Source organism: Scylla paramamosain, chromosome 24 (assembly GCF_035594125.1).
Source record: "Scylla paramamosain isolate STU-SP2022 chromosome 24, ASM3559412v1, whole genome shotgun sequence".
NCBI classification, from domain to species: Eukaryota; Metazoa; Arthropoda; class Malacostraca; order Decapoda; family Portunidae; genus Scylla; species Scylla paramamosain.
The window spans coordinates 1-62,500 of NC_087174.1; the positions used below are offsets into that span (position 1 = coordinate 1).

The window sequence follows — 62,500 nt, forward strand, 5'->3', positions numbered from 1 at the left end:
CTGATCCAATTAATCTGTTAAGGGAGCACTTTGTTCAACATCTTTAAAATATTATTTGATCATCACCTGTATCTCTCACCTGATGATATAGATAGGCTGGGTGTAGGTAACAACTTTCAACCTCTCCTCAGTGATGGACAATTCAGAGACAGTGAGGTCAGCTTCCCCTGACTGCAGAGCTCCTACCGTGCCCGTCCACTCGTTGCTTGAGTTGTCCTTCAGTTTCCCGTAGGCATAACCTTCCAGTACATTGAAACTGACTCTGTACAAGAGAGAGAGTGGGAGAAAAAATAGTGTTGTGTATTGAGGGAAAGAAAATTTCTGTCTTGTCTTCTCTATTTAGGGAAAGAAAAGGAAAAGGGCAAGTAGTGTCATATGCATGGAGGAAAAGGAAAATTATTCTCATATGCACTGAGCAAAAAGGAAAAGTACTGTGATATGTACTAAGGGAAAGGCTGGGTGTACTGAAGGGAAGGAAAAATACTGTTGTCGTATTTATTGAGGAAAAGAAAGAAATACTGTCGTATGTACATTTTTTAATTGCTAGAAAGAAAAGTGAAATATACATTTATATGTATAGTTTATTTTTCATATCAGTCACAAGTATGGATGTTTGTTTCCCTTCTTTTTTCACATGTACAGCTACCTCCTCAAATAGCATGTATTTTCAAAATTTCAAGCTGCTGTGATGATGAAAAAAGCCTGGAAAGAAAAATGACAAGGAACAAAAAGTAATGAGAATAAGTTTTGTGGCAACTATTCATTAGGTGTCACTTTTTCACTCCTCCACTTAGACCGGTACAGTTGAACGCAAAATGTGAAAACTTACGAGAAATTGTGTGCATCCCTTAGTGCAGTGACAATATCCCCCACAAAACCAGTGATATTTCTTTGACTGGAGGTTAGTTCAATAATTTTGAAGGCTGGGATTAATTTTAATGAGGGATGAGAGGGTGGAAGTGACTGGAGTATAGGTTAATAATTCTACCAGCTGGAAAGGATTTTGAGGGTCAGAGGAAAGTGATTGGATATTAGCTTGATAATCGTGCTTGGTGAGATTAATTTTAGTGAGAGACTAGATGGTGGGAGGATGATATTTAGAGGTTAGTTTGGTAATTTTGCCAGTTGGTATTAATTTTTAGTGAGGGATGAGGGTGTCAGAAGAATGTGACTGGAGGTTAGTTTAATAATTCTGAGGGTGGGAGGAAAGTAATAGGGGGTTAGTTTAATTTTGGTGATGGATGAGAGTGTGAGTGGAAAGTGTAGCTGACCACATAATTTATCAAATAGTACAAGCATGTACACATTCTTAATAATGTTCCATGTTAAGATATACTAAACATGAAGTTACTCCACAATATATGATGGTGTAAATTACGAATGGTTAAAGTCGAGACTTGTTTGATGATGGCCTGTTTGCTTGCTCCCCTTGGACGTGCGGCAAGTGCAGCAGCGTTCGACCGTTTCTCTAGGGGCAAGCGACACCTCCTGGTGGGGGACTTCAAATCTGCTGTCGCTGCCTTCGAGGTGTGTCTGTTGCTTAGGTGTGGTATGTGTTGCATGTTACCTAGTTGTGTTGTTTTCTGTGTTGTTAATTGTTTCATATCATAGTGAAAGTAAACACCAGGTTTAACTGACACTCCTTACCACTCCAGGAGGCAACAGAGTCCCTGGTGGAGCTGTGTGGGGAGCAGGCGCCCGAGTGTGGTGACGCGTACTGCCGCTGTGGCCGTGCATTGCTGGAGCTGGCACGCAAGGAGGCAGGGGTGCTGGGGCCAGATCTGGATGGTGCCAGTAGTCGTGTGTATTGCTTGGTTATTGTGTTAACGTGCTGGAGTGTGCACAGCCAGGAGTGTTTGGGGAATGAAAATAAAAGGAGTTATGGATGTTTAAAAATGCATCTTTTGAGAGCTGAGTATACAAGAAAGTTGCTGTGTTTGCGGGATGAGTAAACAATGAAGAAATGTTTTGAGGAACTGGGTGTGCAGAGGCACGAGTGTTTGGAGAATGAGAATACAGGAAGACAGGAGTGATTTAGGAATAAGTGTACAAGAAAGGAGTGTTTGAGTGACAATATATAAGGAAGAGGTGTTTTGAAAATGAGAGTACAAGGAATGAGCATTTTGGGAGTTAATATACAAGGAAGCAAGTATTTAAGGGACAAGTATACAAGATTATTTTCCTGTCATATGTCATTATACAATGTTTTTCTTTGTTATATACATCATTCCCTTTCACTTTTCATATCTTGTGTTCTCGTCATTCTGATGTAATGTTACAGATAGAGAATGTTTGGTGTCAAATTTTCACTAATTTCATATGTGTATAAACTTTCATTTCATTGACTTTTTTACTATTACTACTATATTTGCTTGCTTTTTAAACAAGTCTTTTCTTTCAGAGGAGGGAAGCACAGGGGAAGAGGAGGACGAGGAGGAAGAGAGTTAAGAGTCACAAGAGGAGGAGGAAGGTGGAAAGAAAGAGGAAGGAGAGGAGGAGGAGGAGGAGGAGGAAGATGGGGAAGGAAAGGAGAAAGATAAGAAGGAAGGAAATGCCGCAGAAGGAGAAGGTGAGTTGTTAATAAGGTTTTGTGTGACAAGTTTTCTGAAAATTTTATTTGTTTACATGAAGTTTGTTTTGTATATATTACTCTTAATATACTACTTCTCCCACCACATGCAATTTGTCTGTCTGCTGTTGTGGTTCTTTCATTTCTTGTTCCCTTTCCTGAATATACCATTTCCTTAGTTTCATATCTAGTACCCTCCAATAAAATTTCTGCTTCTCGGTCTCTGTACTTCTCTCGTTTTTTTTGCTTGGCTTCATTCCTCAGATCCTTCTCTTTTTCCCTTTCTTCCAAGTTCATATCTCTTTTTTACCCAAATATTCTTGTATTCTGAATTTTCAGCCAGCTTCCCAGTTCTCACTAGGATCTCCTTTACTGTAACTTGGGATCTCATTCTCACTTTTAATGGTCTTTTACCTCCTTCACTATATTTTCCAATTCTATATGCTTCTTCCACTTCTCATTCCAGTCCCTGTTCTTCACCTTGGACCATTGTAATAATTTTCCTTACCAACTCCTCTCTCTCTCTCTCTCTCTCTCTCTCTCTCTCTCTCTCTCTCTCTCTCTCTCTCTCTCTCTCTCTCTCTCTCTCTCTCTCTCTCTCTCTCTCTCTCTCTCTCTCTCTCTCTCTCTCTCTCTCTTATTCCCTTTTCTTCCCTTTTCTTCCTTTCTTCCTTCCCTCCTATCTTTGTTTCTCCCTCCTCCTCCTCCTCCTCCTTCCTCCTCCTCCTCCTCCTCCTCCTCCTCCTCCTCCTCCTCCTCCTCCTCCTCCTCCTCCTCCTCCTCATTCATTCTACCTAACAAGAAATAATGGATTCAAGATTATACCCAAACGTTTTAAATCCCACAAGGCCAAACATTTTTTCTTTAATCGTATAGTAAATATATGGAGTAAACTTCCTGCAGAAATTGTGAACAATATTGAAATTGTGAAAGCAATATTATTGAATCAGTTCATCCTAAACATTTGCACTTTGTTTTTCCACAGAGCAATAAGAAATTAGAATTGACAGAGAAACCAGACAAGGGACTGCATTTGAAGAAGCACAAGAACCAAGAAATTTACATAGCTTTCATTTTGGTTTACATTCTGAAAGGTAACAGTAACATGGATATGTTTTTATATTGAAATCTTTCTCTGATTGCATACAAATGGTACCAATCAACAAATAATAATGTAATACTTAGAAGCTGGGAATTCAAATCACTGGTAGATAAAATGAACCACCATTCTAGAGTGTACATAACTAAGGAATTAATATACTGGTTAACTGTCACACCAGCATGAACAGAATAACAACAATTGTTGAGTAGAGTCTGTAGGAGGTAGGGAAGGAGGCATGTAGTCAGTTTTAGAGAGCAGTTATTATGAAATCAGCTGTAGAATATTCCTAAGATGCAATACTACTGGAGTCTGTCAGCTTGAAGACAGTTTATTAAAGAAGGGAAGTTCATGAGATATAAAGCCTTTGATTATTCAGTTTCATTTCCAAAGTAACATTTATTTATTGGTGTGTTGCTTCCTGTAAATAGTAAAGCCTTGACAGCACTGCATCTCTCACACCACGCTGTAACTGTTGAGAGAACCCTAACCCTTAGAGAGAGGAGGAGGGAATCCTTGGTTTATGTTCAGTAAAGCCCTGTATTCTTGTCATGGCAATGTAGAATGGAGGCGTCATTGGTTTATGTTCAGTAAAGCCCTGTATTCTTGTCATGGCAATGTAGAATGGAGGCGTCCTTGGTTTATGTTCAGTAAAGCCCCGTATTCTTGTCATGGCAATGTAGAATGGAGGCGTCCTTGGTTTATGTTCAGTAAAGCCCTGTATTCTTGTCATGGCAATGTAGAATGGAGACGTCATTGGTCACATACTGTTCTAATGTAATCTAATGTAATCTAATGGAATCATGAAGGTGTAAAAATGCAGGATATGGATGGGATGCTACATCAGCAGCTTTTGTCATTAAGGGTGGTAAAGTGAAAGATTTGTTAATCACTTTGGTCTTTAGTTGATGCTTCTGGTGAGGCTTTCCTGTTTAAACTTGGCATAATATATATAAAATGATGTGGCATGTTAAACAAGTTAACTTACTGCCTTCTTGTGTCTTTCACAGATAGAAATCAAAAACGTCACAAGACAGAATAGTGAGCTGCATGCACTTATCACAGAGTATAAAGTCACTCCCTCAGAGGAAAAAGACAAGGATGGCATGTCTTCATGTGAGAACTCAGAAGCTAAATGTGAGCTACCATCCACATGAATATATATTTGTATATCAAACTGACATTCTCCTTGGAGGGAGGCTTTCCAAAGTGCACACACACACACACACACACACACACACACACACACACACACACACACACACACACACACACACACACACACACACACACACACACACACACACACACACACACACATCTCTGCATCAGGACTCAACAGCCAGACTGATAAACAATTACTTCACCCAAGATGATCAGCTGATAGGATTAGCTGTGGATGAGCCTCCTGTGGTGACTAGGAGTACAAAAGCCAGCAGCTAATTTTGGGAGCTGCCAGTCATCATGGTCCTGGTGTCTGAGGTGCTGCTTTTGCATTTTCCCAGTCATGGGATGAGGCCACATCACATTCATTCACAGTTGCTCTTAGTTATCTCTGTTACAAGTTAAAATTTTTCCTGGCTCCACAGACATTTCTGGTGCATCTAACCCTCTCTCCATTGCCCTTCTATTTCCCTTAGTCTTATACCCACTTCTTACATTACGTCTAATTACTTCCATTGGTCATTCTTGTCTGGCCCTCTGTTGCATCAATTTTTCACCTCCAGGTACAGATACCAAGGGGAAATTGCTGGGTCAAGTGGCTACACTGACATCTGAGGTTAGCAGGTTGGAGAGTGAGTGCAGCAGTCTTCAGGTTCAGCTAGACTGTGAGAGGGATAAGTATAACAAACTGCTGGGAGAATCTCTTGCTCATGAAAAGTTGTCTGAAGATGTCATAACTGAACCAAAAGGTAAGAAAGTTTATATTCTCTAATAATAAAGCAAATAATTTTTCCTCACTGTTGCTCAATTTTTTGAATTAATAACAAAATAAAAGCATTGTTATTGGATTTGTTTATTGAGGCTGTATTAAGAAAAGTTGAGAGAAACAAACTTATTGTTTTATCAGGAGAAACAACAGGATTGGGAGGAACTGAGCTTTAACAGAAGCTGCAACAACTGCAGGAGGCTCACAGGGTCCTGGAGAGCAGGTTAACTTGCAGCATGAAGGAGGTGGCTGAGCTAAGTGACAGGAAGTAGCAGCTTGAGCATGCTGTAGTGCATGAGAAGACAGAGTCCATCGGTGTGTGCATGTTTTTTGCTCATTTGAATCATCTGTAAAAGTGAAGTGGAGGAAGTGTTTACTGTTTACTGTATGCCATTTCCTTGGTCTTTTAATGAAGAATTTTATCCTTCTTCAGGTGACTACATCACCATCTACCAGTTGCAGTGAGGAGTGATGAAGTAACAAGCTCGAGAACGCGAGTTAGACCTTGCCAGCCTCCATCATGAATGAGAGGAAATGAAGCAAAACCACTCTGCAGGTTAGTGCTCTCTTTTGCATCTCACACACTTCTTATTCATGTCATGGCAGATTAGTGATTTCTGCTGCATCTCACACACTTCTTATTCAATTGCTGGCAGGTTAGTGATCTCTGCTGCATCTCACACACTTCTTATTCAATTGCTGGCAGGTTAGTGATCTCTGCTGCATCTCAAACGGTTCTTATTCAGGTGTTGACCAAAGTACTAAGCCTTCATATCATTACCTTGCTCTGTGATGGAGGCTACACCATCTGGCATCTAGCTGAGATTTAATGTTGCAGTAAAGCTTCCATATGAGTTCATGTAGAGCAAAATGTTTTCAAATGCCAGGGAAGTAGTGTAATGTAACCTTCCAGAGAAATCTACACCTCATTTATTAGTTAACAGGAGTGTTTAATGTACTTAATGTGATTAGCCAGGATCAAGGGTCAACTTCTTCACTGACCATTTACTCTCAGGTGATGTATCTGTCCTCCATGAGTCACCAGAGACACATAAGGTGTTGTAAGTGAAATTTCATCTATTAGATTTATTCAAAATGTGAATTAACACAGTTGTTTCCTGCAGGATTTGATATCAAAGCTGGTGCAGGAAAAGGAAGCAGATCATGACCTTCAGCAGCTCGAGAAGATAAGCAGCGTCCTTAAGAGTCCAGTTGCTATCTTTAGCAGTGTTGGTGAGTAGTAAAAACTGAGCCATCTTATGAAGTGCAACGAAACATTATTATTATCTTCATAATTTTCTTGAAATAAACAGATTTCTGTGGCATGTTGCTCATTAGCACTTTAATATCAGATAACACCAGTTATTTATGTAATGATGTAATGTACTAAGTAGATGAAATACAAGTGGCATCTGCTAACACTCTTGATGTGGAACAGGAACCAGTGAGTCTGAGACACCCACCACCAGTGGAAAGGTGGCTGACGAGCGCCTCAAGCACTCTGAAAAGGTGGAGCAACAACAAGAAACAGAAAATTGCATCCATCATTCTTTGCCTGAGGAGGGAATTGATGCTCCGTTGACCCTTCACACTGATGTCCCTCATGAGGAGGGAGAATATGAATCCTACAGAACTTGCCCATAGGAAGACCAAAACTGTTACTGCTGCCACACTGCCACCACTTCCACTGACACCAAAAGCCCAACTGTGCAGAGAATCCTGGACCTCCGCAATGAAATGGAGTCCACCAGTCACCTGGAGCACTTTAGCCTCCAAAAGTTCCATCCGTGTCCATTGTGTTTGGGTAAACTTATCACTGTATAAGGGGACAAGTATCAGTGTATGGTTACTATATACTCATTTGTACTTAAAGATGTCATGTCACATCATTCTCTCTCTCTCTCTCTCTCTCTCTCTCTCTCTCTCTCTCTCTCTCTCTCTCTCTCTCTCTCTCTCTCTCTCTCTCTCTCTCTCTCTCTCTCTCTCTCTCTCTCTCTCTCTCTCTCTCTCTCTCTCTCTCTCTTTCTTTCTTTCTTTCTTTCTTTTGTTGCATATGTTACTGCTTTACATTCCTCCCCACAGTATTTTTTCATCTACTTTATGACTGCAGTAGTTTTATCATCCCAGTGTATGCTGTATCCACTCTGAAACTGTAATTCACCAATCAGCTCAAATGTGTCTCTGTTTTGATAATCATTAATTTGTTTCAGCTACACAACCACTCTGATAAGGGACAAAATCTACTTCACCAGTCATCTATGTCATACAGTCATATATATTCATACATATGACAAAATACTCTTCCTAAGACATTTCTTATTTTCTCTTCTCAAGTGACCTGTCCATCTATCTAAGGTACCACATAACATTTAAAACTTACAATATTGTGTTTAATTCATGAACACTTTTTTGTCTATCTATGGAGACTTGCGTATAGACTTGAAATGTATTGGGAGTTTTCTTTATCTCTCATTCTATACCTAACACCTGTTCCTAAGAATCCCCAGGTGATAGCCATGGTGACTGGCTGGTCTCCTACTGAGTGGCTGGGGTTTTCCAAAAGTGAGGGTTGGTGTTCTATACCATACCATGTGCCCTGTTTGTATTCCTTCTTTGTCCTCTGTATTATATTCTATGTAAAGATGGTGCTGGGGTGGGATCTACTTCTTATTCCCTAAAAGTGATGAGGAGTGACACTGGGCAGCATTGATTTGCTCCTTAGAGATGGCTGGGTTCCTGTGGATGAGTGGGCCATGCTGTGCTTTGTCAAGGATGGTGTTTGGTATTGTGATGACTCTTGCCACAATCAAGTGCCTCCCACAGAGTAGTGGAGTACCTATGTATGGTGATGACCCAAGCTGTCCAGGTCTCATCCAATGCCTTAATATGATTTAGATGATCAAAATGGTTTAACTCACCATTTAATCAGCTGACTGATTTGAATGGAGAAGTATGTAATGTGTTGTAGCCTAACCATCCCTGCCAGCATGGTCAGATTCTTGGTAGTAACCTGAAATGCTCCTAGGTAGTGAGTATCATTGCACATAATGATCTTTACTTTGTCAGTAATTCAATGATACTGAATATTACTCTACTGGATTTTGCTCACCACTGCTTGGTAACTTTTGGCCATAATCCCAGGTCTGGAATGATATGAAGCCATGTTTTTACATTCCATATGAGACAGGCAAGCACTATGCTTTGCCTGACTGATACCTGTACTTTACATTTATGACCCCAGGTAGTTCATCACTCTCTCTCTCTCTCTCTCTCTCTCTCTCTCTGTTTGGAATTATACTGTATATTAGGAAATATCATTAAAGAGTGTGTGTGTAAAAAGTGTTTGCATTATTGTGCATTTGATGTTATAGCCCCAGGTTCTTAAAGTTTTCTAGTTTCATGATTTATAAAGATTGCTATTTTTAATAAAGTTATTGAAATTGTTATTGAGTGTTTTTTATTGAACTCATTAGCTTTGTAATAGTGTGCGTCTCATCATGCATTCATTAATGATGTAGAGTGGAAATGTCCACTCCTATCATGCATAATATCAATGCATTATTGGTTTATGTTGTTATTTGTGTATAAATTGTAAAGTTATGCCAGTCTATTTTAGTACAAACTAAATATCAGCTGGAAGAGAGGACAGGTAATGGCACACTAAAACACAGGAAGGGACAATGATATAACCATCCAATTTAACAATACACAGAGCAAGAAGAATGAGAAAGCAATAAAAATGGATTATTTAATGGATGATTAATAGACCCTCATTTGTAATGTTATTTCAGGCAAGAATATTAAAAGAGACAGCTGGCTTGCCCTTTGTACTTGTTCAGCTTGCCCTTAGCACTTGTTCATACATGACAGAATGAGAGATCTATGGGTGGGGGTGACACCTGGAAATGGGTATGATTCATGAAGGGATTGATTGATTGGTTGACTGACTGATTAAGAAAAAAAAACGTAGCAGTGGAGGGTGGGGGGGGGGGAAGGCGCCCCCAACTTTCCAGTCATATATGGCGTGGAAGGGACAATACCAGCAAAGAAAAATATGAGAAAATGCATAATTTACTACAAAACCCAAAATGCGAAATAAAACCTTGCCAAATTGAACCTTCCCACGAAGGTAATGAATGGAGTTTTGATGCAATGAGCCACAGTTACTTAAAACACTCAACAAATATAACACCTGCCAAAAAAATAAAATAAATAAATAAAATCAATCAATAAATAAAGATAAAAACGCGAGAAAACCTTTAAATTATCACAACGCGAAATATACACACACGCTAAACTGGATGCGTCATTAATTAATACCCCCCCAATAGTTTATAGCCCCTCCCCTATTCATTGCTCCCCCCCCCCCTCCCTGCCTTGAGGAACACCTTCACTTATGGCCTGCTGTTGGGTCAGATTTGAGCCATTTTAACCTCGAATTACATACAATACATACATACATACATATCGTCTCCTTGCAATAATTATAATAGTCTTCCTGGCTTAATTTTTGTTTATTCATTATTCCTTATGTATTTATTAATTATTTGTCATTTGTCTAATTCCTTGTTTTATTTAGCCTCGGTATTTAACTAAGCATTTTTTTTTTTTTTCACTTTCTGACTGTGGCCCTTGCAATGAATGGCTTAATTGTTTATTTACTGTTCCTTACGTGTTTATTGATTATATGTGAGTTATTTATTTGATATTCATGATTTTTTTTTTAACTTCGTATTTCTTTATATGATAGTTTTATCTTTTCGTGTTTTCTGGCTTAAGTTTTGTTTATTACTCCTTGTTTGTGTTATTAGGTGTGTCATTAATTATTTGTCTTATTTCTCGTAGTTTAATGGATTTTTTAGCACTTTAATTATTAGAGTTCCTCACCAGTCATTTTATGAGAGAGAGAGAGAGAGAGAGAGAGAGAGAGAGAGAGAGAGAGAGAGGAGAGGAGAGAGAGAGAGAGAGAGAGAGAGAGAGAGAGAGAGAGAGAGAGTCTAAATGAATGATAAAAAAAATAATAATCAGTTACAGTATTTTATTTATAAACAAGAACAATTCATGATAATAATAATAATAATAATAATAATAATAATAATAATATTTAAATACAAGGAGGAAAATGTGTAATAATAATAATAATAATAATAATAATAATAATAATAATAATAATAATAACAATAACTGCTTTTATCTTACTCACACAGATAAATAGTTTTATAAATAGTTTATTGACCATAAACATTGTGTACATACACACAAAATTAAATAGAACAGATAAAAATTTCAAAATGTAGTCAGTGACACACAGAAGACTGGTGACAAAACCTACTAAAGCCCATTAAATGATTGGGTGTCTCAAGTTTCCACATCATCAGTGGAACACTGCTTCTGAGCACTCAGGGATGGACAAGCTTTTCATGGCTTGTGTGAATGGAGACAAGACGTGTAGGGGATTTATTTGTTCTGTTTTTTCTTGTCCTACTCTCTCTTCCTCCCTCTTGACTCTTCCTTTGCTTCATCCTACTCTTTCTCTTGCTCATTCTTTCTCTCTCTCTCTCTCTCTGGACTTTTCAGACATAGCTCCTTATGATTTTTTGGCAATCCCAAACCTGTTGACAGTATCCTTATCTGAGAGCCAAGGAGACCATGCAGAATGTGGCAGCATACCTATCATTGGTTGCAGAAGCGTTTGAGCAGTGGAGTGATGGATGATTGTAGGAATGTGGTGGCACTGCTATCCCACCATGACATTCATCCACATAACAGAACCATCTCACATGGTGCATTCAGCCTCAGGGAGAGGAACCTCTGTAGCCTTGGGCAGTAGCCCTTGGTCAGGTTTGCTCCAGAGTCAAACCTGCTTACCATCCGAGAATACCTTGGGGAGGAATGAGGAAGCCTTTTGCTCTGAACCCATGAAAATTGTTCAACCCTATAAGGGAAAAATATGAATGTTGAACAAATTGATGAGAAATGGAAGGATTAATGGGCTAAGTGTGTTGGATTACAGAGGGCTTTCTTTGAAGGACATTTTGAATGATACCATAATTTTGGCCCTTAGCCCAAGGTTGGATACTTCTGAACCGTTCTTGCATTTTTAAGCTAAGTAATATAAAATGCTCAATTAACAAAGGAAGGATAATGAAAAGATAAAACAAATCAGGAATTATATCAATTCATAGCTTTATCATAGTTCTAAGTCATAAATACTACAAAAATTAGTCAATTCTCTTCAGAAATAATTATAAGATAAGCTTTAATAATAAAAAGTATGTATAAATAGATGAAATGTTGTCACCTTCACCAATGCCCGGCTTCTTGTTATTCAGCACATGCTTGTGCTTCCTGAACACCGGTCTCATACTGGATAGAGACAGTAATGTATGGAGGTTTGATGCAATACAACATTTTATATAAGGATAAAAACTTGCATAAACTTCCTGTTTGTGTTTTTCTACTAAGGTGCAATTATTAGGTGAGCATTTGCAACTTCCTACACTTAAACCATAACATCCCTACTACAGTGGCTCAGAGCCACACCATCACTTGTTGCTTGTCCACTAGTAAATAAGTTTTTTGTTTGTTCATTCTCATTCCTTCCCTATTTAAAACATCATTCCATCTTGTCATGGCCTCTTGAAGATCTTGTTGGCTTCCTGTCACGACAGCGACATCGTCTGCATAGGCCAGCATGATCTCTTTATCCTCCCTTACACACACTTCCTTCAGGCATCTGTCCATGTATATAATGAATAGCAAAGGAGAGAGCATCAATTATTCAATTATTCAATTATTCCTCACACACACACACACACACACACACACACACACACACACACACACACACACACACACACACACACACACTATTGTAATGCACATTTTCATAATCACCACTGAATCATCATCATCATCATCATCAATATTTTTTATCAATAATATTAACAGTATTTATATATGTACATAGCATTACTATTATTACTACACACACACACACACACACACACACACACACACGTACATACACTCACCTCTCGGCAGGGGTGGTGGGGAACAGGAGGAGGAGGAGGAGGAGGAGGAGGAGGAGGAGGAGGAGGAGGAGGAGGAGGAGGAGGAGGAGGAGGAGGAGGAGGAGGAGGAGGAGGAGGAGGAGGAGGTGGACGAGGAGGAGGAGGAGGAGGAGGAGGAGGAGGAGGAGGAGGAGGAGGAGGAGGAGGAGGAGGAGGAGGAAGAGGAGGATTAACACTGTGTGAGTGACTGACAGACTGACTAACTGACTAACTCACTAACTGACTGAATGACTGACTAACTGACTGACTGAATGACTGACTAACTGACTAACTGAGTGACTGACTGACTGACTCACTGACTGATACATACATACATACAGACAGACACAAGTACACAAGAATAAAAAAATAAAATACATAACTGAAAAATCATTGCAATACACAGACAGACAGACAGACCAATGACAGAAAGACAGACAGATGGAGACAAACTAAACAGATAGATAGATAGTGAAATGACCACACAAAACACACACACACACAACACACACACACACACACACACACACACACACACACACACACACACACGCACGCACCTGTTGAACATAGTAAGCTGTGGCACCAGGTTCAGACGGCCGCTCTACACAGCCTCGGACGCCTCCTGTGCCAACTCCTTGCATCGAACGAACCTGTGTAGACATGAAAGTAAGCAAGCAAGTGTTTATGGCTAATTATAATACTCAATATGCCAGTATCATCTCCAGCATCACCATCTGCTCACCACTGGGGCCTCTCCTGGGGAGAATTAGGAGAGTGAGAGAGGGGAGGGAGAGAGAGGGAGAGGAGAGGAAGAGAGAAGGGGAGTCTTGGAGATGGTTTGGGGTGAGTCTGGGATGGTCTGGATACATTGGGAATGAGAGAGAGAGAGAGAGAGAGAGAGAGAGAGAGAGAGAGAGAGAGAGAGGAGAGAGAGAGAGAGAGAGAGAGAGAGAGAGAGAGAGGAGAGAGAGAGAGAGAGAGGAGAGAGAGAGAGAGGAGAGAGAGGAGAGAGAGAGGAGAGGAGAGAGGAGAGAGGAGAGAGAGAGGAGAGAGAGAGAGAGAGAGAGAGAGAGAGAGAGAGAGAGAGAGAGAGAGAGAGAGAGAGAGAGGAGAGAGAGAGAGAGAGAGAGAGAGAGAGAGAGAGAGAGAGAGAGACTGTGAAAGGCTGGAAGAGGCTGTGAGAAGTTGGGATGGACTGGAAGTCTTGGGGACAGTTTGGGGTAAGTCTGGAATGGTCTGGATACACTGGGAATGAGATAGAGTGAGAGAGAGAGGCTGTGAGTGGCTGTGAATAGCTGGGAGAGGGTGTGACAGGTTGTGAGAGGCTGAGAAAAGACAGTGAGAGGGTGGAGAAAATAATGGGAAACTGGAAAAATGAAAAGGAGAGATAGAAAGAGACACACAGGTAGACAGACACACCTGTAGGAAGGGCTCCTTAATATCCCCTTATCAGCTGGAGGGAGGGCTACAGGTAATAATCTTTTCTTCTTCCTTATCCGTGCCTCCTCCTCGTCCTCCTCTTCCTTTTCCTCCTCCACCTCGTACTCCGGAACTGGCGACCCCACCACCGGCACCTCCGACATGGCCTCCTGCGGGATGGTAAGGTAGTTAGGGAACTGTCTGAGTTAGCGTGTGTGTGTATGTTGGTTAAGTTTGGTTAAGTGTTAAACAAAGAATGGTATTTTATATTAATTTCAATATTTATCTACTTATTATCTGTATTTTGAAGATACATGTAGCATTTGAACTGTAAACCTTTGTAATTGTCTGTCTCCTGCACACCCAGCTCCTCAACACCCCTGTGCCTGCAAATGGGTCACTGAACATTAAATAAACTTGTCTCAGTCCCCTACATACACACAAGTGGCTGGCCAAACACTGCATCAACACAAACAATGGATAAACAGTGGGAATCTGCTGGTCTGAGTCCCCTACATACACACAAGTGGCTGGCCAAACACTGCATCAACACAAACAGTGAATAAACAGTGAGAATCTGCTGGTCTGAGCCCCCAAAACACACTAGTGGCTGGCCAAACACTAGATCAACACAAACAGTGAATAAACAGTGGGAATCTGCTGGTCTGAGCCCCCAAAACACACAAGTGGCTGGCCAAACACTAGATCAACTCAAACAGTGGATAAACAGTGGGAATCTGCTGGTCTGAGTCCCCTACATAAACACAAGTGGCTGGCCAAACACTAGATCAACACAAACAGTGGATAAATAGTAGGAATCTGCTGGTCTGAGCCCCCAAAACACACAAGTGGTTGGCCAAACACTGCATCAACACAAACAGTGGATAAACAGTGGGAATCTGCTGGTCTGAGTCCCCTACATACACACAAGTGGCTGGCCAAACACTGCATCAACACAAACAGTGAATAAACAGTGGGAATCTGCTGGTCTGAGTCCCCTACATACACACAAGTGGCTGGCCAAACACTGCATCAACACAAACAGTGGATAAACAGTGGGAATCTGCTGGTCTGAGTCCCCTACATACACACAAGTGGCTGGCCAAACACTGCATCAACACAAACAATGGATAAACAGTGGGAATCTGCTGGTCTGAGTCCCCCTACATACACACAAGTGGCTGGCCAAACACTAGATCAACACAAACAGTGAATAAACAGTGGGAATCTGCTGGTCTGAGTCCCCTACATACACACAAGTGGCTGGCCAAACACTAGATCAACACAAACAGTGGATAAACAGTGGGAATCTGCTGGTCTGAGTCCCCTACATAAACACAAGTGGCTGGCCAAACACTAGATCAACACAAACAGTGGATAAATAGTAGGAATCTGCTGGTCTGAGCCCCCAAAACACACAAGTGGCTGGCCAAACACTGCATCAACACAAACAGTGGATAAACAGTGGGAATCTGCTGGTCTGAGTCCGCTACATACACACAAGTGGCTGGCCAAATACTGCATCAACACAAACAGTGAATAAACAGTGGGAATCTGCTGGTCTGAGTCCCCTACATACACACAAGTGGCTGGCCAAACACTAGATCAACACAAACAGTGAATAAACAGTGAGAATCTGCTGGTCTGAGCCCCCAAAACACACTAGTGGCTGGCCAAACACTAGATCAACACAAACAGTGAATAAACAGTGGGAATCTGCTGGTCTGAGCCCCCAAAACACACAAATGGCTGGCCAAACACTAGATCAACACAAACAGTGGATAAACAGTGGGAATCTGCTGGTCTGAGTCCCCTACATAAACACAAGTGGCTGGCCAAACACTAGATCAACACAAACAGTGGATAAATAGTAGGAATCTGCTGGTCTGAGCCCCCAAAACACACAAGTGGCTGGCCAAACACTGCATCAACACAAACAGTGGATAAACAGTGGGAATCTGCTGGTCTGAGTCCGCTACATACACACAAGTGGCTGGCCAAATACTGCATCAACACAAACAGTGAATAAACAGTGGGAATCTGCTGGTCTGAGTCCCCTACATACACACAAGTGGCTGGCCAAACACTGCATCAACACAAACAGTGGATAAACAGTGGGAATCTGCTGGTCTGAGTCCCCTACATACACACAAGTGGCTGGCTAAACACTGCATCAACACAAACAATGGATAAACAGTGGGAATCTGCTGGTCTGAGTCCCCTACATACACACAAGTGGCTGGCCAAACACTAGATCAACACAAACAGTGAATAAACAGTGAGAATCTGCTGGTCTGAGCCCCCAAAACACACAAGTGGCTGGCCAAACACTAGATCAACACAAACAGTGAATAAACAGTGGGAATCTGCTGGTCTGAGCCCCCAAAACACACAACTGGCTGGCCAAACACTAGATCAACACAAACAGTGGATAAACAGTGGGAATCTGTTGGTCTGAATCCCCTACATAAACACAAGTGGCTGGCCAAACACTAGATCAACACAAACAGTGGATAAATAGTAGGAATCTGCTGGTCTGAGCCCCCAAAACACACAAGTGGCTGGCCAAACACTGCATCAACACAAACAGTGGATAAACAGTGGGAATCTGCTGGTCTGAGTCCGCTACATACACACAAGTGGCTGGCCAAATACTGCATCAACACGAACAGTGAATAAACAGTGGGAATCTGCTGGTCTGAGTCCCCTACATACACACAAGTGGCTGGCCAAACACTGCATCAACACAAACAGTGGATAAACAGTGGGAATCTGCTGGTCTGAGTCCCCTACATACACACAAGTGGCTGGCTAAACACTGCATCAACACAAACAATGGATAAACAGTGGGAATCTGCTGGTCTGAGTCCCCTACATACACACAAGTGGCTGGCCAAACACTAGATCAACACAAACAGTGAATAAACAGTGAGAATCTGCTGGTCTGAGCCCCCAAAACACACAAGTGGCTGGCCAAACACTAGATCAACACAAACAGTGAATAAACAGTGGGAATCTGCTGGTCTGAGCCCCCAAAACACACAACTGGCTGGCCAAACACTAGATCAACACAAACAGTGGATAAACAGTGGGAATCTGCTGGTCTGAATCCCCTACATAGACACAAGTGGCTGGCCAAACACTAGATCAACACAAACAGTGGATAAATAGTAGGAATCTGCTGGTCTGAGCCCCCAAAACACACAAGTGGCTGGCCAAACACTGCATCAACACAAACAGTGGATAAACAGTGGGAATCTGCTGGTCTGAGTCCCCTACATACACACAAGTGGCTGGCCAAACACTAGATCAACACAAACAGTGAATAAACAGTGGGAATCTGCTGGTCTGAGCCCCCAAAACACACAAGTGGCTGGCCAAACACTAAATCAACACAAACAGTGAATAAACACTGGGAATCTGCTGGTCTGAGCCCCCAAAACACACAAGTGGCTGGCCAGACACTGCATCAACACAAACAGTGAATAAACACTGGGAATCTGCTGGTCTGAGCCCCCAAAACACACAAGTGGCTGGCCAGACACTGCATCAACACAAACAGTGAATAAACAGTGGGAATCTGCTGGTCTGAGCCCCCCAAAACACACTAGTGGCTGGCCAGACACTGCATAGGCACAGATGGGGAGCTGGTTTGGCCTGACAGCACCCTCCAGTATTCATGTAAATTCTGGCTACCATTTGCAATTCTATTTTGGGGAGCCACACCTCAGAGAGTCTCTTTTATTGAAGTTTTGTCCCCCCCCACGGCTGGCTGGCCTACATAACAAAATAAATAGATAATGTTTTTTTTTGTCAGTTAGAGGACTTTTTCATCTCTACCTGTTGAAATAAGATTATCTCGGAAAGTTTAAAAATGATGCATTACTACTACTACTTACCCTGAACAATACCTCATCCTCAGCATCAGAGGACGGCCCCTCCCCCTCCTCACTGACTAACTGTTGTTGTTGTTGCAGTTGTTGTTGTAACAGAATCAACCTCTTCCTCTCCCTCTCTCTCTGACGTGCCTCCCTCCTGGCCTCCCTCTCTCTCCTCCTCCTCTCCTTCCTCTCCCTCCTCTCTTGCTTCTCTCTCTCTCTCTCGCTGCTGCTGCAATCTCTGGGTCCACCATGTCCTCGTTGATCCTCGGGATTTGCTGCAAAAGGAGGGAGAGAGTGAGTGAGTGGAAGTGGGAGAGAGGATGAGAGAGAAGGGTTAAAACTATTATTGTAAGAGAGAGAGAGAGAGAGAGAGAGAGAGAGAGAGAGAGAGAGAGAGAGAGAGAGAGAGAGAGAGAGAGAGAGAGAGAGAGAGAGAGAGAGAGAGAGAGAGAGAGAAATATGTAGCAGTAATAATAATAATAATAATAATAATAATAATAATAATAATAATAATAATAATAATAATAATAATAATAATAATATCAAACATTCTCTCTCTCTCTCTCTCTCTCTCTCTCTCTCTCTCTCTCTCTCTCTCTCTCTCTCTCTCTCTCTCTCTCTCTCTCTCTCTCTCTCTCTCTCTCTCTCTCTCTCTCTTTCTCCTAGTGCAACCTACACTCATAAATTATTTCTTGCCCCAAAAAAAGCTAATTTGGAATAAGACAAACAGTAACAAGTCCGAACATAGCAGTGGATCTTAAACTCCTAGAAACTGGAGACATTACTGTATTCCAGACCTTGGCGTTTGTATACAAAGCTCTTAATACAAACACAAGAGACACGGGCTCATGATATTCAGTTAAGACAGACAGGTAACTTGAGGACACCCTTCTGCTGAACCTCCCGTGCCCAACAGAGTGTCGTCTCACGAGGAACCAAGCACTGGACCCGGCTCTCGGACACAGTTAAAAACAAACCATTACATTCCTTTAAATTACTGATAAAACAACACTTAACAAGTAATTATTCATTGTATTTATTAGTTTTCAAATTGTAATCAGCTCTACTATTATAAACATATGTAATTGTTTGTAATTTGTAATAGTTATTATTATTATTATTATTATTATTTACTTTTGTTATTGATATAATTCTTTTTTGCATGTATCTATAATTTGATTGGGTTAAAGTTATGAATTACTTACTAAATAATTATGTACTGTCTTTTTCTTTTTTTTTTCATGAGAGCTGAATAAAACACTGGTCTTAAACCTTAGTGTAAAATATTCATTAGTCCACAAAGACCTTGTGCTCCATGGACTGGCCATCACATATCAGAATGTCTATATACCAGTCTGTCTGTATATATTAACACCAATATATATCATTTAATCAATCAATCACTCTGTAAGGAAAATATAGACAAATAAATACAATAACAACAGATGTATATACACTCTCTCTCTCTCTCACCTGCTGAGGAGGGAGATAAGCCAAGCCACAGCTAACCCAGGTGTGTGTGGCCCACCTCCACCTCCCATCACCCCCGCTGGCAGCACCGCAGGGGGGCAGGAGGGGGTGAGGGATGACTGGGCAGGGGTCACAGGGAGAGGGGTGGCTGGGGCAGGGGTCTGGGGCTGGGGTCGGGGGAAAGCCTGGGACTCCGACCACTTGCATGACCCGACCAACTCCAACGACTTCTGCCCCTAATACCTGCGTGTTGTCAGCTGGAACAACCTGAGAGGAAGGAGGTGCTCAGAAGTAGTAGTAGTAGTAGTAGTAGTAGTAGTAGTAGTAGTAAGATTGATTTTCTATCTCTGTCTCTCCTTTCTGTATGTAAAAAACTTTCTCTCTCTCTCTCTCTCTCTCTCTCTCTCTCTCTCTCTCTCTCTCTCACCTGTATGACATTCCCTGCCTGCACTATCATGGGGAAGTGGGGCTGCGGGGCTGAGGCATCTTGGGGCAACACCTGAAGCATGTTCCCCATTTGAATAACCCTTGTTGTGGCGGTGGTGGCAGTGGTGGTGGTGGCGTCAGTCCCCTCGGCTGCATCGTAAGGTACTGGAACTGTTGGGAGGAGGGGGGTTAGTTTGGGCGGCCACGCCCCGGGGACTTAGCCTTGGGAGGAGAGCGTGCCCAAAGGGGGGCAGGGACCGGTTCTTGTAGGGGCTGCGGGCACACGCGGGAGGGCGGCCCTGGGGAGAAAGCTACTAGATTCGTTCAAAGCATATCTAAACCTAACAGAACACTATTTACAAATAAACCCACCTGTTATAATTAGCTTGTGCAACAGTTTGAGGGCGAAGGTAAGGAGTGAGGAGCCACTGCTTACAGGGATAGCCACTGTCCCCGGGAAGGTAGCATCCTGCAGGTACATGTTGTTCCTCAAACATCAGTTTGAGTGCTGACTTATCTAGTATTCTTGCATCGTTGACTGAGCCAGGCCACCTTGCCACAATGTCAAGAATCTTATAGTGAGCATCAAATACTACTTGCACATTTATGCTGTGATAGCGTTTCCTGTTCACATATACATGTTCATCGACATGAGGAGACACAATTCTTATATGAGTACCATCAATCACTCCCACAACACCGGGAAACTGAGTTACTTGCATGAACTCTGCCTGTTTTTGCTGCACTTCACGCTGGGTGTGAGGGAAAGCCACGAACTGGCAGATTACTTCTGGGTCAGCCAGTGCATCAATTGTCTGTGATATTGCACGGCTGATAGTGGGCTGCGTTGTTCCAAAATCATCACAACTGCACTGTTGCATTTTTCCTGTGGCTAAATATCGTAATGTGATGGCCACCATCTCAGGGGTCAAGGCTCTATTTCTTTCAGTTTTACTTTGCAGCTTGTCTCTCACTATATCAGTCACTGCAACAATACCAGCACGGTCCAATCTGAATCTTTTCAGTAACTCAGCATCGTCGTACTCAGCGAAAATATCTCTTCTCACTCTGTAGGTGCGCCGCTGACGTTGTTGTGCCGCCTTCCTGCTAACGGCTGGGTTCATCATGCTCTAAATAAAATTTCCACCTACCTTTAATAATCTGTTGGAGGTAACTTGTGGAAAGAGAAAGAAAAGTGCATTATTTTTATGCAATAATATTTTTTAATTTTTGAACTTGAAAATGCAATATACTTTAATTCAGAGATTTAAAAAGTGAACATACGTTTTAACCCAGCGGGTGCTGTAAACAGTACGTTGGCGGTTCACACCAGTTCAGAAGTAAGGTATCTTAAATTGCACTCGACAATGTTGTGAATACTTTAAAATGCTTGAAGCCATACTTGATGCCTTCCATAACGTGTAAAGTAAGAAGTTAGCCTGTGTTAAAAAGTGGTGATCCCTGCAGATTACCAAGGCATCCAGTCTCCCAGCAAGTGCCAAGAGGCATTCATTCAATGCTCCGCTGACACCAATTTGCCCAAAGGTATGCATTATATGTGGAAAGTACATTACGTACGGTGTAGAGGTGGTTGTCTAGTGATATAAATGGTAAGGTGGTGGTGCTGGTGATTGTGATGGTACTACACTGTTATTACCGTATGTCAGTATATTGAGGCTTGATATCACTTTTATTAATGTGCCAGTATTTCATTACCTATCTTATGAAATAACACTAGCTCTTGATATATTCTTTTCTACAAACCTTTAACAATAATTGAAAGGTTTTTTTTAAATTGAATTCAATGCCTTTTCTTATTGATGAAAATAGGAAATAATTATGGCTACCACTGGCTAGACACGCCATACCTTGCCTTGAGTTTAGGTATGGTTAGGTTAGGTTTGATATGGTTGGGTGTAGTTAGGTTAGTTTTGGGTATGGTTAGGTTACAGCAAGTACAGTTAGGTTAGTTTGGGTGTAGTTAGGTTTGGATGTGGTTAAGTTAGTTTAGGTATGGTTAGATTACAGCAGGTATGGTTAGGTTAGTTTTGGTGTGGTCAAGTTAGTTTAGGTATGGTTAGGTTACAGCAGGTATGGTTAGGTTAGTTTTGGTGTTGTTAAGTTAGTTTAGGTATGGTTAGAACCTTGGACAAAAAATGAGGAACATCACTGAACCAAAAGATTTTTATTTATTTATTTATTTATTTATTTTATTTATTTATTTATTTATTTAATTTTCTTTTAATATTTCAATGAAAATTAGCAGTATTACTTATATCTGTCAACTTTCCAAGAGGGTTAGAGAATGCCTCAAGCCATTTGTAAGATAAGATTACACGTAAATTGCTTGGTTTAAGAGAAACTGGCATGTTAGTAAAATGAATCTTTACTGTCATGTGAATGAATATTTATAAATGCAAAAAGTTTAAATCTCCAAGAACAACCTGTGTTTTACAGTAATGTGGGTAGCCCACATGGGACCCATAAAGTAGCCCACAAAACACCCACATGCCTCCCATTATCCAATGTTGGCTGGGTATATATATATATATATATATATATATATATATATATATATATATATATATATATATATATATATATGAGGAGGCAGTAGACATCTGCCTAAATGATAATTACTACCAGTGAGGTCTAAAGCACTGTTCAGGGGGTGCTGTGAACTTATCATTAAACCCAGCTGTGACCTCGCTGAACGTTTCCCTTTGTGTCTCACAACACAAGGGGGCAGTCATAGCCTGCCCTCTAAAGACAACTCTCTTCCTCCACACAAAACTACAAGCACCTAATAACACACACACCCTTCACTCAAAAATTTTAAAATCATCGTGGCGACTCCTACACCAGCCTCGTAGTCCCCATCTGGGGAGGGGACCATAAATGTCCCCAGGTCAGACTGCCTTTCTGTCAAAGACCCTAAGTGTCTTGACACCCCCCTCAACTTTTTCTTCATTAACTTCTGCAACATTCGCAGTCAAAGATCTAATTTTCAATCTGTAGAACACCACCTCTCCTCTTCTAAACCTCATCTTCTTTTCCTCACTGAAACTCAGGTGTCTGAGGCAACTGACAGTAGCTCCTTTTCTGTTCCCTCTTACTTTCTCTATCCTCATTTTCAGTTCAAAGCTGGATGCTGCGTTTATGTGCGCAATGATTTAACCTGCTCTCGTGCCCACGCTCTTGAATCTTCTGAGTTTTCCACCATCTGGCTACGACTACAGAGTCACTCTCATACTAAATTTATCTGTGCTGTATACCTCTCACCTAACTCCTCTGATTATAAGAAATTCTTTAACTACTTAACTTCCAAAGTGGAGCACATTCTGACCCTCTTCCCTTTTGCAGAGATCTCCATTCTTGGAGACTTCAATGTTCACCACCAGCTTTGGCTTTCCTCTCCCTTCACTGACCATCCTGGTGAACTAGCCTACAACTTTGCTATCCTCCATGACCTAGAGCAATTGGTGCAACACCCTACTCGTATTCCTGACTGTCTTGGAGATACACCCAACATTCTTGACCTTTTCCCCCAGCCTCAGCCCCAGCCCCAGCCTTTTCATCCCAGCCTCTCCCAGTGCATCCTAGCCTCTCCCAGTCCATCCCAGCCTCTCTCAGTGCATTCCAGCCTCTCCCAGTCCATCCCAGCCTCTCCCAGTCCATCCCAGCCTCTCTCAGTGCATTCCAGCCTCTCCCAGTCCATCCCAGCCTCTCCCAGTCCATCCCAGCCTCTCCCAGTGCATCCTAGACTCTCCCAGTCCATCCCAGCCTCTCCCAGTCCATCCCAGCCTCTCCCAGTGCATTTCAGCCTCTCCCAGTCCATCCCAGCCTCTCTCAGTGCATTCCAGCCTCTCCCAGTCCATCCCAGCCTCTCCCAGTGCATCCTAGCTTCTCCCAGTCCATCCCAGCCTCTCTCAGTGCATTCCAGCCTCTCCCAGTCCATCCCAGCCTCTCCCAGTCCGTCCCAGCCTCTCTCAGTGCATTCCAGCCTCTCCCAGTCCATCCCAGCCTCTCCCAGTGATAATAAAGCAATTTGGATTTAAGAGAGGGAGATTGTGTGTTACAAACTTACTGAGTTACACTTAGATCTATAGAAAACTGTTATCAAATGGCATATAACATTTTATGTTATATGCCATAATTTATTATGGCATATAACAGATTATTATTACAGATGCCATTTCTTAAAGAAATGGCATCTGTTTTTTTTTTTTTTTTTTTATTATTCTCTTTCTCTCTCTCCCTCCCTAAGGCAGTGCTCCTCTTACAAAGGAAAAATAAATAATTAAATAAGATAATTAATTTACAAATCAAGGGCTGGATTTGTGTCTGTGGAGGCCTGTGAGCAGCCTGAGTGTGGAGGCCATCTACCTGAAATATTTATATTAATATTTTTGTATCTGTATTCCATGCAGTTTTTAATACATATAATATATTATAGTGAAAGGAACATATTTATTTAGTGTAAATGAAACAAGTGGTTATTTTGATAGTAATAAAAAAAATATTTAGTTCATAGAAAACTAGTGTTTGATTAATTTAAGTTTCTTTCACTTACAGAATATTTATGTGGGAGACTCCTCAGATTGTGGAGACCCCAGATTGTGGAGGCTCCTGGGCAGCTGGTCTTTTTGTGGACTCCTAAATCTGGCACTGAACAAAATTCTCTCTCTCTCTCTCTCTCTCTCTCTCTCTCTCTCTCTCTCTCTCTCTCTCTCTCTCTCTCTCTCTCTCTCTCTCTCTCTCTCTCTCTCTCTCTCTCTCTCTCTCTCTCTCTCTCTCTCTCTCTCTCTCTCTCTCTCTCTCTCTCTCTCTCTCTCTCTCTCTCTCTCTCTCTCTCTCTCTCTCTCTCTCTCTCTCTCTCTCTCTCTCTCTCTCTCTCTCTCAACTCTCAACCACTGGATGGTATATCAGTTCACACAGCAAGAAGCCAAGGACCCACCGAGGCTGTCACTTGGAAGAGGTCATTGTTGTTGCATCCAGCATCCAGCCTGACTGCCTAGACAGGTCCCGCAGGTTGCTGAATGGCAGAGGTGCAGGCTGCTCCACAGCAAGATGTGAGACCAGTGTGGCAGAGTATGATGTGTACACAATGAGGGACACACTGTAGCCAACCCAGTAGATTACCCGTGCTGCAGTGCTGATTGGGTAGGTGTTGGAGCCTGCAGGAGGAAGAGGAGGAGGGAAAGATGCCATGAAAAGGCAATTTTAAGACATGGAGGATGATGCAAAGGCAATTTAAAATCTTTGAAAGTAACACATCTTTTTAAATTTAAAAATGTAGAAAAGACCATTTTAAAATGTTTCAGAGATGAAAATGCAATTTAAGAGTTTTTCTCATCATTTCTAAAAGATTTATATCTCATATCTTACTAAGAAAACTGTTGATATCATCATATGAAGAGAACTACTGATAAAATTAAATACATTACTTGATATCCATATCAGTCATATTAACACCACTTGCTTATATTGCTCATGCCAGAACTAATTCAAGTTAATATCAGCTCAATTATGAAAATACACCAGGTATCATGTAAAGTTTCCCAGTTTTAAATCTATCCTTTAATAACTGTCTTTCTGTATTCCCATCTTATCAAACATTAAACACCACTACCCTTGCATTCAACTTAGTCTCATACCCCAACAGGTCCTCACCCTGCTGTAGGAGGGCTGGCAACATGTACCAGCCGTCTTACCAAACACTAAATGCTCCAACACTTGAACTGACCAGTCTTACACCTCAACAGGTCCTCACCTTGTTGTAGGAGAGCTGACAACATGTACCAGCCAGCAGCAACTCCCATGCTAACAGGCTTCTCCCCCGTGGGTATGTAGCACCTCTGGAGTCGCTCGATGAAGAAGAGGATGCTGGCGAGGCCTGTCGTGTTAGCCGGGATGCGCCGGTACAGAGCTGTGTCCGTTGGGGTTGTGTAGGCAAGCATCTTCTTGGCAAGGTCCTCGTAGGTGGCCGCAAACAGTTTACGGCTGTGGGATGAGAACTTGTCTTGTGAATGTGACGTTGGGGTGAGTGTTAATCTGATTTTGTGTTACTATGTTCTGTGGGGAGTGGGTGTTAATGTGATTTTTTGTTAACTGAATGCTGTGTCTGACCTCCTGAGGTGTAGTATGGTGGGCCACAAGATTGTCCCTTTCCACTAGGGGCTGACAGATGATATTAAGAGTGTGAATGTGTGTGTGGTGCCTTGTTTGGGCCATTTTGTGTGTGATTGCCAGCCTGATGTATAGACAGCTAAATCGTTAATAATAATGAAGTTAAGAGTGTGAATGTGTGGTGATTTGTCTGCGGTGTCTTGGGGAGGATTGTTGGCCTGGTATATAGATAAATAGATTAGAATTTGGATTAACAGTGTCAATGTTGTATGTGAGTGTATAGTGTAGTGTCTGGGCCACCCTGTATAGGACTGCCAGCCTGGCATATAGATAGATCAATCTAATTATTTGACATTTCATATTCTGAACATTTTGCTGATCCAATTAATCTGTTAAGGGAGCACTTTGTTCAACATCTTTAAAATATTATTTGATCATCACCTGTATCTCTCACCTGATGATATAGATAGGCTGGGTGTAGGTAACAACTTTCAACCTCTCCTCAGTGATGGACAATTCAGAGACAGTGAGGTCAGCTTCCCCTGACTGCAGAGCTCCTACCGTGCCCGTCCACTCGTTGCTTGAGTTGTCCTTCAGTTTCCCGTAGGCATAACCTTCCAGTACATTGAAACTGACTCTGTACAAGAGAGAGAGTGGGAGAAAAAATAGTGTTGTGTATTGAGGGAAAGAAAATTTCTGTCTTGTCTTCTCTATTTAGGGAAAGAAAAGGAAAAGGGCAAGTAGTGTCATATGCATGGAGGAAAAGGAAAATTATTCTCATATGCACTGAGCAAAAAGGAAAAGTACTGTGATATGTACTAAGGGAAAGGCTGGGTGTACTGAAGGGAAGGAAAAATACTGTTGTCGTATTTATTGAGGAAAAGAAAGAAATACTGTCGTATGTACATTTTTTAATTGCTAGAAAGAAAAGTGAAATATACATTTATATGTATAGTTTATTTTTCATATCAGTCACAAGTATGGATGTTTGTTTCCCTTCTTTTTTTTCACATGTACAGCTACCTCCTCAAATAGCATGTATTTTCAAAATTTCAAGCTGCTGTGATGATGAAAAAAGCCTGAAAGAAAAATGACAAGGAACAAAAAGTAATGAGAATAAGTTTTGTGGCAACTATTCATTAGGTGTCACTTTTTCACTCCTCCACTTAGACCGGTACAGTTGAACGCAAAATGTGAAAACTTACGAGAAATTGTGTGCATCCCTTAGTGCAGTGACAATATCCCCCACAAAACCAGTGATATTTCTTTGACTGGAGGTTAGTTCAATAATTTTGAAGGCTGGGATTAATTTTAATGAGGGATGAGAGGGTGGAAGTGACTGGAGTATAGGTTAATAATTCTACCAGCTGGAAAGGATTTTGAGGGTCAGAGGAAAGTGATTGGATATTAGCTTGATAATCGTGCTTGGTGAGATTAATTTTAGTGAGAGACTAGATGGTGGGAGGATGATATTTAGAGGTTAGTTTGGTAATTTTGCCAGTTGGTATTAATTTTTAGTGAGGGATGAGGGTGTCAGAAGAATGTGACTGGAGGTTAGTTTAATAATTCTGAGGGTGGGAGGAAAGTAATAGGGGGTTAGTTTAATTTTGGTGATGGATGAGAGTGTGAGTGGAAAGTGTAGCTGACCACATAATTTATCAAATAGTACAAGCATGTACACATTCTTAATAATGTTCCATGTTAAGATATACTAAACATGAAGTTACTCCACAATATATGATGGTGTAAATTACGAATGGTTAAAGTCGAGACTTGTTTGATGATGGCCTGTTTGCTTGCTCCCCTTGGACGTGCGGCAAGTGCAGCAGCGTTCGACCGTTTCTCTAGGGGCAAGCGACACCTCCTGGTGGGGACTTCAAATCTGCTGTCGCTGCCTTCGAGGTGTGTCTGTTGCTTAGGTGTGGTATGTGTTGCATGTTACCTAGTTGTGTTGTTTTCTGTGTTGTTAATTGTTTCATATCATAGTGAAAGTAAACACCAGGTTTAACTGACACTCCTTACCACTCCAGGAGGCAACAGAGTCCCTGGTGGAGCTGTGTGGGGAGCAGGCGCCCGAGTGTGGTGACGCGTACTGCCGCTGTGGCCGTGCATTGCTGGAGCTGGCACGCAAGGAGGCAGGGGTGCTGGGGCCAGATCTGGATGGTGCCAGTAGTCGTGTGTATTGCTTGGTTATTGTGTTAACGTGCTGGAGTGTGCACAGCCGGGAGTGTTTGGGGAATGAAAATAAAAGGAGTTATGGATGTTTAAAAATGCATCTTTTGAGAGCTGAGTATACAAGAAAGTTGCTGTGTTTGCGGGATGAGTAAACAATGAAGAAATGTTTTGAGGAACTGGGTGTGCAGAGGCACGAGTGTTTGGAGAATGAGAATACAGGAAGACAGGAGTGATTTAGGAATAAGTGTACAAGAAAGGAGTGTTTGAGTGACAATATATAAGGAAGAGGTGTTTTGAAAATGAGAGTACAAGGAATGAGCATTTTGGGAGTTAATATACAAGGAAGCAAGTATTTAAGGGACAAGTATACAAGATTATTTTCCTGTCATATGTCATTATACAATGTTTTTCTTTGTTATATACATCATTCCCTTTCACTTTTCATATCTTGTGTTCTCGTCATTCTGATGTAATGTTACAGATAGAGAATGTTTGGTGTCAAATTTTCACTAATTTCATATGTGTATAAACTTTCATTTCATTGACTTTTTTTTACTATTACTACTATATTTGCTTGCTTTTTAAACAAGTCTTTTCTTTCAGAGGAGGGAAGCACAGGGGAAGAGGAGGACGAGGAGGAAGAGAGTTAAGAGTCACAAGAGGAGGAGGAAGGTGGAAAGAAAGAGGAAGGAGAGGAGGAGGAGGAGGAGGAGGAAGATGGAGAAGGAAAGGAGAAAGATAAGAAGGAAGGAAATGCCGCAGAAGGAGAAGGTGAGTTGTTAATAAGGTTTTGTGTGACAAGTTTTCTGAAAATTTTATTTGTTTACATGAAGTTTGTTTTGTATATATTACTCTTAATATACTACTTCTCCCACCACATGCAATTTGTCTGTCTGCTGTTGTGGTTCTTTCATTTCTTGTTCCCTTTCCTGAATATACCATTTCCTTAGTTTCATATCTAGTACCCTCCAATAAAATTTCTGCTTCTCGGTCTCTGTACTTCTCTCGTTTTTTTTGCTTGGCTTCATTCCTCAGATCCTTCTCTTTTTCCCTTTCTTCCAAGTTCATATCTCTTTTTTACCCAAATATTCTTGTATTCTGAATTTTCAGCCAGCTTCCCAGTTCTCACTAGGATCTACTTTACTGTAACTTGGGATCTCATTCTCACTTTTAATGGTCTTTTACCTCCTTCACTATATTTTCCAATTCTATATGCTTCTTCCACTTCTCATTCCAGTCCCTGTTCTTCACCTTGGACCATTGTAATAATTTTCCTTACCAACTCCTCTCTCTCTCTCTCTCTCTCTCTCTCTCTCTCTCTCTCTCTCTCTCTCTCTCTCTCTCTCTCTCTCTCTCTCTCTCTCTCTCTCTCTCTCTCTCTCTCTCTCTCTCTCTCTCTCTCTCTCTCTCTCTCTCTCTCTTATTCCCTTTTCTTCCTTTCTTCCTTCCCTCCTATCTTTGTTTCTCCCTCCTCCTCCTCCTCCTCCTCCTCCTCCTCCTCCTCCTCCTCCTCCTCCTCCTCCTCCTCCTTTTCCTCCTCCTCCTCCTCCTCCTCCTCCTCCTCCTCCTCCTCCTTCATTCTACCTAACAAGAAATAATGGATTCAAGATTATACCCAAACGTTTTAAATCCCACAAGGCCAAACATTTTTTCTTTAATCGTATAGTAAATATATGGAGTAAACTTCCTGCAGAAATTGTGAACAATATTGAAATTGTGAAAGCAATATTATTGAATCAGTTCATCCTAAACATTTGCACTTTGTTTTTCCACAGAGCAATAAGAAATTAGAATTGACAGAGAAACCAGACAAGGGACTGCATTTGAAGAAGCACAAGAACCAAGAAATTACATCATTCAATGAAATGACAACATAATCTAAAGTAAGAATTTACATAGCTTTCATTTTGGTTTACATTCTGAAAGGTAACAGTAACATGGATATGTTTTTATATTGAAATCTTTCTCTGATTGCATACAAATGGTACCAATCAACAAATAATAATGTAATACTTAGAAGCTGGGAATTCAAATCACTGGTAGATAAAATGAACCACCATTCTAGAGTGTACATAACTAAGGAATTAATATACTGGTTAACTGTCACACCAGCATGAACAGAATAACAACAATTGTTGAGTAGAGTCTGTAGGAGGCAGGGAAGGAGGCATGTAGTCAGTTTTAGAGAGCAGTTATTATGAAATCAGCTGTAGAATATTCCTAAGATGCAATACTACTGGAGTCTGTCAGCTTGAAGACAGTTTATTAAAGAAGGGAAGTTCATGAGATATAAAGCCTTTGATTATTCAGTTTCATTTCCAAAGTAACATTTATTTATTGGTGTGTTGCTTCCTGTAAATAGTAAAGCCTTGACAGCACTGCATCTCTCACACCACGCTGTAACTGTTGAGAGAACCCTAACCCTTAGAGAGAGGAGGAGGGAATCCTTGGTTTATGTTCAGTAAAGCCCTGTATTCTTGTCATGGCAATGTAGAATGGAGGCGTCATTGGTTTATGTTCAGTAAAGCCCTGTATTCTTGTCATGGCAATGTAGAATGGAGGCGTCCTTGGTTTATGTTCAGTAAAGCCCCGTATTCTTGTCATGGCAATGTAGAATGGAGGCGTCCTTGGTTTATGTTCAGTAAAGCCCTGTATTCTTGTCATGGCAATGTAGAATGGAGGCGTCCTTGGTTTATGTTCAGTAAAGCCCCGTATTCTTGTCATGGCAATGTAGAATGGAGGCGTCCTTGGTTTATGTTCAGTAAAGCCCTGTATTCTTGTCATGGCAATGTAGAATGGAGACGTCATTGGTCACATACTGTTCTAATGTAATCTAATGTAATCTAATGGAATCATGAAGGTGTAAAAATGCAGGATATGGACATCATCAGCTTTTGTCATTAAGGGTGGTAAAGTGAAAGATTTGTTAATCACTTTGGTCTTTAGTTGATGCTTCTGGTGAGGCTTTCCTGTTTAAACTTGGCATAATATATATAAAATGATGTGGCATGTTAAACAAGTTAACTTACTGCCTTCTTGTGTCTTTCACAGATAGAAATCAAAAACGTCACAAGACAGAATAGTGAGCTGCATGCACTTATCACAGAGTATAAAGTCACTCCCTCAGAGGAAAAAGACAAGGATGGCATGTCTTCATGTGAGAACTCAGAAGCTAAATGTGAGCTACCATCCACATGAATATATATTTGTATATCAAACTGACATTCTCCTTGGAGGGAGGCTTTCCAAAGTGCACACACACACACACACACACACACACACACACACATCTCTGCATCAGGACTCAACAGCCAGACTGATAAACAATTACTTCACCCAAGATGATCAGCTGATAGGATTAGCTGTGGATGAGCCTCCTGTGGTGACTAGGAGTACAAAAGCCAGCAGCTAATTTTGGGAGCTGCCAGTCATCATGGTCCTGGTGTCTGAGGTGCTGCTTTTGCATTTTCCCAGTCATGGGATGAGGCTACATCACATTTATTCATTCACAGTTGCTCTTAGTTATCTCTGTTACAAGTTAAAATTTTTCCTGGCTCCACAGACATTTCTGGTGCATCTAACCCTCTCTCCATTGCCCTTCTATTTCCCTTAGTCTTATACCCACTTCTTACATTACGTCTAATTACTTCCATTGGTCATTCTTGTCTGGCCCTCTGTTGCATCAATTTTTCACCTCCAGGTACAGATACCAAGGGGAAATTGCTGGGTCAAGTGGCTACACTGACATCTGAGGTTAGCAGGTTGGAGAGTGAGTGCAGCAGTCTTCAGGTTCAGCTAGACTGTGAGAGGGATAAGTATAACAAACTGCTGGGAGAATCTCTTGCTCATGAAAAGTTGTCTGAAGATGTCATAACTGAACCAAAAGGTAAGAAAGTTTATATTCTCTAATAATAAAGCAAATAATTTTTCCTCACTGTTGCTCAATTTTTTGAATTAATAACAAAATAAAAGCATTGTTATTGGATTTGTTTATTGAGGCTGTATTAAGAAAAGTTGAGAGAAACAAACTTATTGTTTTATCAGGAGAAACAACAGGATTGGGAGGAACTGAGCTTTAACAGAAGCTGCAACAACTGCAGGAGGCTCACAGGGTCCTGGAGAGCAGGTTAACTTGCAGCATGAAGGAGGTGGCTGAGCTGAGTGACAGGAAGTAGCAGCTTGAGCATGCTGTAGTGCATGAGGAGACAGAGTCCATCGGTGAGTGCATGTTTTTTGCTCATTTGAATCATCTGTAAAAGTGAAGTGGAGGAAGTGTTTACTGTTTACTGTATGCCATTTCCTTGGTCTTTTAATGAAGAATTTTATCCTTCTTCAGGTGACTACATCACCATCTACCAGTTGCAGCGAGGAGTGATGAAGCAACAAGCTCGAGAACGCGAGTTAGACCTTGCCAGCCTCCATCATGAATGAGAGGAAATGAAGCAAAACCACTCTGCAGGTTAGTGCTCTCTTTTGCATCTCACACACTTCTTATTCATGTCATGGCAGATTAGTGATTTCTGCTGCATCTCACACACTTCTTATTCAATTGCTGGCAGGTTAGTGATCTCTGCTGCATCTCACACACTTCTTATTCAATTGCTGGCAGGTTAGTGATCTCTGCTGCATCTCAAACGGTTCTTATTCAGGTGTTGACCAAAGTACTAAGCCTTCATATCATTACCTTGCTCTGTGATGGAGGCTACACCATCTGGCATCTAGCTGAGATTTAATGTTGCAGTAAAGCTTCCATATGAGTTCATGTAGAGCAAAATGTTTTCAAATGCCAGGGAAGTAGTGTAATGTAACCTTCCAGAGAAATCTATCCCTCATTTATTAGTTAACAGGAGTGTTTAATGTACTTAATGTGATTAGCCAGGATCAAGGGTCAACTTCTTCACTGACCATTTACTCTCAGGTGATGTATCTGTCCTCCATGAGTCACCAGAGACACATAAGGTGTTGTAAGTGAAATTTCATCTATTAGATTTATTCAAAATGTGAATTAACACAGTTGTTTCCTGCAGGATTTGATATCAAAGCTGGTGCAGGAAAAGGAAGCAGATCATGACCTTCAGCAGCTCGAGAAGATAAGCAGCGTCCTTATATATATGTTATATAAATATGTTCCTTTCACTATAATATATTATATGTATTAAAAACTGCATGGAATACAGTAGTATTCCATGCAGTTCCTGTGGATGAGTGGGCCATGCTGTGCTTTGTCAAGGATGGTGTTTGGTATTGTGATGACTCTTGCCACAATCAAGTGTCTCCCACAGAGTAGTGGAGTACCTATGTATGGTGTTGACCCAAGCTGTCCAGGTCTCATCCAATGCCTTAATATGATTTAGATGATCAAAATGGTTTAACTCACCATTTAATCAGCTGACTGATTTGAATGGAGAAGTATGTAATGTGTTGTAGCCTAACCATCCCTGCCAGCATGGTCAGACTCTTGGTAGTAACCTGAAATGCTCCTAGGTAGTGAGTATCATTGCACATAATGATCTTTACTTTGTCAGTAATTCAATGATACTGAATATTACTCTACTGGATTTTGCTCAGCACTGCTTGGTAACTTTTGGCCATAATCCCAGGTCTGGAATGATATGAAGCCATGTTTTTACATTCCATATGAGACAGGCAAGCACTATGCTTTGCCTGACTGATACCTGTACTTTGCATTTATGACCCCAGGTAGTTCATCACTCTCTCTCTCTCTCTCTCTCTCTCTCTCTCTCTCTCTCTCTCTCTCTCTCTCTCTCTCTCTCTCTCTCTCTCTCTCTCTCTCTCTCTCTCTCTCTCTCTCTCTCTCTCTCTCTCTCTCTCTCTCTCTCTCTCTCTCTCTCTCTGTTTGGAATTATACTGTATATTAGGAAATATCATTAAAGAGTGTGTGTGTAAAAAGTGTTTGCATTATTGTGCATTTGATGTTGGTTTCATGATTTATAAAGATTGCTATTTTTAATAAAGTTATTGAAATTGTTATTGAGTGTTTGTATTGAACTCATTAGCTTTGTAATAGTGTGCGTCTCATCATGCATTCATTAATGATGTAGAGTGGAAATGTCCACTCCTATCATGCATAATATCAATGCATTATTGGTTTATGTTGTTATTTGTGTATAAATTGTAAAGTTATGCCAGTCTATTTTAGTACAAACTAAATATCAGCTGGAAGAGAGGACAGGTAATGGCACACTAAAACACAGGAGGGACAATGATATAACCATCCAATTTAACAATACACAGAGCAAGAAGAATGAGAAAGCAATAAAAATGGATTATTTAATGGATGATTAATAGACCCTCATTTGTAATGTTATTTCAGGCAAGAATATTAAAAGAGACAGCTGGCTTGCCCTTTGTACTTGTTCAGCTTGCCCTTAGCACTTGTTCATACATGACAGAATGAGAGATCTATGGGTGGGGGTGACACCTGGAAATGGGTATGATTCATGAAGGGATTGATTGATTGGTTGACTGACTGATTAAGAAAAAAAAACGTAGCAGTGGAGGGTGGGGGGGGGGGGGGAAGGCGCCCCCAACTTTCCAGTCATATATGGCGTGGAAGGGACAATACCAGCAAAGAAAAATATGAGAAAATGCATAATTTACTACAAAACCCAAAATGCGAAATAAAACCTTGCCAAATTGAACCTTCCACGAAGGTAATGAATGGAGTTTTGATGCAATGAGCCACAGTTACTTAAAACACTCAACAAATATAACACCTGCCAAAAAAATAAAATAAATAAATAAAATCAATAAATAAATAAAGATAAAAACGCGAGAAAACCTTTAAATTATCACAACGCGAAATATACACACACGCTAAACTGGATGCGTCATTAATTAATATCCCCCCAATAGTTTATAGCCCCTCCCCTATTCCTTGCTCCCCCCCCCCCCTTCCCTGCCTTGAGGAACACCTTCACTTATGGCCTGCTGTTGGGTCAGATTTGAGCCATTTTTAACCTCGAATTACATACAATACATACATACATATCGTCTCCTTGCAATAATTATAATAGTCTTCCTGGCTTAATTTTTGTTTATTCATTATTCCTTATGTATTTATTAATTATTTGTCATTTGTCTAATTCCTTGTTTTATTTAGCCTCGGTATTTAACTAAGCATTTTTTTTTTTCACTTTCTGACTGTGGCCCTTGCAATGAATGGCTTAATTGTTTATTTACTGTTCCTTACGTGTTTATTGATTATATGTGAGTTATTTATTTGATATTCATGATTTTTTTTTTTAACTTCGTATTTCTTTATATGATAGTTTTATCTTTTCGTGTTTTCTGGCTTAAGTTTTGTTTATTACTCCTTGTTTGTGTTATTAGGTGTGTCATTAATTATTTGTCTTATTTCTCGTAGTTTAATGGATTTTTTAGCACTTTAATTATTAGAGTTCCTCACCAGTCATTTTATTCGAGAGAGAGAGAGAGAGAGAGAGAGAGAGAGAGAGAGAGAGAGAGAGAGAGAGAGAGAGAGAGAGAGAGAGAGAGTCTAAATGAATGATAAAAAAAATAATAATCAGTTACAGTATTTTATTTATAAACAAGAACAATTCATGATAATAATAATAATAATAATAATAATAATAATAATAATATTTAAATACAAGGAGGAAAATGTGTAATAATAATAATAATAATAATAATAATAATAATAATAATAATAATAATAACAATAACTGCTTTTATCTTACTCACACAGATAAATAGTTTTATAAATAGTTTATTGACCATAAACATTGTGTACATACACACAAAATTAAATAGAACAGATAAAAATTTCAAAATGTAGTCAGTGACACACAGAAGACTGGTGACAAAACCTACTAAAGCCCATTAAATGATTGGGTGTCTCAAGTTTCCACATCATCAGTGGAACACTGCTTCTGAGCACTCAGGGATGGACAAGCTTTTCATGGCTTGTGTGAATGGAGACAAGACGTGTAGGGGATTTATTTGTTCTGTTTTTTCTTGTCCTACTCTCTCTTCCTCCCTCTTGACTCTTCCTTTGCTTCATCCTACTCTTTCTCTTGCTCATTCTTTCTCTCTCTCTCTCTCTCTGGACTTTTCAGACATAGCTCCTTATGATTTTTTGGCAATCCCAAACCTGTTGACAGTATCCTTATCTGAGAGCCAAGGAGACCATGCAGAATGTGGCAGCATACCTATCATTGGTTGCAGAAGCGTTTGAGCAGTGGAGTGATGGATGATTGTAGGAATGTGGTGGCACTGCTATCCACCATGACATTCATCCACATAACAGAACCATCTCACATGGTGCATTCAGCCTCAGGGAGAGGAACCTCTGTAGCCTTGGGCAGTAGCCCTTGGTCAGGTTTGCTCCAGAGTCAAACCTGCTTACCATCCGAGAATACCTTGGGAGGAATGAGGAAGCCTTTTGCTCTGAACCCATGAAAATTGTTCAACCCTATAAGGGAAAAATATGAATGTTGAACAAATTGATGAGAAATGGAAGGATTAATGGGCTAAGTGTGTTGGATTACAGAGGGCTTTCTTTGAAGGACATTTTGAATGATACCATAATTTTGGCCCTTAGCCCAAGGTTGGATACTTCTGAACCGTTCTTGCATTTTTAAGCTAAGTAATATAAAATGCTCAATTAACAAAGGAAGGATAATGAAAAGATAAAACAAATCAGGAATTATATCAATTCATAGCTTTATCATAGTTCTAAGTCATAAATACTACAAAAATTAGTCAATCTCTTCAGAAATAATTATAAGATAAGCTTTAATAATAAAAAGTATGTATAAATAGATGAAATGTTGTCACCTTCACCAATGCCGGCTTCTTGTTATTCAGCACATGCTTGTGCTTCCTGAACACCGGTCTCATACTGGATAGAGACAGTAATGTATGGAGGTTTGATGCAATACAACATTTTATATAAGGATAAAAACTTGCATAAACTTCCTGTTTGTGTTTTTCTACTAAGGTGCAATTGTTAGGTGAGCATTTGCAACTTCCTACACTTAAACCATAACATCCCTACTACAGTGGCTCAGAGCCACACCATCACTTGTTGCTTGTCCACTAGTAAATAAGTTTTTTGTTTGTTCATTCTCATTCCTTCCCTATTTAAAACATCATTCCATCTTGTCATGGCCTCTTGAAGATCTTGTTGGCTTCCTGTCACGACAGCGACATCGTCTGCATAGGCCAGCATGATCTCTTTATCCTCCCTTACACACACACTTCCTTCAGGCATCTGTCCATGTATATAATGAATAGCAAAGGAGAGAGCATCAATTATTCAATTATTCAATTATTCCTCACACACACACATACACACACACACACACACACACACACACACACACACACACACACACACACACACACACACACACAGGTAATAACAATAATATCTACCCTATATTGTAATGCACATTTTCATAATCACCACTGAATCATCATCATCATCATCATCAATATTTTTTATCAATAATATTAACAGTATTTATATATGTACATAGCATTACTATTATTACTACACACACACACACACACACACACACACACACACACACGTACATACACTCACCTCTCGGCAGGGTGGTGGGGAACAGGAGGAGGAGGAGGAGGAGGAGGAGGAGGAGGAGGAGGAGGAGGAGGAGGAGGAGGAGGAGGAGGAGGAGGAGGTGGACGAGGAGGAGGAGGAGGAGGAGGAGGAGGAGGAGGAGGAGGAGGAGGAGGAGGAGGAGGAGGAGGAGGAGGATTAACACTGTGTGAGTGACTGACAGACTGACTAACTGACTAACTCACTAACTGACTGAATGACTGACTAACTGACTGACTGAATGACTGACTAACTGACTAACTGAGTGACTGACTGACTGACTCACTGACTGATACATACATAAATACAGACAGACACAAGTACACAAGAATAAAAAATAAAATACATAACTGAAAAATCATTGCAATACACAGACAGACAGACAGACCAATGACAGAAAGACAGACAGATGGAGACAAACTAAACAGATAGATAGATAGTGAAATGACCACACAAAACACACACACACACACACACACACACACACACACACACACACACGCACCTGTTGAACATAGTAAGCTGTGGCACCAGGTTCAGACGGCCGCTCTACACAGCCTCGGACGCCTCCTGTGCCAACTCCTTGCATCGAACGAACCTGTGTAGACATGAAAGTAAGCAAGCAAGTGTTTATGGCTAATTATAATACTCAATATGCCAGTATCATCTCCAGCATCACCATCTGCTCACCACTGGGGCCTCTCCTGGGGAGAGTTAGGAGAGTGAGAGAGGGGAGGGAGAGAGAGGGAGAGGAGAGGAAGAGAGAAGGGGAGTCTTGGAGATGGTTTGGGGTGAGTCTGGGATGGTCTGGATACATTGGGAATGAGAGAGAGAGAGAGAGAGAGAGAGAGAGAGAGAGAGAGAGAGAGAGAGAGAGAGAGAGAGAGAGAGAGAGAGAGAGAGAGAGAGAGAGAGAGAGAGAGAGAGAGAGAGAGAGAGAGAGAGAGAGAGAGAGAGAGAGAGAGAGAGAGAGAGAGAGAGAGAGAGAGAGAGAGAGAGAGAGAGAGAGAGAGAGAGAGAGAGAGAGAGAGAGAGAGAGAGAGAGAGAGAGAGAGAGAGAGAGAGAGAGAGAGAGAGAGAGAGAGAGAGAGAGAGAGAGAGAGAGAGAGAGAGAGAGAGAGAGAGAGAGGCTGTGAAAGGCTGGAAGAGGCTGTGAGAAGTTGGGATGGACTGGAAGTCTTGGGGACAGTTTAGGGTGAGTCTGGAATGGTCTGGATACACTGGGAATGAGATAGAGTGAGAGAGAGAGGCTGTGAGTGGCTGTGAATAGCTGGGAGAGGGTGTGACAGGTTGTGAGAGGCTGAGAAAAGACAGTGAGAGGGTGGAGAAAATAATGGGAAACTGGAAAAATGAAAAGGAGAGATAGAAAGAGACACACAGGTAGACAGACACACCTGTAGGAAGGGCTCCTTAATATCCCCTTATCAGCTGGAGGGAGGGCTACAGCTAATAATCTTTTCTTCTTCCTTATCCGTGCCTCCTCCTCGTCCTCCTCTTCCTTTTCCTCCTCCACCTCGTACTCCGGAACTGGCGACCCCACCACCGGCACCTCCGACATGGCCTCCTGCGGGATGGTAAGGTAGTTAGGGAACTGTCTGAGTTAGCGTGTGTGTGTATGTTGGTTAAGTTTGGTTAAGTGTTAAATAAAGAATGGTATTTTATATTAATTTCAATATTTATCTACTTATTATCTGTATTTTGAAGATACATGTAGCATTTGAACTGTAAACCTTTGTAATTGTCTGTCTCCTGCACACCCAGCTCGTCAACACCCCTGTGCCTGCAAACGGGTCACTGAACATTAAATAAACTTGTCTCAGTCCCCTACATACACACAAGTGGCTGGCCAAACACTGCATCAACACAAACAATGGATAAACAGTGGGAATCTGCTGGTCTGAGTCCCCTACATACACACAAGTGGCTGGCCAAACACTGCATCAACACAAACAGTAAATAAACAGTGAGAATCTGCTGGTCTGAGCCCCCAAAACACACTAGTGGCTGGCCAAACACTAGATCAACACAAACAGTGAATAAACAGTGGGAATCTGCTGGTCTGAGCCCCCAAAACACACAAGTGGCTGGCCAAACACTAGATCAACACAAACAGTGGATAAACAGTGGGAATCTGCTGGTCTGAGTCCCCTACATAAACACAAGTGGCTGGCCAAACACTAGATCAACACAAACAGTGGATAAATAGTAGGAATCTGCTGGTCTGAGCCCCCAAAACACACAAGTGGTTGGCCAAACACTGCATCAACACAAACAGTGGATAAACAGTGGGAATCTGCTGGTCTGAGTCCCCTACATACACACAAGTGGCTGGCCAAACACTGCATCAACACAAACAGTGAATAAACAGTGGGAATCTGCTGGTCTGAGTCCCCTACATACACACAAGTGGCTGGCCAAACACTGCATCAACACATACAGTGGATAAACAGTGCGAATCTGCTGGTCTGAGTCCCCTACATACACACAAGTGGCTGGCCAAACACTGCATCAACACAAACAATGGATAAACAGTGGGAATCTGCTGGTCTGAGTCCCCTACATACACACAAGTGGCTGGCCAAACACTAGATCAACACAAACAGTGAATAAACAGTGGGAATCTGCTGGTCTGAGTCCCCTACATACACACAAGTGGCTGGCCAAACACTAGATCAACACAAACAGTGAATAAACAGTGAGAATCTGCTGGTCTGAGCCCCCAAAACACACTAGTGGCTGGCCAAACACTAGATCAACACAAACAGTGAATAAACAGTGGGAATCTGCTGGTCTGAGCCCCCAAAACACACAAGTGGCTGGCCAAACACTACATCAACACAAACAGTGGATAAACAGTGGGAATCTGCTGGTCTGAGTCCCCTACATAAGCACAAGTGGCTGGCCAAACACTAGATCAACACAAACAGTGGATAAATAGTAGGAATCTGCTGGTCTGAGCCCCCAAAACACACAAGTGGCTGGCCAAACACTGCATCAACACAAACAGTGGATAAACAGTGGGAATCTGCTGGTCTGAGTCCGCTACATACACACAAGTGGCTGGCCAAATACTGCATCAACACAAACAGTGAATAAACAGTGGGAATCTGCTGGTCTGAGTCCCCTACATACACACAAGTGGCTGGCCAAACACTAGATCAACACAAACAGTGAATAAACAGTGAGAATCTGCTGGTCTGAGCCCCCAAAACACACTAGTGGCTGGCCAAACACTAGATCAACACAAACAGTGAATAAACAGTGGGAATCTGCTGGTCTGAGCCCCCAAAACACACAAATGGCTGGCCAAACACTAGATCAACACAAACAGTGGATAAACAGTGGGAATCTGCTGGTCTGAGTCCCCTACATAAACACAAGTGGCTGGCCAAACACTAGATCAACACAAACAGTGGATAAATAGTAGGAATCTGCTGGTCTGAGCCCCCAAAACACACAAGTGGCTGGCCAAACACTGCATCAACACAAAGTGGATAAACAGTGGGAATCTGCTGGTCTGAGTCCGCTACATACACACAAGTGGCTGGCCAAATACTGCATCAACACAAACAGTGAATAAACAGTGGGAATCTGCTGGTCTGAGTCCCCTACATACACACAAGTGGCTGGCCAAACACTGCATCAACACAAACAGTGGATAAACAGTGGGAATCTGCTGGTCTGAGTCCCCTACATACACACAAGTGGCTGGCTAAACACTGCATCAACACAAACAATGGATAAACAGTGGGAATCTGCTGGTCTGAGTCCCCTACATACACACAAGTGGCTGGCCAAACACTGCATCAACACAAACAGTGAATAAACAGTGAGAATCTGCTGGTCTGAGCCCCCAAAACACACTAGTGGCTGGCCAAACACTAGATCAACACAAACAGTGAATAAACAGTGGGAATCTGCTGGTCTGAGCCCCCAAAACACACAAGTGGGTGGCCAAACACTAGATCAACACAAACAGTGGATAAACAGTGGAAATCTGCTGGTCTGAGTCCCCTACATAAACACAAGTGGCTGGCCAAACACTAGATCAACACAAAGTCATAAATAGTAGGAATCTGCTGGTCTGAGCCCCCAAAACACACAAGTGGTTGGCCAAACACTGCATCAACACAAACAGTGGATAAACAGTGGGAATCTGCTGGTCTGAGTCCCCTACATACACACAAGTGGCTGGCCAAACACTGCATCAACACAAACAGTGAATAAACAGTGGGAATCTGCTGGTCTGAGTCCCCTACATACACACAAGTGGCTGGCCAAACACTAGATCAACACAAACAGTGAATAAACAGTGAGAATCTGCTGGTCTGAGCCCCCAAAACACACTAGTGGCTGGCCAAACACTAGATCAACACAAACAGTGAATAAACAGTGGGAATCTGCTGGTCTGAGCCCCCAAAACACACAAGTGGCTGGCCAAACACTAGATCAACACAAACAGTGGATAAACAGTGGGAATCTGCTGGTCTGAGTCCCCTACATAAACACAAGTGGCTGGCCAAACACTAGATCAACACAAACAGTGATAAATAGTAGGAATCTGCTGGTCTGAGCCCCCAAAACACACAAGTGGTTGGCCAAACACTGCATCAACACAAACAGTGGATAAACAGTGGGAATCTGCTGGTCTGAGTCCCCTACATACACACAAGTGGCTGGCCAAACACTGCATCAACACAAACAGTGAATAAACAGTGGGAATCTGCTGGTCTGAGTCCCCTACATACACACAAGTGGCTGGCCAAACACTGCATCAACACATACAGTGGATAAACAGTGCGAATCTGCTGGTCTGAGTCCCCTACATACACACAAGTGGCTGGCCAAACACTGCATCAACACAAACAATGGATAAACAGTGGGAATCTGCTGGTCTGAGTCCCCTACATACACACAAGTGGCTGGCCAAACACTAGATCAACACAAACAGTGAATAAACAGTGGGAATCTGCTGGTCTGAGTCCCCTACATACACACAAGTGGCTGGCCAAACACTAGATCAACACAAACAGTGAATAAACAGTGAGAATCTGCTGGTCTGAGCCCCCAAAACACACTAGTGGCTGGCCAAACACTAGATCAACACAAACAGTGAATAAACAGTGGGAATCTGCTGGTCTGAGCCCCCAAAACACACAAGTGGCTGGCCAAACACTACATCAACACAAACAGTGGATAAACAGTGGGAATCTGCTGGTCTGAGTCCCCTACATAAGCACAAGTGGCTGGCCAAACACTAGATCAACACAAACAGTGGATAAATAGTAGGAATCTGCTGGTCTGAGCCCCCAAAACACACAAGTGGCTGGCCAAACACTGCATCAACACAAACAGTGGATAAACAGTGGGAATCTGCTGGTCTGAGTCCGCTACATACACACAAGTGGCTGGCCAAATACTGCATCAACACAAACAGTGAATAAACAGTGGGAATCTGCTGGTCTGAGTCCCCTACATACACACAAGTGGCTGGCCAAACACTAGATCAACACAAACAGTGAATAAACAGTGAGAATCTGCTGGTCTGAGCCCCCAAAACACACTAGTGGCTGGCCAAACACTAGATCAACACAAACAGTGAATAAACAGTGGGAATCTGCTGGTCTGAGCCCCCAAAACACACAAATGGCTGGCCAAACACTAGATCAACACAAACAGTGGATAAACAGTGGGAATCTGCTGGTCTGAGTCCCCTACATAAACACAAGTGGCTGGCCAAACACTAGATCAACACAAACAGTGGATAAATAGTAGGAATCTGCTGGTCTGAGCCCCCAAAACACACAAGTGGCTGGCCAAACACTGCATCAACACAAAGTGGATAAACAGTGGGAATCTGCTGGTCTGAGTCCGCTACATACACACAAGTGGCTGGCCAAATACTGCATCAACACAAACAGTGAATAAACAGTGGGAATCTGCTGGTCTGAGTCCCCTACATACACACAAGTGGCTGGCCAAACACTGCATCAACACAAACAGTGGATAAACAGTGGGAATCTGCTGGTCTGAGTCCCCTACATACACACAAGTGGCTGGCTAAACACTGCATCAACACAAACAATGGATAAACAGTGGGAATCTGCTGGTCTGAGTCCCCTACATACACACAAGTGGCTGGCCAAACACTGCATCAACACAAACAGTGAATAAACAGTGAGAATCTGCTGGTCTCAGCCCCCAAAACACACTAGTGGCTGGCCAAACACTAGATCAACACAAACAGTGAATAAACAGTGGGAATCTGCTGGTCTGAGCCCCCAAAACACACAAGTGGGTGGCCAAACACTAGATCAACACAAACAGTGGATAAACAGTGGAAATCTGCTGGTCTGAGTCCCCTACATAAACACAAGTGGCTGGCCAAACACTAGATCAACACAAACAGTCATAAATAGTAGGAATCTGCTGGTCTGAGCCCCCAAAACACACAAGTGGTTGGCCAAACACTGCATCAACACAAACAGTGGATAAACAGTGGGAATCTGCTGGTCTGAGTCCCCTACATAAACACAAGTGGCTGGCCAAACACTAGATCAACACAAACAGTGGATAAATAGTAGGAATCTGCTGGTCTGAGCCCCCAAAACACACAAGTGGCTGGCCAAACACTGCATCAACACAAACAGTGGATAAACAGTGGGAATCTGCTGGTCTGAGTCCGCTACATACACACAAGTGGCTGGCCAAATACTGCATCAACACAAACAGTGAATAAACAGTGGGAATCTGCTGGTCTGAGTCCCCTACATACACACAAGTGGCTGGCCAAACACTAGATCAACACAAACAGTGAATAAACAGTGAGAATCTGCTGGTCTGAGCCCCCAAAACACACTAGTGGCTGGCCAAACACTAGATCAACACAAACAGTGAATAAACAGTGGGAATCTGCTGGTCTGAGCCCCCAAAACACACAAGTGGCTGGCCAAACACTACATCAACACAAACAGTGGATAAACAGTGGGAATCTGCTGGTCTGAGTCCCCTACATAAGCACAAGTGGCTGGCCAAACACTAGATCAACACAAACAGTGGATAAATAGTAGGAATCTGCTGGTCTGAGCCCCCAAAACACACAAGTGGCTGGCCAAACACTGCATCAACACAAACAGTGGATAAACAGTGGGAATCTGCTGGTCTGAGTCCGCTACATACACACAAGTGGCTGGCCAAATACTGCATCAACACAAACAGTGAATAAACAGTGGGAATCTGCTGGTCTGAGTCCCCTACATACACACAAGTGGCTGGCCAAACACTAGATCAACACAAACAGTGAATAAACAGTGAGAATCTGCTGGTCTGAGCCCCCAAAACACACTAGTGGCTGGCCAAACACTAGATCAACACAAACAGTGAATAAACAGTGGGAATCTGCTGATCTGAGCCCCCAAAACACACAAATGGCTGGCCAAACACTAGATCAACACAAACAGTGGATAAACAGTGGGAATCTGCTGGTCTGAGTCCCCTACATAAACACAAGTGGCTGGCCAAACACTAGATCAACACAAACAGTGGATAAATAGTAGGAATCTGCTGGTCTGAGCCCCCAAAACACACAAGTGGCTGGCCAAACACTGCATCAACACAAAGTGGATAAACAGTGGGAATCTGCTGGTCTGAGTCCGCTACATACACACAAGTGGCTGGCCAAATACTGCATCAACACAAACAGTGAATAAACAGTGGGAATCTGCTGGTCTGAGTCCCCTACATACACACAAGTGGCTGGCCAAACACTGCATCAACACAAACAGTGGATAAACAGTGGGAATCTGCTGGTCTGAGTCCCCTACATACACACAAGTGGCTGGCTAAACACTGCATCAACACAAACAATGGATAAACAGTGGGAATCTGCTGGTCTGAGTCCCCTACATACACACAAGTGGCTGGCCAAACACTGCATCAACACAAACAGTGAATAAACAGTGAGAATCTGCTGGTCTGAGCCCCCAAAACACACTAGTGGCTGGCCAAACACTAGATCAACACAAACAGTGAATAAACAGTGGGAATCTGCTGGTCTGAGCCCCCAAAACACACAAGTGGCTGGCCAAACACTAGATCAACACAAACAGTGGATAAACAGTGGGAATCTGCTGGTCTGAGTCCCCTACATAAACACAAGTGGCTGGCCAAACACTAGATCAACACAAACAGTGGATAAATAGTAGGAATCTGCTGGTCTGAGCCCCCAAAACACACAAGTGGTTGGCCAAACACTGCATCAACACAAACAGTGGATAAACAGTGGGAATCTGCTGGTCTGAGTCCCCTACATACACACAAGTGGCTGGCCAAACACTGCATCAACACAAACAGTGAATAAACAGTGGGAATCTGCTGGTCTGAGTCCCCTACATACACACAAGTGGCTGGCCAAACACTGCATCAACACATACAGTGGATAAACAGTGCGAATCTGCTGGTCTGAGTCCCCTACATACACACAAGTGGCTGGCCAAACACTGCATCAACACAAACAATGGATAAACAGTGGGAATCTGCTGGTCTGAGTCCCCTACATACACACAAGTGGCTGGCCAAACACTAGATCAACACAAACAGTGAATAAACAGTGGGAATCTGCTGGTCTGAGTCCCCTACATACACACAAGTGGCTGGCCAAACACTAGATCAACACAAACAGTGAATAAACAGTGAGAATCTGCTGGTCTGAGCCCCCAAAACACACTAGTGGCTGGCCAAACACTAGATCAACACAAACAGTGAATAAACAGTGGGAATCTGCTGGTCTGAGCCCCCAAAACACACAAATGGCTGGCCAAACACTAGATCAACACAAACAGTGGATAAACAGTGGGAATCTGCTGGTCTGAGTCCCCTACATAAACACAAGTGGCTGGCCAAACACTAGATCAACACAAACAGTGGATAAATAGTAGGAATCTGCTGGTCTGAGCCCCCAAAACACACAAGTGGCTGGCCAAACACTGCATCAACACAAAGTGGATAAACAGTGGGAATCTGCTGGTCTGAGTCCGCTACATACACACAAGTGGCTGGCCAAATACTGCATCAACACAAACAGTGAATAAACAGTGGGAATCTGCTGGTCTGAGTCCCCTACATACACACAAGTGGCTGGCCAAACACTGCATCAACACAAACAGTGGATAAACAGTGGGAATCTGCTGGTCTGAGTCCCCTACATACACACAAGTGGCTGGCTAAACACTGCATCAACACAAACAATGGATAAACAGTGGGAATCTGCTGGTCTGAGTCCCCTACATACACACAAGTGGCTGGCCAAACACTGCATCAACACAAACAGTGAATAAACAGTGAGAATCTGCTGGTCTGAGCCCCCAAAACACACTAGTGGCTGGCCAAACACTAGATCAACACAAACAGTGAATAAACAGTGGGAATCTGCTGGTCTGAGCCCCCAAAACACACAAGTGGGTGGCCAAACACTAGATCAACACAAACAGTGGATAAACAGTGGAAATCTGCTGGTCTGAGTCCCCTACATAAACACAAGTGGCTGGCCAAACACTAGATCAACACAAACAGTCATAAATAGTAGGAATCTGGTGGTCTGAGCCCCCAAAACACACAAGTGGTTGGCCAAACACTGCATCAACACAAACAGTGAATAAACAGTGGGAATCTGCTGGTCTGAGTCCCCTACATACACACAAGTGGCTGGCCAAACACTGCATCAACACAAACAGTGAATAAACAGTGGGAATCTGCTGGTCTGAGTCCCCTACATACACACAAGTGGCTGGCCAAACACTTGATCAACACAAACAGTGGATAAACAGTGGGAATCTGCTGGTCTGAGTCCCCTACATACACACAAGTGGCTGGCCAAACACTAGATCAACACAAACAGTGAATAAACAGTGAGAATCTGCTGGTCTGAGCCCCCAAAACACACTAGTGGCTGGCCAAACACTAGATCAACACAAACAGTGAATAAACAGTGGGAATCTGCTGGTCTGAGCCCCCAAAACACACAAGTGGCTGGCCAAACACTACATCAACACAAACAGTGGATAAACAGTGGGAATCTGCTGGTCTGAGTCCCCTACATAAACACAAGTGGCTGGCCAAACACTAGATCAACACAAACAGTGGATAAATAGTAGGAATCTGCTGGTCTGAGCCCCCAAAACACACAAGTGGCTGGCCAAACACTGCATCAACACAAACAGTGGATAAACAGTGGGAATCTGCTGGTCTGAGTCCGCTACATACACACAAGTGGCTGGCCAAATACTGCATCAACACAAACAGTGAATAAACAGTGGGAATCTGCTGGTCTGAGTCCCCTACATACACACAAGTGGCTGGCCAAACACTAGATCAACACAAACAGTGAATAAACAGTGAGAATCTGCTGGTCTGAGCCCCCAAAACACACTAGTGGCTGGCCAAACACTAGATCAACACAAACAGTGAATAAACAGTGGGAATCTGCTGGTCTGAGCCCCCAAAACACACAAGTGGCTGGCCAAACACTAGATCAACACAAACAGTGGATAAACAGTGGGAATCTGCTGGTCTGAGTCCCCTACATAAACACAAGTGGCTGGCCAAACACTAGATCAACACAAACAGTGATAAATAGTAGGAATCTGCTGGTCTGAGCCCCCAAAACACACAAGTGGTTGGCCAAACACTGCATCAACACAAACAGTGGATAAACAGTGGGAATCTGCTGGTCTGAGTCCCCTACATAAACACAAGTGGCCGGCCAAACACTAGATCAACACAAACAGTGGATAAATAGTAGGAATCTGCTGGTCTGAGCCCCCAAAACACACAAGTGGCTGGCCAAACACTGCATCAACACAAACAGTGGATAAACAGTGGGAATCTGCTGGTCTGAGTCCGCTACATACACACAAGTGGCTGGCCAAATACTGCATCAACACAAACAGTGAATAAACAGTGGGAATCTGCTGGTCTGAGTCCCCTACATACACACAAGTGGCTGGCCAAACACTAGATCAACACAAACAGTGAATAAACAGTGAGAATCTGCTGGTCTGAGCCCCCAAAACACACAAGTGGCTGGCCAAACACTAGATCAACACAAACAGTGAATAAACAGTGGGAATCTGCTGGTCTGAGCCCCCAAAACACACAAGTGGCTGGCCAAACACTACATCAACACAAACAGTGGATAAACAGTGGGAATCTGCTGGTCTGAGTCCCCTACATAAGCACAAGTGGCTGGCCAAACACTAGATCAACACAAACAGTGGATAAATAGTAGGAATCTGCTGGTCTGAGCCCCCAAAACACACAAGTGGCTGGCCAAACACTGCATCAACACAAACAGTGGATAAACAGTGGGAATCTGCTGGTCTGAGTCCGCTACATACACACAAGTGGCTGGCCAAATACTGCATCAACACAAACAGTGAATAAACAGTGGGAATCTGCTGGTCTGAGTCCCCTACATACACACAAGTGGCTGGCCAAACACTAGATCAACACAAACAGTGAATAAACAGTGAGAATCTGCTGGTCTGAGCCCCCAAAACACACTAGTGGCTGGCCAAACACTAGATCAACACAAACAGTGAATAAACAGTGGGAATCTGCTGGTCTGAGCCCCCAAAACACACAAATGGCTGGCCAAACACTAGATCAACACAAACAGTGGATAAACAGTGGGAATCTGCTGGTCTGAGTCCCCTACATAAACACAAGTGGCTGGCCAAACACTAGATCAACACAAACAGTGGATAAATAGTAGGAATCTGCTGGTCTGAGCCCCCAAAACACACAAGTGGCTGGCCAATCACTGCATCAACACAAAGTGGATAAACAGTGGGAATCTGCTGGTCTGAGTCCGCTACATACACACAAGTGGCTGGCCAAATACTGCATCAACACAAACAGTGAATAAACAGTGGGAATCTGCTGGTCTGAGTCCCCTACATACACACAAGTGGCTGGCCAAACACTGCATCAACACAAACAGTGGATAAACAGTGGGAATCTGCTGGTCTGAGTCCCCTACATACACACAAGTGGCTGGCTAAACACTGCATCAACACAAACAATGGATAAACAGTGGGAATCTGCTGGTCTAAGCCCCCAAAACACACAAGTGGTTGGCCAAACACTGCATCAACACAAACAGTGGATAAACAGTGGGAATCTGCTGGTCTGAGTCCCCTACATAAACACAAGTGGCTGGCCAAACACTAGATCAACACAAACAGTGGATAAATAGTAGGAATCTGCTGGTCTGAGCCCCCAAAACACACAAGTGGCTGGCCAAACACTGCATCAACACAAACAGTGGATAAACAGTGGGAATCTGCTGGTCTGAGTCCGCTACATACACACTAGTGGCTGGCCAGACACTGCATAGGCACAGATGGGGAGCTGGTTTGGCCTGACAGCACCCTCCAGTATTCATGTAAATTCTGGCTACCATTTGCAATTCTATTTTGGGGAGCCACACCTCAGAGAGTCTCTTTTATTGAAGTTTTGTCCCCCCCCACGGCTGGCTGGCCTACATAACAAAATAAATAGATAATGTTTTTTTTTTGTCAGTTAGAGGACTTTTTCATCTCTACCTGTTGAAATAAGATTATCTCGGAAAGTTTAAAAATGATGCATTACTACTACTACTACTACTACTTACCCTGAACAATACCTCATCCTCAGCATCAGAGGACGGCCCCTCCCCCTCCTCACTGACTAACTGTTGTTGTTGTTGCAGTTGTTGTTGTAACAGAATCAACCTCTTCCTCTCCCTCTCTCTCTGACGTGCCTCCCTCCTGGCCTCCCTCTCTCTCCTCCTCCTCTCCTTCCTCTCCCTCCTCTCTTGCTTCTCTCTCTCTCTCTCGCTGCTGCTGCAATCTCTGGGTCCACCATGTCCTCGTTGATCCTCGGGATTTGCTGCAAAAGGAGGGAGAGAGTGAGTGAGTGGAAGTGGGAGAGAGGATGAGAGAGAAGGGTAAAACTATTATTGTAAGAGAGAGAGAGAGAGAGAGAGAGAGAGAGAGAGAGAGAGAGAGAGAGAGAGAGAGAGAGAGAGAGAGAGAGAGAGAGAGAGAGAGAGAGAAATATGTAGCAGTAATAATAATAATAATAATAATAATAATAATAATAATAATAATAATAATAATAATAATAATAATAATAATAATAATAATAATAATATCTAAAACATTCCCTCTCTCTCTCTCTCTCTCTCTCTCTCTCTCTCTCTTTCTCCTAGTGCAACCTACACTCATAAATTATTTCTTGCCCCAAAAAAGCTAATTTGGAATAAGACAAACAGTAACAAGTCCGAACATAGCAGTGGATCTTAAACTCCTAGAAACTGGAGACATTACTGTATTCCAGACCTTGGCGTTTGTATACAAAGCTCTTAATACAAACACAAGAGACACGGGCTCATGATATTCAGTTAAGACAGACAGGTAACTTGAGGACACCCTTCTGCTGAACCTCCCGTGCCCAACAGAGTGTCGTCTCACGAGGAACCAAGCACTGGACCCGGCTCTCGGACACAGTTAAAAACAAACCATTACATTCCTTTAAATTACTGATAAAACAACACTTAACAAGTAATTATTCATTGTATTTATTAGTTTTCAAATTGTAATCAGCTCTACTATTATAAACATATGTAATTGTTTGTAATTTGTAATAGTTATTATTATTATTATTATTATTATTTACTTTTGTTATTGATATAATTCTTTTTTGCATGTATCTATAATTTGATTGGGTTAAAGTTATGAATTACTTACTAAATAATTATGTACTGTCTTTTTCTTTTTTTTTTCATGAGAGCTGAATAAAACACTGGTCTTAAACCTTAGTGTAAAATATTCATTAGTCCACAAAGACCTTGTGCTCCATGGACTGGCCATCACATATCAGAATGTCTATATACCAGTCTGTCTGTATATATTAACACCAATATATATCATTTAATCAATCAATCACTCTGTAAGGAAAATATAGACAAATAAATACAATAACAACAGATGTATATACACTCTCTCTCTCTCTCACCTGCTGAGGAGGGAGATAAGCCAAGCCACAGCTAACCCAGGTGTGTGTGGCCCACCTCCACCTCCCATCACCCCCGCTGGCAGCACCGCAGGGGGGCAGGAGGGGGTGAGGGATGACTGGGCAGGGGTCACAGGGAGAGGGGTGGCTGGGGCAGGGGTCTGGGGCTGGGGTCGGGGGAAAGCCTGGGACTCCGACCACTTGCATGACCCGACCAACTCCAACGACTTCTGCCCCTAATACCTGCGTGTTGTCAGCTGGAACAACCTGAGAGGAAGGAGGTGCTCAGAAGTAGTAGTAGTAGTAGTAAGATTGATTTTCTATCTCTGTCTCTCCTTTCTGTATGTAAAAAACTTTCTCTCTCTCTCTCTCTCTCTCTCTCTCTCTCTCTCTCTCTCTCTCTCTCTCACCTGTATGACATTCCCTGCCTGCACTATCATGGGGAAGTGGGGCTGCGGGGCTGAGGCATCTTGGGGCAACACCTGAAGCATGTTCCCCATTTGAATAACCCTTGTTGTGGCGGTGGTGGCAGTGGTGGTGGTGGCGTCAGTCCCCTCGGCTGCATCGTAAGGTACTGGAACTGTTGGGAGGAGGGGGGTTAGTTTGGGCGGCCACGCCCCGGGGACTTAGCCTTGGGAGGAGAGCGTGCCCAAAGGGGGGCAGGGACCGGTTCTTGTAGGGGCTGCGGGCACACGCGGGAGGGCGGCCCTGGGGAGAAAGCTACTAGATTCGTTCAAAGCATATCTAAACCTAACAGAACACTATTTACAAATAAACCCACCTGTTATAATTAGCTTGTGCAACAGTTTGAGGGCGAAGGTAAGGAGTGAGGAGCCACTGCTTACAGGGATAGCCACTGTCCCCGGGAAGGTAGCATCCTGCAGGTACATGTTGTTCCTCAAACATCAGTTTGAGTGCTGACTTATCTAGTATTCTTGCATCGTTGACTGAGCCAGGCCACCTTGCCACAATGTCAAGAATCTTATAGTGAGCATCAAATACTACTTGCACATTTATGCTGTGATAGCGTTTCCTGTTCACATATACATGTTCATCGACATGAGGAGACACAATTCTTATATGAGTACCATCAATCACTCCCACAACACCGGGAAACTGAGTTACTTGCATGAACTCTGCCTGTTTTTGCTGCACTTCACGCTGGGTGTGAGGGAAAGCCACGAACTGGCAGATTACTTCTGGGTCAGCCAGTGCATCAATTGTCTGTGATATTGCACGGCTGATAGTGGGCTGCGTTGTTCCAAAATCATCACAACTGCACTGTTGCATTTTTCCTGTGGCTAAATATCGTAATGTGATGGCCACCATCTCAGGGGTCAAGGCTCTATTTCTTTCAGTTTTACTTTGCAGCTTGTCTCTCACTATATCAGTCACTGCAACAATACCAGCACGGTCCAATCTGAATCTTTTCAGTAACTCAGCATCGTCGTACTCAGCGAAAATATCTCTTCTCACTCTGTAGGTGCGCCGCTGACGTTGTTGTGCCGCCTTCCTGCTAACGGCTGGGTTCATCATGCTCTAAATAAATTTTCCACCTACCTTTAATAATCTGTTGGAGGTAACTTGTGGAAAGAGAAAAAAAGTGCATTATTTTTATGCAATAATATTTTTAATTTTTGAACTTGAAAATGCAATATACTTTAATCCAGAGATTTAAAAAGTGAACATACGTTTTAACCCAGCGGGTGCTGTAAACAGTACGTTGGCGGTTCACACCAGTTCAGAAGTAAGGTATCTTAAATTGCACTCGACAATGTTGTGAATACTTTAAAATGCTTGAAGCCATACTTGATGCCTTCCATAACGTGTAAAGTAAGAAGTTAGCCTGTGTTAAAAAGTGGTGATCCCTGCAGATTACCAAGGCATCCAGTCTCCCAGCAAGTGCCAAGAGGCATTCATTCAATGCTCCGCTGACACCAATTTGCCCAAAGGTATGCATTATATGTGGAAAGTACATTACGTACGGTGTAGAGGTGGTTGTCTAGTGATATAAATGGTAAGGTGGTGGTGCTGGTGATTGTGATGGTACTACACTGTTATTACCGTATGTCAGTATATTGAGGCTTGATATCACTTTTATTAATGTGCCAGTATTTCATTACCTATCTTATGAAATAACACTAGCTCTTGATATATTCTTTTCTACAAACCTTTAACAATAATTGAAAGGTTTTTTTTAAATTGAATTCAATGCCTTTTCTTATTGATGAAAATAGGAAATAATTATGGCTACCACTGGCTAGACACGCCATACCTTGCCTTGAGTTTAGGTATGGTTAGGTTAGGTTTGATATGGTTGGGTGTAGTTAGGTTAGTTTTGGGTATGGTTAGATTACACCAAGTACAGTTAGGTTAGTTTGGGTGTGGTTAGGTTTGGATGTGGTTAAGTTAGTTTAGGTATGGTTAGATTACAGCAGGTATGGTTAGGTTAGTTTTGGTGTGGTCAAGTTAGTTTAGGTATGGTTAGGTTACAGCAGGTATGGTTAGGTTAGTTTTGGTGTGGTTAAGTTAGTTTAGGTATGGTTAGAACCTTGGACAAAAAATGAGGAACATCACTGAACCAAAAGATTTTTATTTATTTATTTATTTATTTATTTTATTTATTTATTTATTTATTTAATTTTCTTTTAATATTTCAATGAAAATTAGCAGTATTACTTATATCTGTCGACTTTCCAAGAGGGTTAGAGAATGCCTCAAGCCATTTGTAAGATAAGATTACACGTAAATTGCTTGGTTTAAGAGAAACTGGCATGTTAGTAAAATGAATCTTTACTGTCATGTGAATCAATATTTATAAATACAAAAAGTTTAAATCTCCAAGAACAACCTGTGTTTTACAGTAATGTGGGTAGCCCACATGGGACCCATAAAGTAGCCCACAAAACACCCACATGCCTCCCATTATCCAATGTTGGCTGGGTATATATATATATATATATATATATATATATATATATATATATATATATATATATATATATATATATATATATGAGGAGGCAGTAGACATCTGCCTAAATGATAATTACTACCAGTGAGGTCTAAAGCACTGTTCAGGGGGTGCTGTGAACTTATCATTAAACCCAGCTGTGACCTCGCTGAACGTTTCCCTTTGTGTCTCACAACACAAGGGGGCAGTCATAGCCTGCCCTCTAAAGACAACTCTCTTCCTCCACACAAAACTACAAGCACCTAATAACACACACACCTTTCACTCAAAAATTTTAAAATCATCGTGGCGACTCCTACACCAGCCTCGTAGTCCCCATCTGGGGAGGGGACCATAAATGTCCCCAGGTCAGACTGCCTTTCTGTCAAAGACCCTAAGTGTCTTGACACCCCCCTCAACTTTTTCTTCATTAACTTCTGCAACATTCGCAGTCAAAGATCTAATTTTCAATCTGTAGAACACCACCTCTCCTCTTCTAAACCTCATCTTCTTTTCCTCACTGAAACTCAGGTGTCTGAGGCAACTGACAGTAGCTCCTTTTCTGTTCCCTCTTACTTTCTCTATCCTCATTTTCAGTCCAAAGCTGGATGCTGCATTTATGTGCACAATGATTTAACCTGCTCTCGTGCCCACGCTCTTGAATCTTCTGAGTTTTCCACCATCTGGCTACGACTACAGAGTCACTCTCATACTAAATTTATCTGTGCTGTATACCTCTCACCTAACTCCTCTGATTATAAGAAATTCTTTAACTACTTAACTTCCAAAGTGGAGCACATTCTGACCCTCTTCCCTTTTGCAGAGATCTCCATTCTTGGAGACTTCAATGTTCACCACCAGCTTTGGCTTTCCTCTCCCTTCACTGACCATCCTGGTGAACTAGCCTACAACTTTGCTATCCTCCATGACCTAGAGCAATTGGTGCAACACCCTACTCGTATTCCTGACTGTCTTGGAGATACACCCAACATTCTTGACCTTTTCCCCCAGCCTCAGCCCCAGCCCCAGCCTTTTCATCCCAGCCTCTCCCAGTGTATCCTAGCCTCTCCCAGTCCATCCCAGCCTCTCTCAGTGCATTCCAGCCTCTCCCAGTCCATCCCAGCCTCTCCCAGTCCATCCCAGCCTCTCTCAGTGCATTCCAGCCTCTCCCAGTCCATCCCAGCCTCTCCCAGTGCATCCTAGACTCTCCCAGTCCATCCCAGCCTCTCCCAGTCCATCCCAGCCTCTCCCAGTGCATTTCAGCCTCTCCCAGTCCATCCCAGCCTCTCTCAGTGCATTCCAGCCTCTCCCAGTCCATCCCAGCCTCTCCCAGTGCATCCTAGCTTCTCCCAGTCCATCCCAGCCTCTCTCAGTGCATTCCAGCCTCTCCCAGTCCATCCCAGCCTCTCCCAGTGATAATAAAGCAATTTGGATTTAGGAAAGGGAGATCGTGTTACAAACTTACTGAGTTACACTTAGATCTATAGAAAACTGTTATCAAATGGCATATAACATTTTATGTTATATGCCATAATTTATTATGGCATATAACAGATTATTATTACAGATGCCATTTCTTAAAGAAATGGCATCGGTTTTTTTTTTTTTTTTTTTTTTTTATTATTCTCTTTCTCCCTCTCCCTCCCTAAGGCAGTGCTCCTCTTACAAAGAAAAAATAAATAATTAAATAAAATAATTAATTTACAAATCAAGGGCTGGATTTGTGTCTGTGGAGGCCTGTGAGCAGCCTGAGTGTGGAGGCCATCTACCTGAAATATTTATATTAATATTTTTGTATCTGTATTCCATGCAGTTTTTAATACATATAATATATTATAGTGAAAGGAACATATTTATTTAGTGTAAATGAAACAAGTGGTTATTTTGATAGTAATAAAAAAAATATTTAGTTCATAGAAAACTAGTGTTTGATTAATTTAAGTTTCTTTCACTTACAGAATATTTATGTGGGAGACTCCTCAGATTGTGGAGACCCCAGATTGTGGAGGCTCCTGGGCAGCTGGTCTTTTTGTGGACTCCTAAATCTGGCACTGAACAAAATTCTCTCTCTCTCTCTCTCTCTCTCTCTCTCTCTCTCTCTCTCTCTCTCTCTCTCTCTCTCTCTCTCTCTCTCTCTCTCTCTCCTCAACTCTCAACCACTGGATGGTATATCAGTTCACACAGCAAGAAGCCAAGGACCCACCGAGGCTGTCACTTGGAAGAGGTCATTGTTGTTGCATCCAGCATCCCAGCCTGACTGCCTAGACAGGTCCCGCAGGTTGCTGAATGGCAGAGGTGCAGGCTGCTCCACAGCAAGATGTGAGACCAGTGTGGCAGAGTATGATGTGTACACAATGAGGGACACACTGTAGCCAACCCAGTAGATTACCCGTGCTGCAGTGCTGATTGGGTAGGTGTTGGAGCCTGCAGGAGGAAGAGGAGGAGGGAAAGATGCCATGAAAAGGCAATTTTAAGACATGGAGGATGATGCAAAGGCAATTTAAAATCTTTGAAAATAACACATCTTTTTAAATTTAAAAATGTAGAAAAGACCATTTTAAAATGTTTCAGAGATGAAAATGCAATTTAAGAGTTTTTCTCATCATTTCTAAAAGATTTATATCTCATATCTTACTAAGAAAACTGTTGATATCATCATATGAAGAGAACTACTGATAAAATTAAATACATTACTTGATATCCATATCAGTCATATTAACACCATTTGCTTATATTGCTCATGCCAGAACTAATTCAAGTTAATATCAGCTCAATTATGAAAATACACCAGGTATCATGTAAAGTTTCCCAGTTTTAAATCTATCCTTTAATAACTGTCTTTCTGTATTCCCATCTTATCAAACATTAAACACCACTACCCTTGCATTCAACTTAGTCTCATACCCCAACAGGTCCTCACCCTGCTGTAGGAGGGCTGGCAACATGTACCAGCCGTCTTACCAAACACTAAATGCTCCAACACTTGAACTGACCAGTCTTACACCTCAACAGGTCCTCACCTTGTTGTAGGAGAGCTGACAACATGTACCAGCCAGCAGCAACTCCCATGCTAACAGGCTTCTCCCCCGTGGGTATGTAGCACCTCTGGAGTCGCTCGATGAAGAAGAGGATGCTGGCGAGGCCTGTCGTGTTAGCCGGGATGCGCCGATACAGAGCTGTGTCCGTTGGGGTTGTGTAGGCAAGCATCTTCTTGGCAAGGTCCTCGTAGGTGGCCGCAAACAGTTTACGGCTGTGGGATGAGAACTTGTCTTGTGAATGTGACGTTGGGGTGAGTGTTAATCTGATTTTGTGTTACTATGTTCTGTGGGGAGTGGGTGTTAATGTGATTTTTTGTTAACTGAATGCTGTGTCTGACTTCCTGAGGTGTAGTATGGTGGGCCACAAGATTGTCCCTTTCCACTAGGGGCTGACAGATGATATTAAGAGTGTGAATGTGTGTGTGGTGTTAACGTGCTGGAGTGTGCACAGCCAGGAGTGTTTGGGGAATGAAAATAAAAGGAGTTATGGATGTTTAAAAATGCATCTTTTGAGAGCTAAGTATACAAGAAAGTTGGTGTGTTTGGGGAATGAGTAAACAATGAAGAAATGTTTTGAGGAACTGGGTGTGCAGAGGCAGGAGTGTTTGGAGAATGAGAATACAGGAAGACAGGAATGATTTGGGAATAAGTGTACAAGAAAGGAGTGTTTGAGTGACAATATATAAGGAAGGTGTTTTGAAAATGAGAGTACAAGGAATGAGCATTTTGGGAGTTAATATACAAGGAAGCAAGTATTTAAGGGACTCAAGTATACAAGATTATTTTCCTGTCATATGTCATTATACAGTGTTTTTCTTTGTTATATACATCATTCCCTTTCACTTTTCATATCTTGTGTTCTCGTCATTCTGATGTAATGTTACAGATAGAGAATGTTTGGTGTCAAATTTTCACTAATTTCATATGTGTATAAACTTTCATTTACTTGACTTTTTTTTTACTATTACTACTATATTTGCTTGCTTTTTAAACAAGTCTTTTCTTTCAGAGGAGGGAAGCACAGGGGAGGAGGAGGACGAGGAGGAAGAGAGTGAAGAGTCACAAGAGGAGGAGGAAGGTGGAAAGAAAGAGGAAGGAGAGGAGGAGGAGGAAGATGGAGAAGGAAAGGAGAAAGATAAGAAGGAAGGAAATGCTGCAGAAGGAGAAGGTGAGTTGTTAATAAGGTTTTGTGTGACAAGTTTTCTGAAAATTTTATTTGTTTACATGAAGTTTGTTTTGTATATATTACTCTTAATATACTACTTCTCCCACCACATGCAATTTGTCTGTCTGCTGTTGTGGTTCTTTCATTTCTTGTTCCCTTTCCTGAATATACCATTTCCTTAGTTTCATATCTAGTACCCTCCAATAAAATTTCTGCTTCTCGGTCTCTGTACTTCTCTCGTTTTTTTTGCTTGGCTTCATTCCTCAGATCCTTCTCTTTTCCCCTTTCTTCCAAGTTCATATCTCTTTTTTACCCAAATATTCTTGTATTCTGAATTTTCAGCCAGCTTCCCAGTTCTCACTAGGATCTCCTTTACTGTAACTTGGGATCTCATTCTCACTTTTAATGGTCTTTTACCTCCTTCACTATATTTTCAAATTCTATATGCTTCTTCCACTTCTCATTCCAGTCCCTGTTCTTCACCTTGGACCATTGTAATAATTTTCCTTACCAACTCCTCTCTCTCTCTCTCTCTCTCCTCTCTCTCTCTCTCTCTCTCTCTCTCTCTCTCTCTCTCTCTCTCTCTCTCTCTCTCTCTCTCTCTCTCTCTCTCTCTCTCTCTCTCTCTCTCTCTCTCTCTCTCTCTCTCTCTCTCTCTCTCTCTCTCTTATTCCCTTTTCTTCCTTTCTTCCTTCCCTCCTATCTTTGTTTCTCCCTCCTCCTCCTCCTCCTCCTCCTCCTCCTCCTCCTCCTCCTCCTCCTCCTCCTCCTCCTCCTCCTCCTCCTCCTCCTCCTCCTCCTTCATTCTACCTAACAAGAAATAATGGATTCAAGATTATACCCAAACGTTTTAAATCCCACAAGGCCAAACATTTTTTCTTTAATCGTATAGTAAATATATGGAGTAAACTTCCTGCAGAAATTGTGAACAATATTGAAATTGTGAAAGCAATATTATTGAATCAGTTCATCCTAAACATTTGCACTTTGTTTTTCCACAGAGCAATAAGAAATTAGAATTGACAGAGAAACCAGACAAGGGACTGCATTTGAAGAAGCACAAGAACCAAGAAATTACATCATTCAATGAAATGACAACATAATCTAAAGTAAGAATTTACATAGCTTTCATTTTGGTTTACATTCTGAAAGGTAACAGTAACATGGATATGTTTTTATATTGAAATCTTTCTCTGATTGCATACAAATGGTACCAATCAACAAATAATAATGTAATACTTAGAAGCTGGGAATTCAAATCACTGGTAGATAAAATGAACCACTATTCTAGAGTGTACATAACTAAGGAATTAATATACTGGTTAACTGTCACACCAGCATGAACAGAATAACAACAATTGTTGAGTAGAGTCTGTAGGAGGCAGGGAAGGAGGCATGTAGTCAGTTTTAGAGAGCAGTTATTATGAAATCAGCTGTAGAATATTCTTAAGATGCAATACTACTGGAGTCTGTCAGCTTGAAGACAGTTTATTAAAGAAGGGAAGTTCATGAGATATAAAGCCTTTGATTATTCAGTTTCATTTCCATAGTAACATTTATTTATTGGTGTGTTGCTTCCTGTAAATAGTAAAGCCTTGACAGCACTGCATCTCTCACACCACGCTGTAACTGTTGAGAGAACCCTAACCCTTAGAGAGAGGAGGAGGGAATCCTTGGTTTATGTTCAGTAAAGCCCTGTATTCTTGTCATGGCAATGTAGAATGGAGGCGTCATTGGTTTATGTTCAGTAAAGCCCTGTATTCTTGTCATGGCAATGTAGAATGGAGGCGTCCTTGGTTTTATGTTCAGTAAAGCCCCGTATTCTTGTCATGGCAATGTAGAATGGAGGCGTCCTTGGTTTATGTTCAGTAAAGCCCTGTATTCTTGTCATGGCAATGTAGAATGGAGACGTCATTGGTCACATACTGTTCTAATGTAATCTAATGTAATCTAATGGAATCATGAAGGTGTAAAAATGCAGGATATGGACATCATCAGCTTTTGTCATTAAGGGTGGTAAAGTGAAAGATTTGTTAATCACTTTGGTCTTTAGTTGATGCTTCTGGTGAGGCTTTCCTGTTTAAACTTGGCATAATATATATAAAATGATGTGGCATGTTAAACAAGTTAACTTACTGCCTTCTTGTGTCTTTCACAGATAGAAATCAAAAATGTCACAAGACAGAATAGTGAGCTGCATGCACTTATCACAGAGTATAAAGTCACTCCCTCAGAGGAAAAAGACAAGGATGGCATGTCTTCATGTGAGAACTCAGAAGCTAAATGTGAGCTACCATCCACATGAATATATATTTGTATATCAAACTGACATTCTCCTTGGAGGGAGGCTTTCCAAAGTGCACACACACACACACACACACACACACACACAACACACACACACACACACACACACACACACACACACACACACCACACACACACACACACACACACACACACACATCTCTGCATCAGGACTCAACAGCCAGACTGATAAACAATTACTTCACCCAAGATGATCAGCTGATAGGATTAGCTGTGGATGAGCCTCCTGTGGTGACTAGGAGTACAAAAGCCAGCAGCTAATTTTGGGAGCTGCCAGTCATCATGGTCCTGGTGTCTGAGGTGCTGCTTTTGCATTTTCCCAGTCATGGGATGAGGCTACATCACATTTATTCATTCACAGTTGCTCTTAGTTATCTCTGTTACAAGTTAAAATTTTTCCTGGCTCCACAGACATTTCTGGTGCATCTAACCCTCTCTCCATTGCCCTTCTATTTCCCTTAGTCTTATACCCACTTCTTACATTATGTCTAATTACTTCCATCGGTCATTCTTGTCTGGCCCTCTGTTGCATCAATTTTTCACCTCCAGGTACAGATACCAAGGGGAAATTGCTGGGTCAAGTGGCTACACTGACATCTGAGGTTAGCAGGTTGGAGAGTGAGTGCAGCAGTCTTCAGGTTCAGCTAGACTGTGAGAGGGATAAGTATAACAAACTGCTGGGAGAATCTCTTGCTCATGAAAAGTTGTCTGAAGATGTCATAACTGAACCAAAAGGTAAGAAAGTTTATATTCTCTAATAATAAAGCAAATAATTTTTCCTCACTGTTGCTCAATTTTTTTAATTAATAACAAAATAAAAGCATTGTTATTGGATTTGTTTATTGAGGCTGTATTAAGAAAAGTTGAGAGAAACAAACTTATTGTTTTATCAGGAGAAACAACAGGATTGGGAGGAACTGAGCTTTAACAGAAGCTGCAACAACTGCAGGAGGCTCACAGGGTCCTGGAGAGCAGGTTAACTTGCAGCATGAAGGAGGTGGCTGAGCTAAGTGACAGGAAGTAGCAGCTTGAGCATGCTGTAGTGCATGAGGAGACAGAGTCCATCGGTGTGTGCATGTTTTTTGCTCATTTGAATCATCTGTAAAAGTGAAGTGGAGGAAGTGTTTACTGTTTACTGTATGCCATTTCCTTGGTCTTTTAATGAAGAATTTTATCCTTCTTCAGGTGACTACATCACCATCTA

At 42.1% G+C, this 62,500-nt stretch overlaps 4 protein-coding genes across 7 annotated transcripts; 2 read left to right on the plus strand and 2 right to left on the minus strand.

Annotated features, from left to right (window-relative positions):
- The first annotated feature begins 690 nt into the window (after nt 1-690).
- On the plus strand, nt 691-9,044 carry LOC135112524 (nuclear autoantigenic sperm protein-like). 3 transcript variants are annotated; one of them, XM_064026940.1, is made up of 9 exons: nt 691-1,544; nt 1,656-1,800; nt 2,402-2,569; nt 3,555-3,663; nt 5,396-5,581; nt 5,740-5,913; nt 6,032-6,154; nt 6,723-6,831; nt 7,037-9,044. In XM_064026940.1, the coding sequence occupies exons 1-6, from the start codon at nt 1,381-1,383 to the stop codon at nt 5,772-5,774; spliced, it is 807 nt and encodes a 268-aa protein (XP_063883010.1). In that variant the 5' UTR covers nt 691-1,380; the 3' UTR covers nt 5,775-5,913; nt 6,032-6,154; nt 6,723-6,831; nt 7,037-9,044. The 3 variants fall into 3 exon arrangements, with proteins under 3 accessions (XP_063883010.1, XP_063883009.1, XP_063883011.1); XM_064026941.1 differs by adding an exon at nt 4,679-4,805 and having other exon boundaries at nt 693-1,527; nt 5,740-6,154; XM_064026939.1 differs by having other exon boundaries at nt 5,740-6,154.
- Nucleotides 9,045-10,622: 1,578 nt separating this feature from the next.
- On the minus strand, nt 10,623-20,992 carry LOC135112526 (putative nuclease HARBI1). The gene is made up of 7 exons (XM_064026944.1): nt 20,222-20,992; nt 19,851-20,020; nt 19,427-19,690; nt 17,972-18,228; nt 14,073-14,242; nt 13,211-13,303; nt 10,623-12,334 (listed from the first exon to the last, which is right to left on the minus strand). Exons 1-2 carry the CDS (start codon nt 20,974-20,976, stop codon nt 19,987-19,989), a joined length of 789 nt encoding a protein of 262 aa, XP_063883014.1. The 5' UTR covers nt 20,977-20,992; the 3' UTR covers nt 10,623-12,334; nt 13,211-13,303; nt 14,073-14,242; nt 17,972-18,228; nt 19,427-19,690; nt 19,851-19,986.
- A 6,599-nt stretch (nt 20,993-27,591) lies between these two features.
- LOC135112505 (E3 ubiquitin-protein ligase BRE1A-like) lies at nt 27,592-34,144 on the plus strand. The gene is made up of 9 exons (XM_064026920.1): nt 27,592-27,603; nt 27,827-27,897; nt 28,009-28,153; nt 28,757-28,924; nt 31,205-31,331; nt 31,854-32,039; nt 32,198-32,371; nt 32,490-32,612; nt 33,181-34,144. Exons 1-7 carry the CDS (start codon nt 27,592-27,594, stop codon nt 32,230-32,232), a joined length of 744 nt encoding a protein of 247 aa, XP_063882990.1. The 3' UTR covers nt 32,233-32,371; nt 32,490-32,612; nt 33,181-34,144.
- A 1,555-nt stretch (nt 34,145-35,699) lies between these two features.
- Nucleotides 35,700-57,972, minus strand: LOC135112525 (putative nuclease HARBI1). 2 transcript variants are annotated; one of them, XM_064026943.1, is made up of 7 exons: nt 57,786-57,972; nt 52,223-57,189; nt 51,816-52,079; nt 50,431-50,687; nt 39,155-39,324; nt 38,266-38,358; nt 35,700-37,409 (listed from the first exon to the last, which is right to left on the minus strand). In XM_064026943.1, the coding sequence occupies exons 1-2, from the start codon at nt 57,970-57,972 to the stop codon at nt 56,942-56,944; spliced, it is 435 nt and encodes a 144-aa protein (XP_063883013.1). In that variant the 3' UTR covers nt 35,700-37,409; nt 38,266-38,358; nt 39,155-39,324; nt 50,431-50,687; nt 51,816-52,079; nt 52,223-56,941. The 2 variants fall into 2 exon arrangements, with proteins under 2 accessions (XP_063883013.1, XP_063883012.1); XM_064026942.1 differs by lacking the exon at nt 57,786-57,972 and having other exon boundaries at nt 52,223-52,392; nt 52,594-53,498.
- Between the last annotated feature and the right edge of the window lie 4,528 nt (nt 57,973-62,500).

Bases quoted from the DNA above. Each gene is read 5' to 3' on its own strand.
- LOC135112524 (XM_064026939.1), top strand. From the start codon at position 1,381: ATGGTTAAAGTCGAGACTTGTTTGATGATGGCCTGTTTGCTTGCTCCC. The intron at 2,570-3,554 runs GTGAGTTGTTAA...GTTTTTCCACAG, and splicing joins AAATGCCGCAGAAGGAGAAG to AGCAATAAGAAATTAGAATT. The intron at 3,664-5,395 runs GTAACAGTAACA...TTTCACCTCCAG, and splicing joins TTTGGTTTACATTCTGAAAG to GTACAGATACCAAGGGGAAA.
- LOC135112505 (XM_064026920.1), top strand. The intron at 28,925-31,204 runs GTGAGTTGTTAA...TGTCTTTCACAG, and splicing joins AAATGCCGCAGAAGGAGAAG to ATAGAAATCAAAAACGTCAC. The intron at 31,332-31,853 runs GTGAGCTACCAT...TTTCACCTCCAG, and splicing joins TGAGAACTCAGAAGCTAAAT to GTACAGATACCAAGGGGAAA.
- LOC135112526 (XM_064026944.1), bottom strand. From the start codon at position 20,976: ATGATGAACCCAGCCGTTAGCAGGAAGGCGGCACAACAACGTCAGCGG. The intron at 20,021-20,221 runs GTGGGTTTATTT...TCCTCCCAACAG, and splicing joins GCACAAGCTAATTATAACAG to TTCCAGTACCTTACGATGCA.
- LOC135112525 (XM_064026942.1), bottom strand. From the start codon at position 53,348: ATGATGAACCCAGCCGTTAGCAGGAAGGCGGCACAACAACGTCAGCGG. The intron at 52,393-52,593 runs GTGGGTTTATTT...TCCTCCCAACAG, and splicing joins GCACAAGCTAATTATAACAG to TTCCAGTACCTTACGATGCA.